The sequence below is a fragment of the Ochotona curzoniae genome, unplaced genomic scaffold (genome assembly GCF_017591425.1).
Source record: "Ochotona curzoniae isolate NIBS_2020 unplaced genomic scaffold, NIBS_Ocur_1.0 contig_4792, whole genome shotgun sequence".
NCBI lineage: Eukaryota > Metazoa > Chordata > Mammalia > Lagomorpha > Ochotonidae > Ochotona > Ochotona curzoniae.
Genome location: NW_024466389.1, coordinates 69,444 through 133,564, shown reverse-complemented (window position 1 = coordinate 133,564; position 64,121 = coordinate 69,444). Strand labels below are relative to the sequence as shown.

At 62.6% G+C, this 64,121-nt stretch overlaps 7 protein-coding genes across 14 annotated transcripts in view; 2 read left to right on the top strand and 5 right to left on the bottom strand.

The window, feature by feature from the left end:
* Window positions 1–5,797, bottom strand: part of AGRN (agrin) — a 20,563-nt gene extending 14,766 nt beyond the window's left edge. For all 3 annotated transcript variants that reach the window (XM_040987744.1, XM_040987742.1, XM_040987741.1), the window contains exons 1-3: window positions 5,612–5,797; window positions 4,001–4,259; window positions 3,218–3,220 (exon numbers count right to left, since the gene is read on the bottom strand). In XM_040987744.1, coding sequence (XP_040843678.1) covers window positions 3,218–3,220; window positions 4,001–4,259; window positions 5,612–5,797 — 448 coding nt within the window. The remainder of the gene's footprint in view (window positions 1–3,217; window positions 3,221–4,000; window positions 4,260–5,611) is intronic.
* Window positions 5,798–6,988: 1,191 nt separating this feature from the next.
* Window positions 6,989–9,109, bottom strand: ISG15 (ISG15 ubiquitin like modifier). Its single transcript, XM_040987634.1, has 2 exons — window positions 8,993–9,109; window positions 6,989–7,488 (listed from the first exon to the last, which is right to left on the bottom strand). The coding sequence occupies exons 1-2, from the start codon at window positions 8,993–8,995 to the stop codon at window positions 7,003–7,005; spliced, it is 489 nt and encodes a 162-aa protein (XP_040843568.1). The 5' UTR covers window positions 8,996–9,109; the 3' UTR covers window positions 6,989–7,002.
* Window positions 9,110–25,803: 16,694 nt separating this feature from the next.
* On the top strand, window positions 25,804–29,264 carry PERM1 (PPARGC1 and ESRR induced regulator, muscle 1). The gene is made up of 5 exons (XM_040987577.1): window positions 25,804–27,570; window positions 27,806–27,870; window positions 27,933–28,450; window positions 28,796–28,921; window positions 29,125–29,264. The coding sequence occupies exons 1-5, from the start codon at window positions 25,804–25,806 to the stop codon at window positions 29,262–29,264; spliced, it is 2,616 nt and encodes an 871-aa protein (XP_040843511.1).
* Window positions 29,265–30,336: 1,072 nt separating this feature from the next.
* On the bottom strand, window positions 30,337–36,569 carry PLEKHN1 (pleckstrin homology domain containing N1). Its single transcript, XM_040987576.1, has 15 exons — window positions 36,206–36,569; window positions 36,029–36,107; window positions 34,470–34,616; window positions 34,226–34,306; window positions 34,079–34,151; window positions 33,811–33,938; window positions 33,572–33,703; window positions 33,414–33,494; window positions 32,777–32,852; window positions 32,316–32,462; window positions 31,867–32,153; window positions 31,612–31,752; window positions 31,232–31,441; window positions 30,893–30,941; window positions 30,337–30,820 (listed from the first exon to the last, which is right to left on the bottom strand). Exons 1-15 carry the CDS (start codon window positions 36,286–36,288, stop codon window positions 30,684–30,686), a joined length of 1,851 nt encoding a protein of 616 aa, XP_040843510.1. The 5' UTR covers window positions 36,289–36,569; the 3' UTR covers window positions 30,337–30,683.
* A 510-nt stretch (window positions 36,570–37,079) lies between these two features.
* KLHL17 (kelch like family member 17) lies at window positions 37,080–41,523 on the bottom strand. Its single transcript, XM_040987740.1, has 12 exons — window positions 41,416–41,523; window positions 40,774–41,038; window positions 40,557–40,678; window positions 39,960–40,181; window positions 39,665–39,781; window positions 39,270–39,483; window positions 39,047–39,191; window positions 38,802–38,969; window positions 38,318–38,406; window positions 38,157–38,230; window positions 37,834–38,015; window positions 37,080–37,747 (listed from the first exon to the last, which is right to left on the bottom strand). The coding sequence occupies exons 1-12, from the start codon at window positions 41,521–41,523 to the stop codon at window positions 37,519–37,521; spliced, it is 1,935 nt and encodes a 644-aa protein (XP_040843674.1). The 3' UTR covers window positions 37,080–37,518.
* Window positions 41,524–42,560: 1,037 nt separating this feature from the next.
* On the top strand, window positions 42,561–51,098 carry NOC2L (NOC2 like nucleolar associated transcriptional repressor). 3 transcript variants are annotated; one of them, XM_040987739.1, is made up of 19 exons: window positions 42,561–42,610; window positions 43,163–43,276; window positions 43,722–43,896; window positions 43,987–44,118; window positions 44,687–44,807; window positions 44,902–44,992; window positions 45,735–45,813; window positions 45,895–46,005; window positions 46,202–46,315; window positions 46,716–46,904; window positions 47,091–47,230; window positions 47,625–47,736; window positions 48,382–48,495; window positions 48,681–48,782; window positions 49,841–49,936; window positions 50,022–50,135; window positions 50,334–50,478; window positions 50,569–50,652; window positions 50,842–51,098. In XM_040987739.1, exons 1-19 carry the CDS (start codon window positions 42,585–42,587, stop codon window positions 50,946–50,948), a joined length of 2,166 nt encoding a protein of 721 aa, XP_040843673.1. In that variant the 5' UTR covers window positions 42,561–42,584; the 3' UTR covers window positions 50,949–51,098. The 3 variants fall into 3 exon arrangements, with proteins under 3 accessions (XP_040843673.1, XP_040843672.1, XP_040843671.1); XM_040987738.1 differs by having other exon boundaries at window positions 49,793–49,936; window positions 50,334–50,466; XM_040987737.1 differs by having other exon boundaries at window positions 49,793–49,936.
* Window positions 51,099–51,106: 8 nt separating this feature from the next.
* On the bottom strand, window positions 51,107–63,799 carry SAMD11 (sterile alpha motif domain containing 11). Of its 4 annotated transcripts, XM_040987732.1 has the most exons (14): window positions 63,280–63,799; window positions 62,310–62,401; window positions 59,962–60,143; window positions 59,447–59,497; window positions 56,771–56,895; window positions 54,658–54,747; window positions 54,436–54,570; window positions 53,348–53,510; window positions 52,683–52,798; window positions 52,511–52,589; window positions 51,958–52,439; window positions 51,708–51,832; window positions 51,466–51,576; window positions 51,107–51,391 (listed from the first exon to the last, which is right to left on the bottom strand). In XM_040987732.1, the coding sequence occupies exons 1-14, from the start codon at window positions 63,797–63,799 to the stop codon at window positions 51,176–51,178; spliced, it is 2,487 nt and encodes an 828-aa protein (XP_040843666.1). In that variant the 3' UTR covers window positions 51,107–51,175. The 4 variants fall into 4 exon arrangements, with proteins under 4 accessions (XP_040843666.1, XP_040843668.1, XP_040843670.1 ...); XM_040987734.1 differs by lacking the exon at window positions 63,280–63,799 and having other exon boundaries at window positions 53,348–53,597; window positions 62,310–62,381; XM_040987736.1 differs by lacking the exons at window positions 59,447–59,497; window positions 59,962–60,143; window positions 62,310–62,401; window positions 63,280–63,799 and having other exon boundaries at window positions 54,436–54,568; window positions 54,656–54,747; window positions 56,771–56,837.
* Between the last annotated feature and the right edge of the window lie 322 nt (window positions 63,800–64,121).

Genomic DNA, 64,121 nt, shown 5'->3' with positions numbered 1-64,121 from the left:
CGGGCTAACCGACGGCGTCTCGCCTCCCGCGTGGGCACAGGAGCCTGGGCAGCCCCCTGCTTTGCCTTTGCCTCCCGCTGGACCTTGGTCCGGCCCATGCCAGCCCGGGGCACCAGGGCAGGGTCCGAATGTTTATCGCCTGGGGCAAGGACTGGCCCGGAGCCAAGAGGAAGGTGGCGGGCAGGGCGCGGGGAGGTGCCCACGCATCTGCATCCGCCTCTCGCCCTGGCGAGGTCGGGGACTGGCTGCCCCGCCACCGCGGGGTCCCACCCCGGCGCTGGGAGGGGGCCGAGGCTGGCCCTGCCCCGCCCCCGCGGGGGTGCCTTCCGACAGACAAAGGGCCTTTGAGGCCCCAGGCCCAGCTGGGGGAGGGGAGCACGGTCACCAGAGCTATTTTGGGATCCTGCTCGGCCCCAGCAGCCCACACAGGCTCCCGGCCTGGGACAGGGCGCGCACCTGCACCTCACGCCGGACAGCCCGGGTCTCCGGTGAGGGATACCCCGGCCCAAGCGAGCTGGCACCGGCATCACGGCGCCCGCAAACGCACCTCGGAAAGGGTTAAAACTGGGGGCCCGCCTTCTCATGAAGACCACCCCCCCAACACCCAGTCGGAGGGGCGGGCGGTAGGCTGGCTCTCCGGGACGGGGTCGGTCAGGCAGGGGTGCAGGAGTCCACGGGGACACCGCCCACCCCGCAGGCACACGCGCACCGCTCCTGGCCAGCAGAGCCCTGCGCTCCGACTGGTGTCCGGCTCCGAGGGGCTCGGGGTCTCACAGGTGCCTGCGTCCCAGTCTGTCTCGGCCAGCCTCCCGGGGTCGGGCCTCAGGCTGCGCCGTCTCCGCCCCCCTCGGCCTTCTCGGACAATGGGGCCACCAGGCGGTTCCTTCCGCAGCCCGCCGCAGGCACAATGGCCTCGAGGTCCCTTGCCTGTCCCAGGTGAGCTCAGGAGCTGCAGCTCAGGTCCCCACTCTGGCCAGCTCATCCTCGGAAAGCGGGCCTCCCTCACCACCCGGCTGGGGTGGCCTGCGCGGGAATGACCTGGGAGGGTTAGGGTCCTAGCAGTGCATCCAGAATGGAGCCTGTGCAGGGCAGAGGCTGGGAAGGGGCAGGAGGAGGACCGAAGCCAGCAGGGGTGCAGCTGAGAGGGAGAGGTGAAGGAGAGCGGGGTCCCTCCCCTCCCAGTTCCAAAATGCAGCTCCAGCCAGGCCCTCTAGGAACAGACAATGCGTGCCCAAGTGTGACCAGTATTGTGTCCCTGCTGAAGGTCTGGCCTCGCAGACCTGGGCCCCGGCTGCACAACGCAGGGACAATGCAGACGCAGGTGAGGGCAGAGAGAAGGGCTGGGCCCTGGTCCAGCTCCCATCTATCCCCAGGCAACCCCCAGAGGCGCAGGAAGGCCTGCATGGAACAAGTGGACCACACAGCGACCCCTGCTCATGCGTGGGACCTTCAGCCCTGGCCAACCCTGGTAGCCTGCTGCCTCTGCTTGGCCAGGGGACTGCTAGGGTAGCCAAGGGGCCAGCATAGCTGGGGGTGACGTAGTCCAGGACTGGGACCACCTGCCCTGGTCTTGCCTGACCACAAGGCTGTCCTGCCACCCCATGGTCATCGGCAGCTCTGCACCTTCAGGGCGGAAGAAGGTGCCTGGCTGGGGATGGGGTGGCCAATCCTAAGACCCAATCACCGTCTGCCCGGGGGCACCTCACCATCAGGCTGGCCTGCCTGCCGAGGCTCCACCCCGTGGGAGGAGGGGCCCTCTCCGGTCCAGCTGTGGTCCTGCCTGCAGGGGGTCTTCCTCAGAGGAAGTTCCCAGGACCACCCTTGGGAGGCTCCACCTCCTCTGGGCCCCAGGCACATCCGCCCAGCTAGCCCAGCTCTGGACAGTCTCAGCAGCCCTGCCCCAGCCCCTCACGCTCCCCTGGGAATTTGCCGACTGGGAACGAGGCTCTGCCTCCACCCCAGCTCAGCTGAGGTCCGGGGGAGCAGGAAAGCTCCGCGCTATCCCCCCCCATGCCTGGCCCTGCAGTGGGGTGCAACACCCCAAAGAGCGCAGGCAGGCCCTGGCAGTGCCTGAGGGCAGGCGACGGGAGCCAGTGGGGGGGAAGGGAAGGGGTGGCTTCAAACTCATTTTTCCTTTCCAGTCTGCAGAGGGAACGGAAGCTGCCGGCCGCTCTCCTGGGCAGGCGGTTTCCACCAGCTCAGTACTGCCTTCCTTCCTCCCAAGCGGAGAGGGGAGGTCGTTGCTGTCCCCAGCAGGGGCCCCAGCCCGGGAGAAGTCGGATCCCAGGCAGCCCAAGCCTGGACCTGCCTGAGACCAGAGGGGAAGGGCTCAGGAGGGGGTCCCCACAGGGCAGCAAGGATGGGAGGCGCCGGAAGGGGAGCAGGTCCGGGCGGCGAGGGGGGCGTGAGGCCCAGGACCCAGCGCGATGCCCACCTGAACATGGGGCTGCCCCAAGTCTGCCTGGATGGGAGGAAGGTGGGGGTAGCGCCAGCCCCACGGCAGGGTGGGGGTGAGGAGCCACTACCTTGCCCAGACCTCTGGCGGGGAGGAAGGGGCACCCCGGGAGCAGCCTCCTCGAGGTGGGCAAGGCAGCGGGCAGTGCCGGGACCAGGAACAGGTGGCCAGACATGGCTGGAGGAGGCACCCACAGCAAGCTCCCGCGTGGGCGGCTGCAGGCCACGGGTTCCTCCCCCAGAGAACCCAAAGGTGGCGGCGCCGAGGGCGGGGCACATACCTGGCTCAGTTATGCCAGGAATGTGGCTCCCCGGGCTGAGGGGGAGGGGCCGCCGGGGAGTCCCAGGTGTGTGGTCCAGCAGCCAGTGCCCTGTGGCGGGGGCAGCTCCAGGCAGCCCCTCCCCAGCCTAGCCCCCAGGCCTGTGGCTGTGGGAGTTCCAGGCTGGGACTTCCTGACCAGAGGGTGGGCTGCCGCGGGGCTGGGTGCTGCACCTAGCTGCCCGTTGGAGGGTGGGCACAGGGACCAGCCCTGACCCCAGGGACACACCCTACTCCCTTCTAGGGCCCCCCTTGCCCGCCGCCAACACCGGGGGCTCTCCAAACACCTGAGAAGCTGCGGTCCTGGCCACACCCACTCTCAGCTGGATGAGTGCGCCTGACTGGGGACCTTCCTTCCCAGGAGCCTCTGCTCCAAGCCAGAGACCCTCCCACCCCATGACCTCTGACCCCACCACCAGGCCTTGCCATTTCTGAGTCACAGACCCTCTAGCTGGACCCGCCCAATTCCCAGTTAATGATTGGCATTCCTGGCCCTGCAGGAAGCAGTCTTCCTTCTGGCATGGCCTCTCTTCTTCGTTCTTGGACCAACTGAGGTATCAGAGTCCGTACCCCATCCGGGGTCCATGCCACCCCCCCATTTAGTCGCAGGCCACAGGCTTCTCTGGGCTGCGGCCCTGGACCCTGCAGGTGGCTGGCAGCGTGTAGCCTGCACAGCCAGCACCACAGCAGGACAGCGGGCTGCAGGCAGCACCTCCCTGTCCAGCTGAGCGGACCAAGACAGGAAGCTACGACCCCAGTGCCCCAGAGGAAGCACTGAGGGGGAGACAGGATGTGGGGGCGCCACTGGGCCCTAGCCCCAGCCTTGCATCTCTGCAGGCCCTCTGGCACACTGGCAGCACCTCCTCAGAGGGTTCCTCCCGCCCTTAACTCCTCCCCCCACCCCCACACACAGCGGCTGCCTGGGCTTCTGTGCACCGACAGCTGGGGAACATCCACCTGGTCCAGCATCTCAGCTGGAAAGAGGCCCGGGAAGAGGGGAGCACCGGGCTGGGCGGGAGGGAGCAGAGCAGACCTGGAACTCCCAGATGGAAGCAGGGCCCAGGCTGCTGACCTAAGGGTGGCCAGAGGCACAGTGGGGAGGTCATGAGCCCGAGAAGCGGGAAACAGCACCACAGACCATGGCCCATGCCAGCCACTGCCCAGGCCTCGTGGCTCCTCTGCCCCCTGCCCCCACACAGCACCCCAGCCCACGCCGCAGCCACGCACCTACGCAGAGCTCCACCTCCTCCAGGTTCCGCAGCGTGATCCGCATGAGGCTCGAGTTCAGCATGAGTTCATTCTTGTGGGCCGGCCACAGGCTGGGCGGTGCGGGGTTCACAAAGAAGATCCTGGTGTCCCCAGTGGACACCTGGTTGTCACAGATGAGGGGGTCTCCAAAGCCGCCAATCACCACCTTGTTGCCACCGTCCAGCAGGCTCTCTTGGGCCACTACATCCTTGCCCTTCAGGTAGCGCCAGACCCGCACCTGGAGAGGACATGGTGTCACATAGCAGGTGCCACCAGCTCCCATCCCTTGGGGGTTCGGCTGCTCAGGAGACCCGAGCACTGGGCAGGAGCTGCAGGGTATGGGAGATGGCATCACTGCCCATGCACCTTGGCCATGTTGCCAAGTTGCCCGTGGGCAGGATCGGTGACGCGCTGCCACACCCCAGCTCTCAGACCTGCATCTCGGCCCAGGCTGGACTATGGGGGCTGAGTGAGGCCTGCCTTCCCCACCTTCTCCTCCTCTTTCCTCCGCTCCCCTCCAAGCCTGGGGCTCCCCCAGGTAAAGCCAGGAACCCTGACCCTGAATACAGGGGTCCTGGGCAAGCAGACCAGCTTGGCTGCCAGTGGTTCCTCCCTCCCGGTAAGCCAACACACTCAAGGTGCCCGTGAGCCAGAGTCAAGTTTGGGCAGCACAGGCCAGCTCCACCCTCCATTCCTCCTGCTCTGGGGGCCCCCAGGGCACCTGCTCGAACCCACACCAGGAGAGGGGGTCCCTGCTGCCAAGGGGTCCTGGGCAGAGCCTCAGGCGACAAGGCTGCTGGTCCCCAAGCTCAGCATTAAGCTGGCCCTGCAGGGCCTGTCCAGGCTCCCCCCCCCCCCCCAGGCAGAGGCTGAAAGGAGCCAAGGGCTGGGAGGGGGCTGGACTCCCTTCGCCTCCCCCCACCCCTGCCACACCCAGGAGCCCGGAGGAAGCCGGGAAAACCCTGCAGGGGCTTGGCACGGTGCCCTGGCGGTGGAGGGGAGGGGGTCCGCGGGGGGATCCCAGCTGTAGCAGCACAGGCCAATGGGAGGAAGGTCTCCGAAGGGGAGGGGTGATCTGATTTGGGGTCCTGGGACCTGGACTAGGCCCCCGGAGCCCTCCCAGGAGCAGACCCCAGGGGCTCCCAGGAGCAGGACCGGGCACCTGCCCCACTACCCCCCAAACCCGCACAGGAGCAGGACCATGGCCCCGCCCCCGGCCACTGCAGTGGTCCCCTCCCCCCGGCGGCCGCGCACCCCCGTGCCTCCTGGTCACCCCCTCTCGGCCGGCTGGAGGCCTCGGTGGAGAAGGAGCAGCTCGGAGCCCGGAGAGCCCCCTCCCCAGTCTCCGCGCCCTTCCCTCGCGGGCGGGGAGGGATGGGGGTGGGACGCACAGGTTTCCGGGCGAAGGGGAGGCTTTGGGGGGGGGGGGTGCGGTATCTCCGGGACCGGGCGGCGCGGCAGCAACTTTCTCTGGAGCTCCAGAGTTCTGCGAGACCTGCTCCGGGGCCGGGCAGTCGCCGAGGGAGCGAGCGCTACGGGGCGACCCGGGCTCGCTCCCACGGCCACAGAGATCGGGGGGAGGGGGCCCACCTTGCACGAGTAGGTGTGCTGCACCGGGTCCACGTTGAGAATCTCCTCCACCGTGCCCGTGAGCACCACGTTCGCCTCCTCCTCCCGCCGCTCCAGCGCGCGCTCCGGGCACGTCCCGTCGGCGCCGGCCGCCAGCAGGAGCAGCAGCAGCAGCGGGGCCGGGCCGCACGGCCGCGGGCGGGCCATGGCGCAGCCGAGGGCGGCGAGCGGCGGCCGGGGAAGCGCGCGCTGCGGACGGGACTGGCCGGGACGCAGCTCCCGGGAGGCGGCGGCGCGGGGCGGGCCGGGGGCGGGACGCGGGCCGACCCCGCCCCGCGCTCCCCACGCACCCCGCCCCCCGGCCCGGTGGCTCCGGCTCGCCCGGCGCCCGCAGACCCGCGCCGGCCGCGAACAAAGCGCGGGGACCCCCGCCGCGGCCGCCCCGCCCAGGAAGCGCGGCTCGAGTGGCGCTGATGCAGACCCTGCGGCCGACGTGACCGGACTCCCAAGGGGCGCCCGGCGGCGCCGCAGCGAGGGGCGGCGGGGGCTTCCCTGGCGCCCGCCGCGCTGCGCCCCCCGCTCTGGGGGTCCCCACCCCGCCGGCTGCGTGCGGCCCGCGCCGGGGTCCCTGGGCGCGAGTCCCGCCGCAGGCAGGCGCGCCCCCTGGCGTCCCGCGGCTCGGGCTGCGTCTGCGCCCCTCACCCAAACCGGCCAGCCGGACGGAGAAGGGCCTGCAGGCCGCCCGTGGTGCCCGGCAAGGCCGAGAATGGCGCAGGGGCGGGGCCGGCACCGTGGCCCCGGGCGCAGACGGACCTGGGGTCCCCAAGCCAAATATCCGTGAGACGAGGGGCTCCCGGGTCTCTGACAGAGACCCCCCCTCTCCTCCCACCACCACTCCCGCAAGGTGGGCGTGTGCGGCTGCACCAGACCCGGTCCCTGGGCTGTCCGCAGACCACAGCCTCCCCCAGGGCTGTGCCTGGGAGTCAGGCTGGGTGAGCCCTCAGGCCCAGCCCCTCACCTGCTGACCTTTCCTCCCCTGAGGGATGAGGTGGCCCACCGCCAGCTCTAGGGGCGTCCCTGTCCCACCTCTCCAGAGACGGTCCAGGCCAGACCGGGCAGTCCAGTGACTGGAGGAGGGGCCAGTGACATTGGAGCCGAGGCCTGTGGACCCTGAGGGTACCTGTCTCTGCCTGGTCTGTCTGCTGCACCCCCCCCACCACATCTCTCCACCCCCGCAGGGGCTGATCATGGCTGTGTGTCCAGCAGCTTCTCTGCCAGCTCCCACGAGGCCCTTACGTGAGGACCTTCCCCTTCCCTGGCGGTCAGACCTTGTTCCCACAGATGGGCCCCCCCTTCTTCAGCAGTGGGACTGAGGAAAGACTCAACGCGGAGACTGCCGAGGCTCTGCAGCTTTATTGTGGGAGACGGTGTGTGCCGCCACGCAGGCGCAAGTTCATGTACACAGTGCAGTTTGGCTGTAGCCCATACTCCCCCAGCTGGCGCTCATCTTCCATGGTCTTGTCCTCGAAGCTCAGCCAGAACATGTTGGCCTGGACACCCTCGCGTCTGCACACCTGCTCCTTGAGCTGGGCCACCTTCTGTGTCAGCCGGACCTCGTAAGTTCTACAATGACCACTGCTGTTGCGCACCAGGATGCTCAGTGGACCGTCGCAGTCCTGCACCAGCAGCAGAACGACGCTCCCCGCTCCCAGGCCCTGGGCCACCAGGGGGACCCCTTCACGCAGCATCTCCCCGCTGGGGACAGCCAGGCGCTGCTGGAAGGCGGGCACCTCGGTACTCTTGGTGATCTGCTGCTTCAGCTCTGACACCGTCATGGAGTTGCTCAGGGGCACGAAGATCTCTGTGCCGTCCAGCCTCTTCACCCTCAGTTTCCTGTCCTGCAAGTGGCACCAGAAATCAACCTTGGCTCCCTGCATCCACTGCCCCAGCCCCCAACCCTGTCCACTGCCCTCCAGCCCCCAGCCCCGTCCAGTGCCCTCCAGCCCCCAGCCCCATCCACTGCCCTCCAGTCCCCACTGCCCTCCAGCCCTGTTCACTGCCCCAGCCCCCAACCCTGTCCACTGCCCTCCAGCCCCATCTACTGCCCCCCGCTCTGTCCACTGCCCCAGCCCCAGTCCTGCCCACTGCCCTTCAGCCCCATCTACTGCCCCAGCCTCCAGCCCTGTCCACTGCCCCAGCCCCCAACCCTGTCCACTGCCCTCCAGCCCCCAGCCCCGTCCAGTGCCCTCCAGCCCCCAGCCCCGTCCACTGCCCTCCAGCCCCATCCACTGCCCCAGCCCTGTCCACTGCCCCAGCCCCCAACCCTGTCCACTGCCCTCCAGCCCCGTCCACTGCCCTCCAGCCCCGTCCACTGCCCTCCAGCCCCAGCCTCACTGCCCCAGCCCCCAGCCCTGTCCACTGTCCCAGCCCCCAACCCTGTCCACTGCCCTCCAGCCCCGTCTACTGCCCCAGCCTCCAGCCCTGTCCACTGCCCCAGCCCCCAACCCTATCTACTGCCCTCCAGCCCCATCCACTGCCATCCAGCCCCGTCCACTGCCCTCCAGCCCCGTCCACTGCCCTCCAGCCCCAGCCTCACTGCCCCAGCCCCCAGCCCTGTCCACTGTCCCAGCCCCCAACCCTGTCCACTGCCCTCCAGCCCCGTCTACTGCCCCAGCCTCCAGCCCTGTCCACTGCCCCAGCCCCCAACCCTATCTACTGCCCTCCAGCCCCATCCACTGCCATCCAGCCCCGTCCACTGCCCTCCAGCCCCGTCCACTGCCCTCCAGCCCCAGCCCCACTGCCCCAGCCCCCAGCCCTGTCCACTGCCATCCAGCCCTGTCCACTGCCCTCTGCTCTGTTCAATGCCCCCAGCCCCAACTCTGTCCACTGCCCTTCAGCTCTGTCCACTGCCCCCAGCCCTGTTCACTGCCCTCCAGCCCTCAACCCTATCCACAACCTCTAAGCCCTCAACTTTGTCCACTACACCCAGCCCCCAATCCCACCTACTGCCCCCAGCCCCACCCCTCCTCCATCCACTGCCCCCCCAGCCCTACTCCTCCTCCATCCACTGTCCTCCCCACACCCCAACCCTGTCCACTGCCCCCAGATCCTACCCCTATGGTCCACTACCTCCCAGTCTACCCCCCCAGGTCCAGTGCCCCAGGTCCACCACCTGCCCCAGTCCAGTGCTCCCAGGCCCACTGCTCCCTGGGGGTCTGCTTCTCCACTCACAGTGGTACCCCTCAAACCCTACCCTGGGGCTTCAAGGCAACGCTGACAGTCCTGGGTACCAATCTTCCCCACTCTGCTCCCCTATCTCAGAGCGGAGTCTCGCTGTGGGCGACCCCACCAAATGGGGAATCATTTGGAACACATCCCAGTCCTCCTGTGAACTCAGCTTACCATGGTCTTGGTGATGGTCTGAGTCCTCACCGTCACCAGGTCAATGCTGCCAGCTGGTACCCAGAGGCCCTTTTAAGAGCCGGGCTCGGGGGCGGGGCTGCCGGCGCTCACTGGGCGGGGATTGGTTTCAGTTTCCTTTTCCTGCTTGGGCACTGCACTGTGAGTGAAGGAAACAAAACAGAAAGAAGGGGGCGTGGGGCCCAGAGCGATAGCGTAATAGTTAAAGTCCTCGCCTTGCATGCGCCAGGATCCCGTATGGGCACCGGTTCTAATCCCGGCGGCCTTGCTTCCAGTCCAGCTCCCTGCTTGTGGCCTGGAAAAGCAGTCAAGGCCTTGGGACCCTGCACCCGTGTGGGAGACCCAGAAGAGCTCCTGGCTTCCTATTGGCACAGCACCGGCCATTGCAGTCACTTGGGGAGTGAATCCTGGGACGGAAGATCTTGCTCTCTATCTCTCCTCCTCTCTGCGTATCTGCATTTCCAGTAAAAATAAATAAATCTTAAAAAGAAAGAAAGAAGGGGTGTGGAGTTACCGTCACTGGGAAGACCAGGACACCCATAATCGCACACCGGGTGTGGGGTTGCTCAGAAACCTCCTCAAAGCCCCAGTTCCTTGCCCGACGCAGGATGAGTGATGTAAACTGTGCAGAATCAGCAAGGTCAGGAGATGCAGGAACCACAGCCCCAGAGCGCGCCCGCCGGCTTGGCTGCTTTGGCAGGTGGCTCCTTAATCAAAGCCAAGGGTGCCCATGGTCTGTGGAAATGAGTGAACCAGCATCGGGGGAGGTGAGCTGCAGAGCAGGAAAAGGCATTTGTCCGTGTGTGCCTGAACTTGTCAAGAATTCCTGCGTGTTCCACACGCAAAGCGAAACACAACCAAGAACAGGAACTTGGATGCCACACCCACACAGGCGTACCTGGGATGCAGCAAAAGCCCCGTCCCTGGGTCCCCAAGTGGGTTAGGACCCAGATGGAGTTCCCCACCCTAGCTGTGGGCATTTGGCATGTGAGCAGTGGACAAAAGATCTCTCTGCTCAGCCCCTGTCAAATAAACACAAAATTTTAAATAAATACAAAATTTTAAAGATTTATTTTTTTATTATAAAGGCGGATATACAGAGAGGAGAGACAGAGAGGAAGATCTTCCGTCCGATGATTCACTCCCCAAGTGAGCCGCAATGGCCGATACTATGCCGATCCCAAGCCAGGAGCTTCTTCTGGGTCTCCCATGCGGGTGCAGGGTCCCAAAGCTTTGGGCCGTCCTCGACTGCTTTCCCAGGCCACAGGCAGGGAGCTGGAAGGGAAGCGGGGCTGCCGGGATTAGAACCGGCGCCCATATGGGATCCCGGGCGTGCAAGGCGAGGACTTAACCACTTGCGCCACCGCGCCGGGCCCAAATACAAAATTTTAAATAGCTAACTCTGTTAAACGAATTAGCTGAACCAGAGCTGTGATGTAGCCAGCTAAGCCTCTGCCTGCAATGCTGGCATCCCACATGGTTCAAGCCTGCTGCCCAGGACACAAATCAGAGCGGCTCAGATTGAGTGAACTGTCTAAACGAACAAGGAATGTTGGGACAGTGGTAGCGAGTCCTGTCCCATGTCCTACCTCCAAGATGTCCCTGGCTACCAACCCTGCCCACCTGCCCCATTGACTGCAGCAAGGGTCCCCAGGGCAGAGCACTGCCGGGAACTCAGGAAGCCGAGGCCATCACAAAAGGAAATGAAAGGATTTGCTTGCTTTCTGTTTTTTTTTTGGAGGCATAATTCAGACATTTGGTTTTTCTTTTTTTAAAGAATTTTATTTTATTATTATTATTTAAAGATTTATTTATTTATTATTGCAAAGTCAGATATACAGAGAGAAGGAGAGAGAGAGAGGAAGATCTTCTGTCCGATGAGTCACTCCCCAAGTCACTACAGCGCCGATACTGCGCTGATCTGAAGCTGGGACCCAGAAACTTCTTCCGGGTCTCCCACATGGGTGCAGGGTCCCAAGGCTTTGGGCTGTCCTCAACTGCTTTCTCAGGCCACAAGCAGGGAGCTGGATGGGAAATAGACTGCTTTCTCAGGCCACAAGCAGGGAGCTGGATGGGAAATAGACTGTCGGGATTAGAACCCGTGCCCATATGGGACCCTGGCGTGTTCAAGGCGAGGACTTTTAGCTGCTAGGCCACCGCACTGGGCCTTTGCTTTTTCTTAATTTAAAATTTTTGAGCATCACAAAATTTCAGGAAAACATGTAAACCCTTACATTTGTTTGCTGTAAGCAAACTTTATTACTTTAATTCTTACATAGTCCAAACTATAACATTCTGTCACTTTCGTATGCTTATTTGCTTTTATTTTGTAAAGTTATTTTATTTTTGATGATGTTTATATATCTGAGAAAGATGTATGCCCAAATGTGCTACTGATTAGAGTGGGAAGGGTTGAGGTGTGGAGGAGAGGGCTGCTCCCAGCAGCCTAGCTGCCTCGGTGCTGGGGATGGGGGACGGCCACTCGATATCATCCCAGGGTCCCTGATGTGGAGCATGGCGGAGCATACTGCTTATGTGGTTTCCGTAGTTCTGAGATGCTGTTGCTTTCATTGCTCCAAGATTGAGAAAACTTCTCCGAGGGCCACTGGCCGACACAGTCCACCTCAGAATCTCCACTCACCCAGATACTTGCTGTCAAACCTTGGCCAGGAGAGTTGTCCAATTTATCCTGCCCTCCATCCTCTGCTGTGGTACTAGATACTCTGCAGGCTCCAAGGGGCTAGTATGTCCCCTGTGTACATCTGGGCATGCCGTCCACTGCACCGTCTTTAGCAACCAAGCAAGGCCGATTCTGACACATGCATTCAGACCACAGAACCTATGATTTTCCTCATGGTCAGTGTTTTGAGTCCAATGGCCCAGTCGGAGGAATCCCCCCAAAAATCTTGCTGAGATGACTCCAGACCTGACTGCTGTGTGTGCCGGTGAGTACAAGGCTTACTTGATCTGTCGCTCACATTGGCTGACCCTATACACACTGGTGGAGTCCATCTCCTGGTCAGTCCTGTCTTCAGCCCCATCTCAGATTCTGCAGAATAGCCCAACCCTGCCCACCACACACACAGTACTCACGTACACCAGTGGGACTACAGCCTAGTTGGAGCAACCCCCGTAACCCCCTCAGGCCTGCCCCTGGCCATGGTTCCTGCACATGCCAGCATGCGCAGCACACTGGTCTGGTCTGTCCTGCATCCCATTTGGCTTTTGTACATACCAATGAATGTTGCTGCCTGGCTTGGCCCGGCCAACCCGACCATCCAGGCCACATTAATGCCGGTGGGAGCCACTACCTGTCCAGCCAGGCCCATCCCCAGCCCTAGTTCTCATGCTCACTGGTGGGAGGTGCAGCCCATCAGAACGGTACTCACCATTTCTCTACTCGGCTCACTCCCAACCCCAGATCTTGTACTTTCCACCTGGCACTGTGGCCCAGCCCGACATGACTTGCCCCCAGTCCTGGCACTTGCCAACTGATGCTGCGGCAAAGCCCCACCAGCCTGCACCTACTCTGGCTCATGCGTGCACCAGTGGATATGTTCGCTTAGCCCAGCCTGACTGTCCCCCTGACCCAGCTCACATGCAGGCCAGTGGGGGCTGCAGCCCTGGCCAGCCTGGTCTGCTCCTAGTCTTAGCTGTCATGCTCACAGTGGGGGCAGTGGCCAGCCGGGGATCCCTTGCTGCCCCGTACCATGCCCACCTTCCCCCCTGCCATGGCCTCCCTTCCCGTTATCACAGGTGCTGGGGGGTGCTGCAGCCTGGTCTGCTCCCAGTCCCAGCTCTCATGCTCACAGTGGGGGCAGTGGCTCAGCAGAGGAGCCTACAGAGCCTTCCTTCTGGGCTTACTCCCCCATTCACTGTGGTCTTGTGTATGCTGGTGGGTGCTGTGGTCCTATCTGGCATGGCCTGCCTCTTCTTGGCATTCACCTGTGGGCACTACAGCCTGGCTCTTCCCTGCATGCCCCCAGTTCCACTCATACTGGTGGATGCTACAATCTAGCCCAGCCTACCTAGCCAGTGCCCAGTTCTGGCCCTAATGTGAACTCACTGGTGTTGTGGTCCAACCCAGATGTCCTGGTTCTCACATCTGCCAGAGGGTACTGTAACCTGGCTCAGCCCGGCTCACTCCGCCCCCAGACCTGACCCACATATATGTCAGCAGGTATTGTAACCTGGCCTGGTTTGAGCTGCTCCCAGCCTTGGTTCTTGCATTCCCCAGCAGGGAATGCATCCTGACAGAGGAGTTCCCCAAGCTCCTCTACCAGGCCACCTCCCAATCATGGATCTTGTACAGACCAGTGAGTTCTCTGCCCAGCCTGACTTGGCCTACTTCCTATACTGGCAGGTACAGTGGCCTTGCCTGACACCCATTCTGGTTCCTACTTTTGGGTGCTACAGCCCAGCCACACCTTGTCATTCCAAAACCCAGCTCTCGTGATTCAGCAAGTGCTGAGGTCTAGCCCAGACTGCCCCATGCTCTCTCTGGCTCTCATGAGCACCCGAGGGAAGGATTTGCTTTCCAAGGTCATGTCTGCAGGAGGCCGAGAAGCAACTTCAGTTCACTGCCCAGATACTGGGCTGGGCCAGGGCTGGGACTCCACCAATCTTCTACCAGAGTGGTAGGAGCCCATCAGCTTGGATCCCAGGGCCCATCCAAGAACCTTTGCAATGCTGTCTGCAGAAGGCGATCTGCCACCAGAGCCACCCCTCCCCCCAGAACAGAATTCCTCATTCAAACAAACCCACGGAGACTACGCATTCCTGACAGCCTCTGAAGAACTCAAACTACCTTTCAAAAAAGAAAGACTTCTGATAAGTAACCCCTCCCTCCACTTGTATGGGTAGCTGCCTCTTCAGAACGTTCATTCCTACCCCAACCACCGTGAGATCACCACCCAGACAAGTGTGTCCAGACTCAGCACGAAGAAGCTACAGAAGAGAACGGCGCCCTTTTCCTTTATATGCAACAAAAGGGAGGAATGTGAAGATTGATGGTTCAAGCACCAGCCCCTCAGCACTCAATGCCCTCAAGCCCTTAAGGTTCACTTTTGGTTTCCCTTGTGTCTCACTTTCCGTTTCGGGCTCTTAGTTTCACTTTCAGCGGCAGCTCTATGCGTAAATCCCTTGCAGCCCCGTATCCCTAGCCCTGCTCACTGCTGTAACTCCCAGTACCCACCTCTGTGCTACAAAAGCACACTCCCTCCCTGTCCCTCTCTCCCCGCTCTCTGCTCTCCTGGATCTCTGCTCCTGATTCTCGGCTATGCCATCTACGTCTGCGCAAATAAAGCCATCTACGTCTGCGCAAATAAAGGCTTTCCTCCCACCCATTCTCAGCTCTCTGCCTCTCAGTCTTCAGCTCTTCCTCCAACCCAGTCCTCAGCTCTCCCTTCTTGGTCCTTAGCCCTCCTAGCTCCCAGTTCTCAGCTCTGGGCACTCTGCTCTCCCATGGTCTCCCTCAGAGCCCCCTCCTAACAGGGCCCACACTGGCTACAGGCAGGAGCTCAAGCCTGGGATGTGGGCAGTCCACCAACAAAATGCTTGCCCTGTTTTAATCACACACTCAAGGAAAAAAAAAATCATTTGAAAGGCGGAATTACAGAAAGAGAAGGAGATTCAGAAAGACATCTTCCATCTGCTGGTTCACTCCCCAAATGGCATAACAGCCAGGGATGGACCAGTTTGAAGCCAAGAACTCCATCTGGGTCTCCCACATGGGTGCAGGGGCCCAAGCATTTGAGCCACCCTCTGCTGCTTTCCCAGGTGCGTTAGCAGGGAACTGGACGGGAAGTGAAGCAGGTAACACTCGGACTGATTCCTAAATGGGACTCTGGAGCTGCAGGCAGCTTAACCCGCCAGCCATAAGGCCCAATTGCCTCGTTCATGAGGACCGCCCCCCACGGCAGCCACGTGTGGAGGCCTGCGGTCTAATGACATTCAGCCTGTTGCAAACCCAGCAACTGCTCAACACCTACATCAGTGCACATGACCTGAAGCTGCTCCGCTGCCCAGCAGTCCTCTCCTTGTTCAGGCCCATGGCCTTACCTGGTGCCCACCCCTCTCACCCTGCCTCTCTTTGGCCCAAGGTCACCATCCTGGCTAATGGCTCCCAGCCACAGTGTGCCAGGGCTGGACCCAGCCCACAGGTCCACTACCCTCCTGTAGGAGGGAACAGTGTCCACCGGGCAGCCATGCTGCCTGGGGCCAAGGTCCAGCCTGAAGGAGAAGGGTTCCCTCCAAGTTCTCACACAAGCACTTCTTTCCTGGGCCTCTGCCAGGATGCATGACACCTTCCAATCCTGCTGCCCAATGGGTAGTCGTAGCACCTGAATCTGCAGCCCTTGGACTGGCGTCCACTTGGCTGTAGCCCAGCCCTAGGGAGGCCGAGGTTCCTGCCTCCTGCTGTACACGGGAGCCCAGTGGAAGATCCTTGGACCAAACCCACAGGGGCCTGGTTAGGATGGAAGAGGAGCTGGTGCCTGACCCAGGTAGAACCACATGGTCCAAAGCTGCGTGAACAGTGGGCCCTGGGCCTGGCACTGAGGGCACTACCATGGGCAGCTGGGCAGACCACAGCAAGCCAGGGATACTGAAGAAGCCCTCACCCCCCGCCTGAGGCCATGGGATGCCTCCTCCACCTGGATTTCCAAATGGCGGCATTGCCCAGGCGTGGGTCGCATCTCTGCTTCATTCATGCGTTTGCTTGCTGTCAAGTACACAATTGTTGGGACAGCAGGATGTTCATACCACAGGGCAAGGGACGGTCCACCTGAGTGGGTAAAGGAGGTGGAGGCTACCAGCCAGTGACAGTCCAAGTGCCTGGGCCCCCGCACGCACAGGGAGATCCAGAGGGAGCCCCAGCTCTTGGCTTAGGCCTGGCTTGGGTCTGGCTGCTGCTAGCATTTGGGAGATGGAAGATCTTGCTGCCTTTCAAACTTTTAAAATAAATAAATTTGGAAAAGAGGAGGCAGGTGCTGCCATGAGTAAGAGCAAGGAAGCAAAAATAAATGAGGTGATGGGGAAGGGGCTGCTGGGAGACACGAAGAGCAGCTCGGAGACAGAGGGAGGGGCCAGGGCTGGGCCCCCACCGGAGGGCTTGGAATTCCTCCCAAGAGTTTGTGGAGGCCACACAGCTGGGCAGGGGAGGTAAAGCAGCCTCCTCGGCCCGGACCACCACCCTCGGCTGTGGAGTGCAGTCACCCTGGCGTGGGATGTGTGGTGGCACAGGTTCGGGGCCTGCAGTTGTGGTCTGGGCAAAGCAACATTGCCTGACCTTGCAGCTTCCCAGGACTTCCAACCCCCACCTCCCGGGTAGGTGTGTTTGCCTGGGCTGTGGCCTGCCCTGGGATGTGGTGAGAGGGTCCCCCACCCCAGAAGCTGGCCTCAGCAGGAATCCTCGCAGGGCAGCCTAGCCTGGAAGCAGCAGACCCCGACAGGAGACGACCTAGTAGCTGGTCTGGTTTCTCATTACCAGCCCGCAGGACAGGGCTGGAGGACAGATCCAAAGACATAGTGGGGACTTAAACACGAGGGGCCCAGGGAGGGAGCAGGGCTGCTGGAGAAGCGGATGCCCAGAGCGCCCCAAGGAAGCCCATGAGGGCTACACAGCCTGCTTGGAAAATGGAACTTTCTGGAAAGGAGGGGAGGTCTGCAGGGCTGGGGGGTCCTCCCAGTGAGGTCTCAGGGCCCTGCTGGGAGAGCCTGCTATTGCCTCTGGCGGCTGCACCCTGGCACCTAGCTGATAGGAGGTGACGGGGAGTGGGGCAACTAGCCCCAGGCCTCGCTGTGAGGAAGAAGCAGCCGCTGCTCAGATGCCAGGCGGCTGGAAGGGGTTCCCACTCCCACAGCCTACAGAGTAGACAGTGCCCACTGGCCAGACCATTCCTGGATCCTGGACATTGGTCATCTAGGGGTCCCCCTGCTGGGTCCCAGCTCCCCGGCACCCCATTTCCTTTAGCCCTCCCTGCGGTCACTCACCAGTTCTGTGTTGCCCCTGCCCTCCACAAGGGCTCTCTGACCATGGGATGTTGTGGCCACTTGGGGAATGAACCAGTGGATGGAAGATCTTTCTCTCCTTTTCTCTCTAAATATGCCTTTCCAACAACAACAACAATAAATTTTTAAAGAGAAAGAGAGGAGGCCTCCAGTCCCCATCACAGCTGGGGAGAGGAAGGATCTGGGGCGAGGCCCAGCTTCACCGTGCCAGCCATTATCACTGTGTGACCCTGACTAGGGACTTTCTGGTCCTGGCCGCCACAGTGCTGGTTTGTTTGCCAAGCACAGGGGCACACAGAGGCTTGCTGCTGGGTGGGGTGGGGGCTGGGGACTTGTGCCCACCCACTGCTTGAGCTCACCTCTGGAGCCCATACTGCAGTCAGCAGGACCTGCGATGGGCGGTCAGGGTCAGCCTGCTAGCAGGTGCTACCGTGGATCTCCCCAAGAGCATGCTTCCCCACCCTTGCAGCTGGGTCCCCTCACAGCAGTGCCACACGGGAGGCACTGGGGTCCAGTCTGTTACTGCTGCCCTGGTCCTGGCCACCTTAATCTGGACACCTCAGGCCCAGGAGGGCTGGCTCAGCCTCAGGATCCCAGAGGAGAGGTCTGGGACTTGCAGGGCCGGGCAGCGAAAGGGCTGACAGTCTGAGCTTTCAGCGGTTTCCCCCAAAGCTCCCCTATTCTCCCCAGGCACGTGGGTGCAGTGTTTGCCTCCCAGCTGACTTCCTCATCTCCCCCTCCGCCCCTTCCAAGTCCCCTGAAAAAGCTTTAGGGATCACCCCGTTTCCTGATGAGCCCCCAAAGCGTGGCCCCAAGCACGGCTCCAACCGCTGGCTCTGCGGCTCCTCCAGCTCCAGGGCGGGTGGCTCCCCAGGGACCCGGGGCGGCGCTGGGCAGGCCGGGCAGAGCCAGGGACCCGGGGCCGAGCCGGGGGACTCCGCCCAGGCCCGCCGCCCCTCCTGGCGCGCGGCCCAAGCCCCCTCGCCGGGGAGGCAGCCTCCGTGCGGCGGTGGCGGGGGTCACTCTGCTTTGTCGCCGGGGGCTGCGGGCGGCAGCCGCCAGCCGAGGGTCGACCGCGCATTGGCTGGCGAGTGTGGGAAAGAATGCGGAGCGAGGCTCTCACAACCCGCGCCGCGGCCTTAAATAGCCGGGTGGGGTCGGGGCTCTCGGCGGGGCGTCCGCCTGGCCCCGGGGGTCGCCACGCCGCTCGCGCTTGTGGGACCCCAGTCAAGCCCCGCAGGCGGGTGGGCTCCCGACCACGTTGCGGCGTGCGGGGAGGGCGGAGTTTCGCGGGACTTGGCAACCGCCGGACCCGCAGCTCTGCTGGCTGGCCTTGCAGAAGCGTCCCGAGCGCCCGCTGCTGCTGAGTCCTGGAGTGTGGCACAGGTCCAGGGGGACCCGTGGACAATGACCGCGGGCCGGGCAGGGATGCCGCGGCGGCCGCAGGTCTGCCCGAGGTGAGCCGCCCCTGGTGCCGCCCCTGCCGCCCCTGTTCCCTGGCCTTGGCCTGGCGCTGCTCGCCGTGCGTGGATCTCCATGCTTGGTCAGCATTGGAGTCCAACCAGGTCTCCTCCGCGGTCCTGTCCTCACCTAAGGGTTCTTTGGTGACTTTATATAGACCCCAGGTGGGGGCTCTCTGAGGACCGACCCCAGCCTCGAGCTCAGCGTCTGGGCTGGCAGGGGAGCCTCCCAGCTCTCCCGAGGCCCAGACCTGCGTGCTCACCAGGTCTTCCAGGGCCTCGTGGATGAGGCATTTGGTATCTGCTATCTGAAGCCGGGGCTGCAATTGGCAGGGCCTGCCCCCTGAGTCTCCCTTCGTTTGCTTCCCTCTCCCGGCCAGCTATGTCCATACTGTGGCAGGGCAGAGGTTGGTAGAGGGCTCCAGCCTGACCACCGGAGGGCCCCTTCCCCAGCCCCAGGCCGGGCAGGGCTGCTTCCCACACTGAAGATCTGACTTCTTCTGGGCGTGGCTGAAGACAACAGCCAGAACAGGATGCCCTTGTGGGTCCCCTCAGCGCCTGCGAAGGGAATGGCTGGACGCTGACCAAGGTCAGGAGTGGTCCGCACCCATGAGCCCAGACAGTCGGGGTTGGGGAGCCCCACCCCCAGCGGCCACCTGCCTGTCTCCTAACCTGGGGTCCTCCACTCCTGCTCTTACAGGACTTCTCGCCTAGCGTTCAGGCCCTGCTATCTGATTAGGTCACTCCCACCTCTGGGCAGAGGGGAGGTGGGGGCCGACAAGGCTGGGTGTGCAGATGGGGGTCAGGGCCTGACCACAGCCTGACCACACACTGTCCCTCTATTTTGTTTGTATATCTGACTTTGCAATAAAAATAAATAAATCTTAAAAACAAAAAACAAACAGAGAGGAGACGGACGGAAGACGGGACGACAACGACAGCCGACAGACGAGGGATGGACTACGATGACGAGAAAGACGGAGAGACTACTACAGGGAAAACGGGATGGGGAGAAGAGGGATGGGCGGGAAGGAGGGTGGCGGAGAGAGGGCGGGAAAAGCAGTAGAGAAGTAGTAAGACCAAAGTCTAGGAAAAGAACAGAGAAATACAGCAGAAAACAGGGACAAGAATGAAGAAGGGTGGCAGAGAGAGAGCTGGAGAAGCGGCAGAGGAAAGCTAAGGCCAATGGGGAAAGGGGCAGCAGAGAGAAGGGTTTAAATGCGGCCGCTTTTGGCAGTGAGGGGTCCAGTTGCGGTTCTGGCTTTTCCCAGACCCTCAAGAGTGTGCCTCATCATTTTAGCGTTGCCGCTGCTGGGCGGCAGCGACAGGTGGTGATGGGCTGAAGTAGGTGTGAGCATGGAACCCACCAACACTCACGGGCTCACGGGTACTGGGGCCAAGAATAGGCTGGGCAGGTCCAGGCTACAGCACCTGCATGTGCATCCTAAAACAGGATATGGGGCTGGTCAGGCCGCAATATTCACCAGTCCACCCAAAGGTCATGATGGAGGGGCAAGCTATGCTGGGCAAGGGCCTCGCACCTGCTGGCATGTGTGAGGTCTGGGTCTGGGAGTGGGCTGAGTGGGGGAACTTGGGAGACTCCCCTATGAGGTCATAGCTCTCATTGGTGAGCATGTGCTCTAGACCTGGGGGTCAGGCGAGCTGGGCAAGGTGTCCCACCTTTTGGCAAGTGTGTGGGTTGGTTTTGGAAGAGGTTGGACCAAACAAGGACAAGTGAACCTTAGCTCACTGGCAAGTGCAGAAACCAGGCTGGGATGCAGGTCACACTGGGCTAGGCTGACATACCTGCAGGTATGCATGAGGCGAGGATGGAAGCAGAATGAGCAGGGCCAGGTGCCAACACTGCAACACAAGCCAGTTCACAGGAGGGCCAGCAAGAGCTGGGACAGGGGCAGGCCAAGTTACAGCATCCAAAGGCAACAGGCAAGGCAAGTGAAGGAGTATGCCAGGCTGGGCTAGAGCAACCACTGGCACACACAAGATCTGTGGCTGGAAACAGGCCTGGTTGGGGAGCTAAGGGGGCACCCTGATTGGGTTGTGGATCCCACTGGGTGAGTGTGAGGGCCAGAGTGGGGGCTGCTGTCAGTTCTGGACATGGCTGCAATGTCCCTTGGCACAAATGTGGACTGGGTCTGGAGTGTGCCAGACTGGGCCAGACTACAGCATCCACTGATGCTTGTGAGAGCGAGGGTAGGTGTAGGATGGGCTAGGCTAGGTCTCTGCCCCTATTGAGCCATGTGTGAGCTGTGTCTGGGTGTGGGCCAAGCTTTGCTGGCCCACTGATGGCTTGTAACACCCATCAGTAAAAACCGGAATGAGTGAGGGCCAGTCAGGAAAGGCCACTGTTCCTGCTAGGATAGGAGGTAGACTTAGTAGGGCAGGCCCATGGACCTACCGGTGTGCACGAAATCTGGCATTGGGAGAGGTTCTGATGGAGGAACTTGGGGAACGCCTGTGTTGAGACACAGTCCCTGCAGGTGAGTGCAAGAACCACAATAGGGAGCAGCCCGCAGGCCAGGTAATAGTACCCACCAGCATACATTTGGCTCAGGTTGGGGGCACACCAGGCTGGGCCAGTTCATATTACTCGCTGTTAAATCTGAGCACCAGAATGGAGTGTGGGTTGGGCCAGGTGGGGCTGCCACTCTGATTGGCGAGCCTGTGAACCAGGACTAGGGGCAGGCATGGCTAGATAGCATATCCAGATGCACGTGGAGGATGTGGCAATACATGGAGCCCGCAGAGTACACCTGGTCCTGCAACAGGACGGAGGACAGAACAGAATGATCCAGTACTCTGGCCAAGTGTGGACAGTGAATATCTGGGCAGAGATTCTAAGGTGAACTCTGTCAACCAAAGGATTCTGGAAAACTTTCGTCATGCTTGGAGTGGCAAGATTGGCAGCAATTCAGAACTGTCGAAATATCAAAACCTTTTGAGCAGGACTCTTGAGTATGTCCCACATCGGGGACCCTGGAATGGCGTTGGGTGGCTGTCTTCCATCCTAGGATATGGAGGAGGTTGGGAGGCTGGGTGTGGCTTCTCTCCTTGTTTCACCCTTTCCCTCATATGCAAGAAGGAAAGAAAAAAAAGAGAGAGAGAGAGAGAGAATGTGAAGATGGTGGTCTCACCCACTTTCTTGTAGTCATTGACCCTTTGCATCATAATCAAATATGTAAAAATCATCAAAAATTAAAATTAAAATTAAATGTAGAAGATCTTGAAACTTAAAGTAAATTTGAAATGAAATTCCAGAAGATGCAGCACTCCAAAGGCAGGCAGTCAGGCCGCTGAGAGGTGGGGGTGCAGGTGATCCCGGGCTGGGAGCATGTCAGTCACACCACGTCCACCCCAGCCTGCCACTACAGCTGGCCTTTGGCAGTTGGCCCTCAGGTGTGACAGCTGTCAGTCAACGTGGCTTCAGGAAGCAACATGGCAACTCTCAGCACCCAGAACCCCCTCTCCTGGACCTCCTGGGGAGGCCTTGAAGGGATGTTGCTCATAAAAGTCTGGTGCCCTCTAGTGCCTCCAAGAAGAAATGCGGGTGAGGCTCTCCTTGGCCAGTGCGGCCTTGAAACCCTGCAGGAGGGTGAGGGTTAGACGAAAAGAAGTGAACAGGAGGGACATGTCCACACTGGGTGGATGTAGACATGGCCAACCTGAGAGGACATTGACACTCGCAAGAAGGACACGGCCACCCTGGGACATGCTATCATCCAGTAGATGGAAACCGTCTTTTCCTCATTTGGCCAGTGGTATTGATTCCAGTGCTGGTGAGTGGGCAAGGGGGGGGGGGGTTCAGGAAGGAGGGGCAAGGGAGGAGGGGTGAGGAAGGAGGGACAGCAGGGAAGAGGGGCAATGGAGGAGGGACTCAGAGAGGAGGTATGAGTGAGGAGGGGCACAGGGAGGAGAACATGGGGAGGTCCCTGTGGTATTAGTTGCCTGTGTCCACGGAATCTCTTTATATAATAACAGCCATTTAATAATGCAGTGCCACTGCTCCTACCCTTCCAGCTGTGGTGGTCTATCCAGCACTATCCACCTGACCTGTGCCGTTAGCCAGGTTTCACCTGGCCCAGACGCCAACTACAGTGCCACCCTTCTTCTGTCACCCTTCCCAGAGGCTCCAATTCCAGGGTGGGAGAGCCTAGGACGGTCCATGCTCTGCCGACCCCTTCCTCCCTCTGACCCAGTCCCTGCCCTCCTGGCTCTGTCCCACACCCTAGTCCCCCACCACGCCTCTGACCCTGCATCTCCCCTCAGGGGTCCTCAGGTCAGAGTCCCGCAGCCTTCCTATCTAACCGAGTCCACATGGATGTGGACTCACGCCTATCCGTGTTGTCTGAGACCCAGGCCAGGTAGTATGGCCCAGCTCCCCCTCCTGTCCCTCACACAGGTCAGGCTGGGCATGACCAGGTGGGTGATGCTGTCACACAGCACAGTGGATGCTGAACAGAGAGAAGAAAATTGCAACCCACTTTTTCAGCAGAAAATTATATTTAGTGCTTTTTTTTTTTTTAAACGAATGGGCCATTCCTTTAAAAAAAAAGTATTAGAAAAGCAGAGTTACATGTTTACAGAGTAAGAAAGAGACAAAGAGGTCTTCCATCTGCTGGTGACTCCCCAGTTGGCTACACACCAAGGAGTCCATCTGGTCTGCCACACGGCACAGGGGCCACATCCTGGCCCATTAGTGCTGCGCTACTAGATGTCAGAGAAGCCCAAACCTTTGATCAACTTAGCACTGGGGAAGTGATCAGTGTTCCAGAACACTCAGAGTGGCCATGTTTGCAGCACCGGCACATCAGAAACAGAACCCGCATTAACAAAGCAACTGTGTGCTTTGTGTGATAAACTGGCATTTGTGTGAAAAACTGGGGCAATATTATGAATGACAGAGGTGAACACATGAGGGCAGAGGTGAACATGTGAATGACAGAGCTAAACACGTGAGGGCAGAGGTGAACACGTGAGGGCAGAGGTGAACACGTGAATGGCAGAGGTGAACACGTGAGGGCAGAAGTGAACATGTAAGGGCAGAGGTGAACATGTGAATGACAGAGCTAAACACGTGAGGGCAGAGGTGAACATGTGAATGGCAGAAGTGGACACGTGAGGGCAGAGGTGAACACATGAGGGCAGAGGTGAACACGTGAGGGCAGAGGTGAACACGTGAGGGCAGAGGTGAACACGTGAGGGCAGAGGTGAACATGTGAATGACAGAGCTGAACACGTGAGGGCAGAGGTGAACACATGAGGGCAGAGGTGAACATGTGAATGGCAGAGGTGAACACGTGAGGGCAGAGGTGAACACATGAAGGGCAAAGATGAACACGTGAGGGCAGAAGTGAACACGTAAGGGCAGAGGTGAACACATGTGAATGACAGAGCTGAACACGTGAGGGCAGAGGTGAACACATGAAGGGCAAAGATGAACACGTGAGGGCAGAAGTGAACACGTAAGGGCAGAGGTGAACATGTGAATGACAGAGCTGAACACGTGAGGGCAGAGGTGAACACATGAAGGGCAAAGATGAACACGTGAGGGCAGAAGTGAGCACGTGAGGGCAGAGGTGAACACGTGAGGGCAGAGGTGAACACGTGAGGGCAGAAGTGAACACGTGAGGGCAGAGGTGAACACGTGAGGGCAGAAGTGAACACGTGAGGGCAGAGGTGAACACATGAAGGGCAAAGATGAACACGTGAGGGCAGAGGTGAACACGTGAGGGCAGAGGTAAACACGTGAGGGCAGAGGTGAACACGTGAATGGCAGAGGTGAACACGTGAGGGCAGAGGTGAACACGTGAGGACAGAGGTGAACATGTGAAAGACGGAGTGTCCGTGGGTCATTGAGGGAAGCTGACACTTCACCCGCGGGTTTAGTTCTGGGATTCTGGGCCTGGCCAAGCAGCCAGCTGAGCTGGTCTCCTGGGGCAAGTGTGGGATGGACTGATCTGACTGTTGGTCCAGCTATGGCAGCTGGGAGCCTCTGCTGCTGAACCGTCAGGAGCTGCTCTGCGGGGTGCTGGCCTGCTCCCCAGGGGCCGTTGTGCAGGTGGCCGTCCTGGGCCCCCTGCTGGTCCAGCTGCCCCTTGCGTGCTCATTACCAGGAATGTCTGCCATGTATACTTCCAGCACCTGTGTGCCAACCTCTCATCCCAGCTTGATATCTACCTAGAGGTGTGTCCCCTGGCCCTGAACGTCCCCACCCACCTGTGCCACCCCTGCTCACCCCACTCAACTGGAGTGATGACACACAGGTGCTCTAGAGGCCTGGGTGGCCAACACCGAGAACTGCCCCCTCCCCGAGGCCCAGGGCAGCAGCCGTCTGCAGAGCTGAGCAGGAGCTGGGGCTGGGGTGAGGTGGTGTGGGCCTCGGCTGGAAGGACTCCTGGAGTGGTCTCTGGGGACAGCAGGCCCCAAGCTGTGGGTGCCTGGTCAGTGTCCTCTGGCCAAGGTCTCAACCGAGCCTGGGCCTGCACAGGAAGATGTCCCTCACATACTGCAGGCCCCCAAATGCCATCTATTTGTGGCCTGGACCCTGACCCTGACGAATCCCTGGTGACAAGGACGAGATATTTTTGGCCATGGGGGTGGAGCCAGCACCAAGCTGCCCTAGGACAGCCTCAGACGTCCAGCTCCACTGCCCCGGCCGGTCACCAGGACACACAGGTAGGACCCTCAGCCCCTCGTCGCCCCCGGGCACTCAAGGGCAGCAGACCTTGCTCCCAGGCCTCTGAATGCCCAGGGGCTGGAAAGTGTGATGCTCAGGGCTCCTAGATGCTGCAGTCAGGACAGTCTGAGTGACCTCTGCCCTCCTGGGGGTGGGCAACCCCAGCAGGGATCCTGGCCTGTTATGTACTGGAAACACTGGTGCCTGCTGAACCCAGCGTGACCTCAGTGAACTGAGGGGCCATCTGGTCAGCTGGAAGGTCACTGAGTGCTGGCCACCTGCTGGGCATGACACCCTCATTCAGCTGCAGCCAGCTGGGGAGAGCCTGGGCTGACCACAACACAGGGCACCAACCTCAGGTGCTAGCCCTTGCAGTGTTCACAGGGAAAGTGGAGGGAGGGAGGGGAAAAGGCCCGGAAACGGTGTCCTCTGAGTGGAACCCAGTGACCGCGCGGTGGGTGGGGGTTGGGGACGTGGGAGCCCTGAAGGACGCACAGGTGCCTGCTGCCCTCCTCTACTTCCAGGTAGGAGATGGAGCAGGGGGCGGCTGAAGACCGTCTGGGTGTGGGCAGGCTGGCGTCTGCATGGGCACCCCCCGGGCAGCCCCCACAGCGCCCCTGCTGATGGAGATGGAGAATTTCCAGTACAGTGTCCAGCTCAGTGACAAGGACTGGGCTGAGTTCTCAGCCGTTGCCGACGAGTGTGGCCTTTTGCAGGCCAGTCTAGCCTCTGGAGACGAGCTCTTGTCCAGTGACCTTGACCAAGCCGACAGCAGGGGCGGCAGTCCCCCGGGGCCCCTGCCCCTCCTCCCTGGGCAGCTGGCCGCAGTGGGAAGCTGCTGGCAGGGCTGTGAAGAGGGAGCCAACGCGGCCGCCTGGCAGCTGGTCAGCAGGTCTCAGTACGATCTGGGCCTGGCCTGGGGGGCTGGTCAGCAGACGCCCTGCACGTCTGAACAGTTGGAAGCTAGGTCACCCCCTGACTCCGGTGCCAGTCCTCCAGGGCAGTGCCCATCCTTCCCAGGGCCGGCATCCGGCAGCAAGATGCAGAGACTCCTGCAGGGCCCAGCCCCCAGCCCCACTGGGGAGGCCCCAAGGAGCCCCGCCGGGAGGGCCCCAAGGAGCCCTGAGCCTGCTGGCCGCAGTACTGCCTTGCGGAGACCCCCGGACAGTCCTAACCGAAAGAAGAAGCGCTCCACAGCTGGGAAGGGGGCCGGGCCTAGTCTGGGCCCTAGTCTCACTCAGCCAAGCACCCCGCCCCTCACTGAAGTCAGCCCAGAAGAAGGCCTTGGCCTGGCCAGGTCCAAGGGCAAGGGACTTGAGGCTGCAAAGGCAAAGCTGACAGCAGGAGCTGGGCAGGATAAACTGGGGACGGGTTCCAGAGGAACTCCTGAGTCCAGCTTCAGCCAGGGGCTGGATATGGAGCCGTCCACACCTGGTCCTGGACCTGAGGGACCTGCGGACCCACTGAGAACACCCTTCAGAGACAAGCCTCCGCCTGACACAGCTGCGTCCATCCCTGTGTCCAGGGCTCCGTCTGACATGGCTGCATCCACTGCTGCATCCAGGCCTCCTCTGGACACGGGTGAATCCACTCCTGAGTCCAGGGCTCCACCTGACACAGCTGTGTCCACCCCTGCATCCAGGGCTCTGCCTGACACGGCTGTGTCCACCTCTGCATCCAGGCCTCTGTCTGACACAGCTGTATCCACCCCTGTGTCCAGGGCTTTACCCGACATGGCTGTGTCCATGGCTCAGCCTGACACGGCTGTGTCCACCCCTGCGTCCAGGGCTCTGTCTGACATGGCTGTGTCCACGCCTCTTCCTGACACAGCTGTGTCCACCCCTGCGTCCAGGGCTCTGTCTGACATGGCTGTGTCCACGCCTCTTCCTGACACGGCTGTATCCACCCCTGTGTCCAGGGTTTTACCCAACATGGCTGTGTCCATGGCTCAGTCTGACACGGCTGCATCCACCCCTGCGTCCACGCCTCCTTCTGACATGGCTGCGTCCAGGCCCCTCCCTGACACGGCTGTGTCCACCCCTGCGTCCACGCCTCCGCCTGACACGGCTGTGTCCACCCCTGCGTCCAGGCCTCTGTCTGACACCGCTGCGTCCAGGGTTCCGCCCAACACGGCTGTATCCATGCCTCTGCCTGACACGGCTGTGTCCACCTCTGTGTCCAGGCCTCCGCCTGACACGGCTGCATCCACCCCTGCGTCCAGGCCTCCTTCTGACATGGCTGCGTCCAGGCCTCTGCCTGACACGGCTATGTCCACCCCTGCGTCCACGCCTCTGTCTGACACCGCTGCGTCCAGGGCTCCGCCCGACACGGCTGTATCCATGCCTCTGCCTGACACGGCTGTGTCCACCTCTGTGTCCAGGCTTCCACCCGATATGGTTAGATCCACACCCACATCCAGGCCTCCATTGCCCATATATCTGCCTGAAGTTCACCCAGTGGTCAAGTCAGAGGGGGTTCCACCTGCACCTGGTTTGGTGGCTGTGCTGCCCACGGCTCTTTCTCCCTCCACTTATGGGGCAGAGCCATGTGTGGGTGTCTGTGCCTCACAGGCCAGGCTGGATAAGGATGGGGCGGGGATGACTGTGTCTGGGGGTGGGCTTCTCTTGGCAGAGGCTGTCAGACCTGGCACTGAGGACCCATTCTCAGGCCCAGCTCAAGGCCCTAGGAAGAAAAAAGTGAGGTTCTCCATGGCTAGGCCAGAGGCTGAAGGGGCTGTAGGTCCCCTCTCGCCACCCAGAACCCCGCCAGCGGCCTGCAGGGGCTCGGGTGCCTGGGATGCTGTAGCAGTGGGACCACGGCTGCCCCAGCCTCGGATCCTTAAGCATCTTCCACCCCCTGCCCCCTCGTCTTTGGCAGGCTCAGGGTCCAGGGTAGGCTTCGCGGTGACACTCCCGGAGGCCTATGAGTTCTTCTTCTGTGACACCATCGAGGAGGGGAGTGAGGGGGACGAGGAAGGGGAAGTGGCCAACCAGTGGCCAGACATGTGTGAGTTCTTCTTCCGGGACTGCCAGCCGCAGAGACCGAAGCCTGCACCAGCCTTGCCCCTCAGCAGCCCCGTGCCTTTGGCCATCCCTGAGGCCTATGAACACTTTTTTGGAGACGACACATTCGGGGAGGTGCCGGGAACCCCTAGTCTCCTCCAGATGGACAACTTGGAGCCCACCAGGCTGGCCCCCTGGCAAGCAGGGCCTGGGAGCCTCCTCAAGGCCAGCTCCGATCCAGCAGAGCAGCTAAGCCTGGTGATCAGGCGGGCAGGTGAGTGCTGACCAGGGGGACCACAGGGGGTGCCTGGTAAGACCCTGAGTTTATGTCTGTGGGTGGGTCTTTGGGGAAGCTCCTGCCCTCCCTGAATGGTAACAGGACAGCTGGTCTTCCACCATGAGCTATCCACAGACTACCAATAGAGGCAACCCCCAAACTGCCCAGCACCTCAGTGTCTGAGTGACCCAGCTAGGACATGTGACTCAGGACAGATGTGTTCAGGGGAATACATGTTGGGGCAGATGTGTTTAGGGGAGCACATGACCATCGGGGCAGACATGTTCAGGGGAACATGTGTTTGTTGGGGCAGCTGACTTGCAAAGTTGCTTCTCTCACCAGGGGAGCTCCAGGGCTCCCTGCCCTCCTTCACTGTCAGCCAGAAGGACCTGTGCCTGGTGTTTGTAGCATTTGCCACATGGGCCGTGAGGACATCTGATCTGCAGACCCCAGATGCCTGGAAGACAGGTTTGAGGGCCCTGGGGGTAGAGGGAGCTGGGTCTACGGGTCCTATGCCCTGGTGGGGGGGGCACAGTGCGGGGCATGTTTCTCAGCCTCTGCCAATCCCTTGACCACTGCTCCTGCCCTGTTGACCTCTCTCCATGAGGGAGTATGCACTGACCAGGGCAGGAATGCTTCGGGCCGGCACTTAACCTGTGCTTCTCTTGCAGTCTTGCTGGCCAACCTCGGCACAGTCTCTGCCATCCGCTACTTCCGTCGACAGGTGGGGCAGCGGCTTACCAGCCCCAGTCCCAGCCCCAACCCTGGCCGCAGCCGTAGCCCCAGCCCCAGCCAACACCCCAGCTCCTAGGATCCAGTCCCATCCCAGGAAGACGGGGAACAAGATGACCACAGGCGCCAAGGACAAGTGGTTGTCCCCATCCTTGTTGACCCCATCTTCTACACAGCCAGTGACCTGGAGGCTGCTCTCTTAGACACCCCTGAGGGCCAGCCCTGGGACCTGGAGAGATGGTGGGATGGAGGGAGCAACCCAGGGATTCTAGTGGGACTGGGGGTTCAGAGGTGAAACTGGGGAGTCCAGGCCTAGGATGGGGTTCAGAGGTGAGAATGGGGATTGACATGGAACCAGGAATTCAGAGGTAGAACTGGAGGTTCAGAGGCAGGAATGGCGGTTCAGATGTGGAACAGGGGTTCAGCAGTGGGATTGGGGGTTCAGATGTGGGACTCAGGGCTCAGAGGTGAGACCAGGGATTCAGGAGTGTCATGTTGAAGAGATTCAACATTAGTAATTGGGGTGGCGTGTAGCTGCCTCTGGCTCCATCTTCAGCCACACAGAGCAGCTGGTCCTTGGGGACTGGCAGGTTGGGGTTAGGGTGTCAGGTCCTCCCAGCTGGTAGGGAACCCTTCTAAGACTCTGCCTACATACTGTGGGCCTCAGAGGCTCCCCCACTGTCAGCACCCAAGGACGCTGGACTGCAGCCCCAGACACGAGCAGGTGAGGGGTCATTGGACGGAGACAGGTCCCAGGACAAGGGGGGCAAGGCTCAGGGCACAGCAAAAATGCCTGCAAGCTGGATGGGGTTGGGAACCTTAGGGATAGAAGGACAGGCTGGGAGGAAGACAGAGATCTAGGGTGGTGAGGGTCCTGGTAATGGGAGCTAGGGTATAGTCAGAGACCTAGGATGGTGGGAGCCCTGGTTTCTGGGGGTGGGGTGGGTCACAGACCTCTGTGGGAGCCCCAGCTGCAGGGGTGGTCAGAGACCTAGGGTGGTGGGGGTCCTGGCTGCAGGAGGGGGGACATAGAGACAATAAATCTCTTTCTTCCTGGTTTATGGTGTCGGAGTCTGAGCCACGCTAACCGCTAACCACATTCTCAGGGAATACTGGGCTGAGCTCCTCAGGTCCTGCCTTGCTGGCCTCTGACCTCTAAACTCACACGCCTGCACCTCATATGGCCTGGCCCCGCCAACCCCTTATCTGACTTTCTGTATCCTCCTCCACCCCATGCTGCAGCCCCTAGCCCAGCTGCAGCCCCAGTTCAGCCCCTGGCCCTCCCCTGGGCACACTGGGGCAGGGCCAAGAGCGCCTCCCTGCTATCCTTGAGTTCTGATCACCAGACATCCCTCCAGAAGACGGCCTTCTTCCAGCCCCAAGAGGCTGCTAGGGCTGAGCAGAGCCCAACTCAGGGTCTGGAGACCCCCACCCTGCCAGGGCCAGTCTCTAACTTCAGAGTCAAGGCTGCAGACTGCCCCTTGAGGTGCCAGGGGCCTCAGATCCACTGGGGGAGGCTGCCCTCTGCTTCAGGCTGGGCCAGCTGCTGGGGCCACTTCCGGTGAGAGGCAGGTGGAGTCTTGTCCCAGACATCTTCGTAGCTGGGGCCCTTGTGCCCCCCAGGGAAACAGCCATCTAGGGGGGCAGACCTGTAGCAGTTGGGGTAGCAATGCCAGGGGCCCACCCCTTGGCAGGACCCTCACTCACCTGGGGGAGGCGGTGGGGGGCTGGGTGGGCCTTCCCTGGAAGATGACACCTGGATTCAAAGCCCAAGTGTAAGTCTAAGTCTCTGGGAGGAGCTCCATGAGGGGGAAGGGGGCCCTGGGATGAACCCCATGACAGTGAAGGGGCCTGGCCCATCACTGCACCCTTCCTTTCTCTGTCTTGGCAGGCTCTGCTGCCTTCCATCCTTCCAGGGTCTGGAGCCCCACCCTGACCTCTGCTCCCCCAGGTCTGAGACCCCCTAATCTCTGCCCCTGAATGTGTGCAGCTCCCCTGACCTCTGCCCCCTCAACTTCTGTAAACCAGGGTGCAGCTATGACTCACCAGCTGAGGCGATGCTGAGGGCCGTGGCCTCCGACCTTTGGTGGAACCTCGGGGCCTCTGAGGAGCTCTGGGCTGAGGGGCGGCCTTGTGTGCACCCAAATGGGGGCCGGCGGTTCCAGAAGCAGGGGTGCAGACAGGTATAGACACAGGCATGGTGGGGAGGGGGCTGGTGGGCTCTGGTCCAGGCGAGCTCCGCACGGCACTGAGGAACTGCCCCAAAAGATGGGTGAGTCAAGGTCCGACACAGGGACCCTCATCCACCTGGCCCTGAGCAGATCCCTGGCTTTGGACACCCTGGGCTGAGGAGCAGGCTTGGGCCCAGGTGTCAAGCTTTAGCCCTCTCAGCCTCAGGCTATGGGTACATCCAGCAGGGCCCTAACCTCGTCCAGGCCCTGGACATCGGTGATCTTGCGGTGGGAGGTGGCAGGCGGTGTGTAGGGGTCGGCGTAGAGTGGGGAGTGGGGTGGCTCCAGGGAGCTGTCAGGGGCCTCTGGGCTGCCCTCCAGGCCTAGGCAGCTCACCTACGGGAAGAGGGCAGGGTAGAGTGCCTGAGCTGGCTCCTGGGCTGAGGCAAAGACTGGGTAGGGCAATGAGTGGGTGAGGCCAGGCCCCAGGCAGCACAGTGAGGGGCTTACCTTGGTCAGGTCCAGGTGCAGGGGTGGTGGTATGGCTGGGCCAGGTCGCTGTGCCCAGGTTTGTGCTCTGGGTAAGCGGCCACTATCTCGGCGTCTTAGCTCTGCTTTCTGCCGGCCCAGGCTGCCATAGTCAGGGTGGTCCTGGTTCTGGAGAAATTCCCAGAAAGTTCTGTGAGCCCCTCCCCATACAAGATGCTTAGAGAGGGGGAGACCCAGGCCCCTCCCTTGCCTTGTAGCCTCCAGGCTACTTCCTGCAGGTTGGGAGGACAGCCTTGACTGGACAGCCGCTGGTCTTCAGGAGCCTGGAGGACTCAGTTCCCTCAGCAAGGAGCCTGAGCCCATTATTGAGCAACCAGGGGATGGTCTGAAGGCTGGACTCCTCCCTACCTTCCCATGCTGGGGACCATGTCTGCCCCTGGCTTAACATCTGCCCAAGAGTCCCTGCAGACTTCTTACCTGTATAGGCATTAGGCAGCTCTCAGGACCTGGTAGCATGGGGGCCCCATCCCTGCGAGAGGCTGCACGCAGACAGAGTAACCAGTGGCTGTAGTCCTCATAGCTGGCACACAGCACCCGGATGGTGTTGATGAGGGGGCCTGCGTAGCAAATGAGGCCAAACATGGCAGGTAGGGGTCCTGCAGGGCACCCAGTAGAGCCAGGCCAGAGACTCCTCTCTCCCTCCTGTCCCCACCTCTGGGTTCCTCTCTCCCACCTGTGCCCCCCACAACCTCCTCTTTCCCTTCTGTCCCATCCCCCGGTCCATCTCTCCCACTTGTGCCCTCAGGCTCCTCTCTCCCTCTTGTCCCCACCTCTGGGTTCCTCTCTCCCAACTGTGCCCCACCCCAGGCTCCTCTCTCCCACCTTTGTCCTCAGTATCCCAAGCAGGCCCAGGGTCTGCAGCCTAACCCACCTTCAATCAGGAAGGAGCGGATCTGTTTTTCCTTTTCCTCCAGGTTGATGTGGATGGCGCTGAGAGGGAGTTCCCCCTGTGGGGACTCTCAGTGAGGGCAGGGCCTCTAGCCAGACCCCTTCGAGCCTGGCATGGAGGCTGAGTGAGGTCAGCCTGGCCCCATCTATCCATCATGGTGGAGCCTTAGCTACCAGTGGAGTCAGGGTGCTGAGGAGCCCCTCAGGCTATCTGAGACTGTGGGGGGTGGTCCCAGGGAGCCCCTGTGTGTATCTTTCAGTGACTGAGTGCAAGCCAGAGGACATACTTGCACACATGCTCATATGCACACACACACACGCCTCTCAGGGGTCTGGAAGACATATTTCAGACACACATGCAGCAAGCACCTGCTAGGGACCTCTGGGCACAGCTCCCACCCTCATGCCACTGCCCTGTGAGGTAATCAAGTTCACGGCATAGGGACCATTCGGAGTGGGGCATCCTCTCCAACCAGAAGTAAGACCAGAGTGACCAGAGCAGTGGGGCCAGGCAGGCAGGGCCTGTGTACTCTGTCCCAACAGGCCCCGAAATACAGGTTCCTCCTGCACTGCCGCCCCTCCCACCCCCATATACAAGGTGCCTCCCTGGGCGGGTCCACCTTAAAACAAAGCCCATCAGGTTCCTCCGAGAAGATGGCCAAGGAAGCTGAGTACAGCACCAGGAGTCGGTCCCACTGCTCCTGTTGTGGGAGGGCTAGTGAGCTGCTGGGACTGAGGGTGCTGGGACACCCCACACCCTTCCCATCTCCATATTCACCTGTGAGGGCAGATGCTGCAGCTTCACCCGGGAGGCACAGATGGGGTTGCCTGCTGACTCGCGTCCTGGTGCTGTCCACAGTTGGGCCAGATGGCGATGCAGCGTCCAGGGGAGCTCGTCCCTGGGGGGGCCCTAGGTAGAGGAGGGTGGACTGTGGGTTCAGGGCCCTGGTGAGGATCTGGCCCAGGGCAGGCCGGCTGGGGAAGCTGGGCCACAGGTGCAGGGTTCCAGGCACTGACCTGTGGAGGCGCCGAGTGGCAGCGTCGCAGCCCCCCTACTAGGGCCATCTGCTTCTCCAGGTGGTAGAGCCAGTGGCCCAGCTCTGCCTCACTTGGGCAGAGCACCAGGAGGGGTGCAGGCAAGGGGCCTGTGGGAAGGGGGCAGAGCACCAGGAGGGGGTGGGCAGGGGCCTGCGGGGACGGAGTAGGCACGGTGTGGGGCTGGCCCCTCTGTGAGGCTCTGCTGGCCCCTAGCGATGGGTCAGGGAGGCCTCCCAGGGCCACACACCTGTGATCTGGAATGCATAATCTTGTGACCCCTCCAGCCGGCGGACGCTCAGCTCGGCCAGTGGTAGCATCCCCTGTCAGGATACAGGAGAGGGGGCTGCAGCGGTTCTGAGGTCAGAGACAACCCACCTTCTGCCATTCCCCTCACCTGGAATGTAAGCCCTTCAGCTCCGTGGGCCTGGAAGTACAGGTGGGAGGGAAACAGCTCCAGGAAGCAGTCACTGACGTCCTGGAGGGGGAGCAGGGGGCAATGTGAGGGGGACTCCAGGAAGCACCCTGGCCCCTGCAGCCAAGCTGACCCTAGGACCCTGCAGCCAAGCTGACCTTGGCCCCACCTGGCTGAGCTGACCCTGGGTCCTCCGTAGCCAAGCTGACCTTGACCTTGGCCTTACCTGGCTATGCAGGAAGCGCAGTCGGACCTTGGCGTAGTATACAACCTTGCCCAGATCCTTCACAGGCACCCTGCGCCGGGCCCTCTTGTAAATGCTCAGGAATGGCTGCTCTAGGTTTGTGTCTTGATTCTGTAGGCCAGGGATGTCCTGTGGGCAGCAGAGCTCAGGGAATGAGGCCTGACTGGGGCCACCAGCCCGACTGAAGGACACAGCCATGAACATATAGGCATCGTCCTGCGGCACCAGCAGGAGCCCGAGAACCCATCTGTATAGCCAGACCCGCCCCCCTTCCTAGTCTTCATGAACCAGATCTTGAGGGCCCAGACCTAACGTAGCTCAGAGGTGAGCAATGCTGCAAGAGGCCAACATTCTGGCCACACATGACACAAGTGGAAAAGCCAGACTGGGCTGGATGTCAGTGACATCCCTTGGCACCTGCCCCCTACATGCCCTGGGCCAACCCTGGTGCCCAGCCTGCATCCTGACACCTCAGCAGGAGCTAAGATCTTGGCATCACCCTGAGCCCCTCACACCAGGGGAGTCTCCTCAGCTCTCCCCTGCTGCAGCCCCTTCCCCATAGCAGGCTCCCCTGCGCCTCCTGTTGTTGGCGACTTGTTGCCAGTCACAGAAGAGCTACAGCGATGGTGATGCTGACATCAGGGGGTGTGGGGCTCTTTACCTCTCCTTGCCCTGTCCCTAGAACAGGGCCCACAAGCTGAGGGACTTGCTGTGCAGAGGTCATGTGCCCTTGGGGTGTTGGCAGGGCCCTTCTCAGGCTAAGCTGCCCATGAGCAAGAATGTGGACAGACCACAGCCTCCCTGCCTGTGGATGGGCCCTATGTACCCACACCCAGGATGGCCCTTGTGGCAATCAGGAGCCAGTAAAAATGGGCTATGCTGCCCACCCAGTGGAGTCAAGCTCTGGCCAAGAACTGGCTTTGGCTGCCCGAGGCTCAACCCCACCCTGACACTACCTCCCAGAACCCCTCTCTGGTTGTCATGGCTGGATTGGGGGGCCAATGGGGAGCCTGGGACTCCCTTGGGCATGACAGTGTGGCTGGGGCCTGGGTTACAGCCATGGGAAGTACTGTTACCTGGGGCTAGGTTCTGGGCTGCCATAGGTGTCTCCAATCTGGGAAACCCAGACGCTGCCCAGAGCTAGCCCACCGGGCATGTATGGCCCAGGATCCTCTTCCAGCCCCTCAGAACTGGGAAGCATGGGGTAGGCAACAGAACAGCAAAGGTGAGGCTGCCCCAGAGGACCCGCCCATGACCCGCCCCTGCCGCCAGCTCCCACTGACTCAGTCCCGCCCCAGTTTCACTCAGACTTTCGGCTGTCAGACCAGCTCCCAGGGCGGGGCTGCGTCTCCTCCCTTCCCTTGCTCTAGACCCTAAGTACGCTCAGCCCCTTAGGCTGGCACCCAGCCAGGTGAGAGCACAGTGCTGTGGTCCCCACAAACTGGGGTTCCCTGGCCCTGCTGTCTTAAAGGGATAGGGGACCCTGGCCCTGCTGTCCCCACCTGCCAAGGAGCCCAGTCTTTGAGCTCACAAGCGCTCACCGGTCCAGGGACGTAGTGGAAGAGCTTGTCTGCAGCGGAGTCCCTGCTGGGGCCGGCCAGCCTCCTCGCACTGTCCTCCCTAGATACAAGCAAGGGCTGACAGCCTGACGGAAGAACCTGGCATCCCGATCCAGCACTGACTGACTAAGACCCCAACAGCGGCAGAGCCCCGCTCACCTGCTGCCCTTCAGTGATGACTTTCTGGAGAAGGACGCCCGGAGCCTCCTGGGGGCCTGAGGGACACACTGGCTGTTCCCCATGGGTGGCAGCAACCAGCAGGGGCCAAGCAGGGCGACGGGTTTGGGTCTCTGTCCCGGCCGCCAGTCCCCGCCTTGTCCTGGGGGGCGGAGCTCCAGCCTGCCTGTTCCTACCTGTGGGCCAGGCCTGGGAGGAGCCCTTCTGGGTGGGTTTGGCTCTGGTCCGAGTCCCTCAGGTCTGGCTGGCCCACATCGGGCAGCAGCAGGCCAGAGGTGATTCCTCCTCTCAGCATCCAGCCTCAGTTCAGGCTGGGGATGCTGGGGCTCTGGAGCCCCTCCTGGCACTCCCACCCCACATCCTGTTTCCCCATGAACCCAGCTGGTCTGAGTCACCAGTGACTTGGGGGGAGGGGGCAGGGTGCTCTTCCTGCTGCTGCAGCAGAACTCCCTGCACTAGCAAAGGGGAGCCAAATTCTACCCATGCCAACCCCCACTCCAGGTCAATATCCAGGTCCATGAAGGAGGCCACAGGATTGTCCCAGTGTATGTGTGGGGTCCTCCTGGGTGCCCAGGACAGGACGGTCCCAGTGTGTGTGGGGGGTCCTTCTGGGTAGCCATGACAGGACAGTTCCTGTGTGTGCGTGTGTGTGTCGGGGGGGGTTCCTCCTGGGTGCTCAGGACAATCCCAGTGAGGGGCATACTGGCGTGCACGTGCAGCTGCACCCCAAGCCCAAGGTGGTGGCCCAGGGCCCCCAAAACCTCATTTTAGGGGCTCCACTCAGGCCTGAAAGGAAGTGACCACCCAGGCCCGAAAGGAAGAGAGTCAGGGAGGGACACTCAGTCTCAGCCCAGAGAGCCCAGAAACACATTTATTGTCCAGCTGGCTCATATTGCTGTGAGGGATTCTGAGTGCAGATATAGGACAGAGTGAGGGCAGGGTGCCCCAGGCAGGGTGGGCCAAGCTGGTGTCCACTCACAGCCACGGGCCCTATGCCCCCAGGCAGAAATTCTTGGCTGGGGGAGGGGGCAAGAACTGCCCCCCAGGACAGCTGGGTCAACAGACCCACAGGATGGTAACGCCTTGCAAATAAACAAGGTGGTGGCTGAAGAGTGGCACTCCCACCAATGAATAAACCATTCAATAACCAATAAATAAATCAATAAATAAATACACACACACAGAGACATGGACAGATAGCGCAGGGCGTCCCTGGTCCCCTGGGGACTGAGGGGTGGGAGCCGGGGCCGCTCCTGGGGCTAAGGCACGTGGGAGGTGTCCATGCAGCCGTGGGGTCAGAGACTGGTGGATGACACGGCTGGCGTGGGGGAGGACGGGGGTGGGAAGCTGAGCAACTCCAGCACAGCCACGCCCACGCTGCTACGCCGGGTGAACATGCAGGATGCTGCCACCCACTTATTGGCACGGGGGTTGTACTTCTCCACGGAGTTGAGGCTAGAGCTGCCATCATTACCGCCCACCGCGTACAGCCAGCCGTCCATGGCCACCAGGTCATGCGTGCTCCTGTGGCAGGCAGGGAGCTGGGTGAGCCCAGGCTGGTGCGGCAGGCGGCCCCCACCAATCCTAAACAATCCCTCCCCTGGCCCCACCTGCGGATGTTCATGGGTGCCACACTCTCCCAGGCTCCGGCCTTGGGGCTGAAGCGCTCGACTGAGTTGAGGCAGCTTGTGCCGTCATTGCCGCCGGCCACATACAGGGCGCCCTCTAGGACGGCCACCCCCGCTGAGCTGCGTCTACTCAACATGGAGGCCACAGGGGTCCACGCGTTCACCTGGCAGGCATAGGGTAGGCTGAAGCCAGACCCCTCCCCCTCCCCCCGCCAAAGGTGTCTATACTTGGGGAGGGGGACTGCAGTGCAGGGCAGGGGGCCTTTAGGGGCCCTGGGGGCAGCAGGCAGGGGTGCACTATGCACCTGGGGCTCATACTTCTCCACAGTGGCCAGGTGTGATGAGCTGTCATAGCCGCCAACGGCATAGAGGGTTCCATCTGCAGGAAGCCAAAGACGTGTTCCTGCTGGGCTGGGGGCCGGGCCAGGGACAGGCATGGACGCCACCCTGGGGGGCGAACACCCACCAAGTGTGGCCACACGCACGTAGCGCCTCCGGGTGCTCATGGCGGCAATGGATGTCCAGGCTCCCGTCAGGGGGTCGTAGCGCTCGGCGCTGTGGGCAGCAGACCACATTGACCCTGGCTCGGCAGGGGCACCTGCCCTCCAGCCGGCCGCGCTCATCCTGGGCAAGGCATCTGCAGCATCTCAGCCTGACCCCCACCAGAGTGGATGGGCAGAAGCCACCAGTTGGCACAGGCTACTGGTCACTGAAATACAGCCAGGAGATGGTGTCCCATGTCCAGCCTCTGGCTGGTGGGGAGGACCGCAAAGGGGAGGGACAGTGGGGCTAGCTCTGTGCAGCCCAGGTGTGGGGCAAGCACAGTTCAGGGCCTGTCCCCTAGGCCTGGGGTAGGCAGGGCTTGGAGTCCCTCCTGTCCCTGGCTAGATGCGGCCTCACCTCTGGCTGTGGTGACCAGCCTGGGGGCGCTGGGCCCACTCGTCCACTACCTGTTGAGGCAAGATGCCCCGTCGTAGCCGCCGGCTGCATACAGGAGCCCATGCAGGGTGGCCACACCTAGGCAGCTGCGCCTCGTGCCCATTGACACCTCGGGCTGCCACGTGTTGGTCACAGGGTCGTAAGACTCCACCGTCGCCAGGTCGGAGGTCCCATCGTAGCTGAGGGGGGTTCCACTGCCGGTCAAGGCCGAGTAGGTGCACATGGAGCCCCGATCCAAACTGGTCTTTACACTTACCCGCCCACGGCGTACAGCCGGTTCCCAACGGCAGCCACGCCAACCCGGGCCCGGCGAGTGGACATTGAGGCTACCACGTGCCAACGGTCAGTGCGTGTGTCATAGGCTTCACAGTCTCCATGGATAGCAAACAGGCTCCCACCACCTGGGGAAGGGGAGGTGACGGGAGACACTTGGAGGGAGGTGGGGCCCCAGGTGGGTGTGGGCAGAGCCAGCGGCTTACCCACAGCAAAGAGCACAGGCCCCGCCCCCTCACAGCGGCGGGGCCGTGTGCGGCTGGAGCCCAGGACACCCCTCTGCTCCGGCAGCAGGTGGAACTTGAGGGCCTCAATCAGAAGGTCCTTGCAGTCTGGATGGTGCCGCACCAGGCCCTCAGCATCCACGTGGCCCAGCAGGAAGTCCCGGCTCAGCAGGGGCAGCCGTACACACTTCATCAGCTGGGAGCGGGGAGGGGGCCCAGGTCAGGAGGCCCTTCAGAGAGAGAGCCTGGATCCAGGGTTCAGATGCACAGCTACACCCCCAGCAACACAGGCAAGGGCACTCCCATGCAGGGTCCCCAAGTGGGAAGGGCCTCAGTGTCTGCCGTCCCAGAGACACCCCGGGAACCAGGTCCCTCACCCTGGGCACGTGCTGCCGCCGAGCATCCACATCGTGCTTGACCCAGCTCAGCACTGCCCGGTACACCTCTTCCTCTGAGGGCACGTTCAGGCTGTCGCTGGACACCAGCTCCAGCACCTGGGGTCGGGGTGAGCAGAGACTGGAGGAACCTCGGAGAGGCCGGCTGGAAGAGGGGTTGGGCTCCCACAGGGGAACAGGATGGGGGTCAGGCAGGGACGACTGGGCACGGCGAGGATGACCAGGACATGGCCCGTGCAGCTGGGAAGGGAACAGGTGGGTCAGAGCTGGGAGTTACCTGCTTCAACGGCAGCAGCATGAACTCCTCGGTCTTGGCGACGTCCACGAAGTGCTGTAGCACGTACCTGTGGGCTGCCTTAAGCAAGTCGCCACATGCATGGGTGTCAGCGAAGCCACGGATACCCAGGCAGTTGGAAGGGTCCAGCTGGCTCAGCAGGAACTTGCAGCAGGCATCCCGGACCCCGTTCAGCTGCAGGAGACTGGCAGCTGGGAGCAAGGTCTGTGTACAGGTGGGACAGGGCAGGGCTGTAGTGCGAGGCCCTAAGGGGCAGGTGTGGGTCCTCTCCTAGGGCAGGGCTTGGTCCTTCAGCTGAGGGCAGGTGTGGGTCCTCTCCTAGGTCAGGGCTTGGTCCTTCAGCTGAGGGCAGGTGTGCGTCCTCTCCTAGGGCAGGCCTTGGTCCTTCAGCTGAGGGCAGGTGTGCGTCCTCTCCTAGGGCAGGCCTTGGTCCTTCAGCTGAGGGCAGGTGTGCGTCCTCTCCTAGGGCAGGCCTTGGTCCTTCAGCTGAGGGCAGGTGTGCGTCCTCTCCTAGGGCAGGGCTTGGTCCCTCAGCTCACTTCAGCTAGGGTTGGGGGCAGGTATGGGTCAGACCCTCACCTGTACGTTGCCCTCGCCCACCACAATCTCGGCTGTGTAGGCAAACTGCACCAGCTGGTCCAGGGCCTGGGGGTCGATGTCGTGCAGGGTCACGTGTGTCTGGCGGCTCTCACTCATCTCATCTGTGGGGACGGGATTTTCGGGATTTTCGTGTTGGGGGTCAGGGGCTTCTAAGCCCTGTGTGCGTGTGGGGCTCAGGGACAGGGGGGGCACTTGCTTGTGAACATGGCGTGGAAGTAGGGGCTGCAGGAGGCCAGCACCACTTTGTGAGCGCGGATCTCCTTGGCGGCAGCGTGCAGGACGATGTCGCACAGCAGCCCGCGCTGCCGCATGCGGCTCATGGCCACGAAGGCGTCGTGGTAGTGGCGCTTGGCATTGTGCGCCACGCTCTGGCCCTCGCGGCTCAGCAGCGGCAGCGCGGGCTCCATGGGCGCTGCGGGCCGGGCCTGCCGGGAGCTGCGGACCGGGCGGGTCAGCATCCACTAGGGCGCGCAGGACTCCCCCCTCCGCCCGGGTCAGGGCCCTCCGGGAACTCACAGGACCCCCTGCCCACCCTGCCAGGGTCAGGGTGCTCAGAGACGCACAAGACCGCCCCAGCCCGGGTCAGAGCTGTCCCGGAGTACAGGACCCCCCAGCGGCCAGGCTCAGGGTCCTCCAAGAGCGCAGGACCCTGCCTGGCCGGGTCAGCATCCGGTCAGCATCCGCAGGGATGCACAGGATCGCCCCCCGCCAACCCAGCCACAGCAGCCCGGCGTCCCGGCCAGGACCCTGGGATGCAGGCCCCGCTGCAGGGCTGCAGCCCCGGACTGCCCCCGCTCTCGAGCCGCGCTCAGCCGGCGGCCACGACCCCTACTCACACCGGCGGCGGCGGCGGAGGCGGCGGCGGCGGCACCTCGGGAGCGGGCCCCGGGCTGCCGTGCTCGGGGCTCTGGGTCCTGCCCGCCGGGCGCTCGCTGCGCGGCTGCATGGGCGCGGCCGCCGGACCCGCGGAGAACCTGGACGAGCGCACAGCGGAGCACAGGCAGCCCGGCCCCAGGGCAGCGCGGCGGCGGCGGCCCCTGCGCGTCCCGGCTCGCTCGCCGCCGCTGTTTCTCGGCGCCGCCCGCCCCGCCCCAGGCCGGCCGCCCGCGCGCCCGCGCGCCGCTGGTCCTGTCCCTGCACCCCAGGCCAGCTGCTGCTGGGTCTGTCCCTCATCTGAGGCGATGGCCGCTGGGCCTGTCCCTGCACCCCAGGCTGTGTTCTGCTGGGCCTGTGCCTGCACCCCAGGTTGTGTTCTGCTGGGCCTGTCCCTGTACCCCAGGCTGTGTTCTGCTGGGCCTGTCCCTCATCTGAGGCGATGGCTGCTGGGCCTGTCCCTGCACCCCAGGCTGTGTTCTGCTGGGCCTGTCCTTGCACCCCAGGCCATGCTCCTGCGCCCCAGACTGTGTCCCATACCGAAGGCCTGTCCCCATGGCCCTGTCGTCCCCATGCCCCAGGCCACGCGCACCTGTTTCAGGCACTGCGCTGCGCCGCCTGGGCACTTGCCCTGGAAGGCACCTTAGCCCCAGCTGTGGAGGCCCTTCCTGAAGCTGTCCCCTGCGACGAGGGCTGGAGGAGAGGGGGCAGGCTCTCTGCCGCCGAGCTTGGCCCACAGGGATCTCCCGCCTCCCTGACAAACCCTCCCTCTGCTCGGCTCTGCGGCCACAGCTTTCTGTTGATTTGGGGATGCTCTTTGCATAGGAGCTTCCGCGGTACCGTTTTTTGCTTTGCCCCAGGTACGGCGTCCCCACAGCCCGCCACGCTTGCACTGCTGTGGAGGGACATGGGGAGGTACACGTAACCGCGAGAGGCCGTCGGAACACGAGTGGGGTGGCGGTGACTGGAACGCGCCCTCCCGCGCCGCGGGGCACTGACGCCGCCGGCCAGGAAACGTAGAGCCGTCCGGGGGCGTGGCCGGGGCGTGGCCAGGGTGTGGCTGCTCTGAAGGAAGTGCGCTAGGCGCACGGCCTTCTGGGACCGGACGTGGGGCGCACGCTGCAAGCCGGTGTTATGGCGGCGGCGCGCAGCCGGAAGCGGTGAGTGGTGACGGCTCCCGGTTCCCCTGAGTCCGCGGCGCGGCTCCCCGGTGCTCCCCATGCCCTCGATACTCCCCGCCCGCTCCCCGTGCCCTGAGTGCTCCTCGTGCTCCCCTCACCCCACACTCTCCTCCCGCCGCACACCGCTTCCCGGTGCTACCAGTGCTCCCCTCCTGCTCCTCTCGCCCCACACTCCTCTCCCGCCGCTCCCTGTGCCTCCGGTGCTCTGCTCCCGCACCCCATGCCCCCGGTGCTCCCCTCCTCCCCGTGGTCCCTCCGGGCTCCCCTCCTCCTCCCCATGCCCCCGGTGCTCCCCTCCTCCCCGTACCCCCTGTGCTCCTCTCCTTCCTGTACCCCCAGTGCTCCTCCCATCCCGCTCCCCGTGCCCGCGTTGCTCCCCTCCTCCCCGTGCCCCCCCCCCCGTGCTCCCCTCCTCCCCGTACCCCCAGTGCTCCCATCTCTCTCCCTGTGCCCTCGGTGCTCCCCTCCTTCTCCCCGTTTCCCCTGGTGCTGCTTGTGGCAGTGTAGGCCAGTGACTGGCTGGGTCCACAGGCGTCTGGCCGAGCTGACAGTGGATGAGTTCCTCACGTCTGGCTTTGATGCGGAGTCCGAGTCGGAGCCCGAAGCCGTTCCCGAGAACAAGGCACGGGCAGCACACAGGGCTAGGTGAGCACCATGATCGCTCTGTCAGGGCTGGTCCCTGGACTGGTTCCCTCTAGCTTCCTGGGTCTGCCTGTGGCCACAGGGCCAGCACTGAGCTGCCTGCTGGCATGGGAGCTGGGTGGGAAGCAGCATCGGTATTGGACTGCCGGCCGAGGTAGCCGAGCCTCTGTGCAACTTCAGCTCTATTGCTGGGAGGAGGCCGGAGTGTCCTTGGGTAGCTGGAGGTGACCAGCTGGGAGGGAGCAGAGACACAGAGCAGCGAGTGGGGTCAGAGCAGGCAGGAGGTAGAGGGGCTGGGGTCAGCGTGGGGCTGGTGCTGCTGGTTGGGGTGATGTTAGGTGTGTGTGGGATTTGAGGTGACTTAGCTGGGGTGACCCCTGGGGACATGAGGTGCATGGCCTAGCTGTTGGTGGTGGTCCCAGCTGACCCACTGACCCCGCCTTGACAGCCGGCGCCCAGGTCGGGCCTCCGAGCACAAGGAGCAGCTGGGTCGCCTGAAGGACAAGGACCCCGAGTTCTATAGGTTCCTGCAAGACAATGACCGGAGCTTGCTGGACTTCAGTGCCTCGGATAGCTCCGAGGATGAGGGCGAGCAGCTGCACTCCCTGCCAGAGCGGCTGGAGGTGAGGCCTAGGCTGCCTGGCACAGGGTGGGGACAGGTGGGCATCGTGGCCTCTGTCCAACCCCAGTCTGGCCCTTTGCTGTGTGCCCAGGAAGCCAGCCAGGAGGGGAGCACCGAGGAGGAAGAAGATGGGGCAGGGGCCTCCAGAGACCTGAGGGGGAGGAAGGACGGGACCACTGCAGTGTCCCTCGCTCTGGTTGAGAGATGGAAGCAGGCAGCCAAGGTAAGAAGCAGTGTGTGTGGGGGGGTGCGGTCAGCTCCACTCTGCTCACACGTGTCCAGTGAGGCCAGGTAGGGGTTCCCTGGTCTGTTGGTGGGCTCCACTCTGCTCACACGTGTCCAGTGAGGCCAGGTTGGGGTTCCCTGGTCTGTTGGTGGGCTCCACCTCACCCTTAGTCTGTTTCTGTTGCCATACTGTGACAGAGACAGTATATCTGGGTGACGGCCACCTGAGCACTGGGTGACGCCTTGTGGGGTGCTGCCTGGGCCCCGCTCTGTTACCCTGGAAGGTCCCACCAATCATCATGCATGCCTTTGAAGCTTGAGTTTCCAGCCCGTGAGCCTTCTGGGGACATGTTCCCGCCCTGGTTTCTGCAGGGACGGGAGGAGATGGCCAGAGTCCACATGTTGGGTCAGGCCCCTGCCGCTTTCCGTGCGGCCTAGAACTTGTGACCCAGCGCACAGCCCAGTAGCTCTCCCTAACCCCGCTGGGCACCTGAGCGTGTGAGTGGGGTGTCTGGGCTGCTGTCTCTGTTGGGTGCAGGCCTGACATTCTCCATTTCTTGCCTTAGCAACGCCTGTCTCCAAAGCTGTTTCGGGAAGTGGTGCAGGCCTTCCGGGCAGCAGTGGCTACCACTCAGGGAGACCAGGAAGGAGTTGAGGGCAGCAGGTTCCAGGTCACAGACAGTGCTGGTAAGTGGGGCTGGATGCTGAGGCCAGGTGTGTGTGGGCACTCAGTCGCTGTCACGCTGTCCCCAGGAGAGACCTGTGGTCACTTTCATTGCAGTGTTCAATGCCTTGGTCACCTTCTGCATCCGAGACCTCTTTGGCTGTCTCCAGAAGCTGCTGTTTGGGAGGGCAGCCAAGGATAGAAGCAGGTGAGAGGAAAGGAGTGCTGTGGTGTGGTTGGGGCCTGGGCAGGTCGGCAAGGGCTCCGTCCTCTGTCCTGCCTCTGGGTTCTCGTCCCCAAGTCCCCCGGAGGGTGTGGCCCACGCTCGCTTGGCTCGGGTGTCCTTGGCTGGAGTGCAGCTCATCCCTAGGAGAGGAGGTGGGGGTGGAGAATGGCACAGCCAGGGACTGTAGGGCAGTCAACAGGTATGTCCTTGTCACTCAGCGACAGCTGAGTGGACAGAAGCAGCCTGCGACTAGTGGACTGGTGGGGTTGAGAGGCACACTGCCTTCTGGCAGGAATCTCCTAGGGGGCAGCTGGGACCTCTGCTCTGTCCCCCACGTTTTGGCAGATTTTGGTGGGTGCCTGTTGCACATGGGCTGCTCAGCAGTCACAACTACAGAGATTGGGGTTGGGGTTCAGGTGATGCCAAGCTCAGCTTATGGCAGTGGGTTTGTGGGGTTAGGCTCAAGGTCCAGTCCTTGGGTGCCAACTGCAGAAATGCAGCGCCCGACTAGTGAGGTTGGCGAGGGCACCCTCATCTGGAGGAGGCAGCCTGGGCTCCCTCCTGTTGGAGGGACTGGGCTTGACTGCACAGTGTGGTCAGTTTCTGCTCAGAGCCCTGCCTAGCAGCCCCACATGACACATGTGTGAGGGCAGCGGTGTCGCTGTGAGGCCCTGTGTCCTGCGGAGTGCCCAGGCGGGTGTGCCTCAGGCTGTGTCTTCTGCAGGGCTCTGCCACCATCGAGCAGCCCACTCTGGGGGAAGCTACGTGTGGACGTGAAGGCCTACCTGAGCTCCGTGGTGCAGGTGCCAGGGTGCAGGGGTGGGCTGTGGCTGCCATTCCTGGCCTGGCACAGTCCTGCTTCACTATCCCTCTCTGCCTCCTAGCTGGTGACCTGCCTGGCAGAAGCAACAGTGTCAGCGGCTGTCCTCCGGCACATCAGCAGCCTGGTGCCCTACTTCCTCACCTTCCCGAAACAGTGCCGCATGCTGCTCAAGGTGGGGAGCGACTTGGGGCACCCCTCTGTCTTCTCTCTGGCTCCCCCTGCCATGCAGGAGCTTTGAGGAGGCACTCGTTGCCAGGCCAGCTTCCTCACTGTCTTGGTGTCTCTGGCTGAGCCAGCTGCTGGTGTTGCTGAGACATCTGGGGGGCTGTGGCTGCTTGGGGGTGTTCCTGACCTCCCGCCCTCCATAGAGGATGGTGGTCCTGTGGAGTACGGGTGAGGAATCCCTGCGAGTGCTGGCCTTCCTTGTCCTTCTCCGGCTTTGCCGACACAAGAAGGACGCCTTCCTGAGCCCTGTCCTCAAGGTGAGCGGGTGGCCCTGCGTCTGTGTCCTATATCAGGGTCTGGGCTGGGCCTGCTGCCTCCACAGGCTGTGTGGTTTGTGGTGGGGTCCCATGGACAGGCTCTAAGCAGAACCGTGGGACCATGGCTCCTCTTGGAGAGGGTTGGGGTGGAGACCCTGGGCCTCCAGGACCATCCTCCATCTTTCGGCTGCATGGCTTCCCTCAGCAGGGGGTGTCGTGGGACATGGAGGGGGATAGAGACCTGTTAGGTACCGCTGGGGCCAAGCCAGGGGGCTGGAGGGGAGCACATGTGTTGGCCATGTGTATGTGGATGGCAGGGGCACATGGCTGTTGCTGGGCAGTGCTCCCTGTTGCAGGGAGCAGCTCTAGGAACGCCCGGTGCTGGCTGGTGTCTTGGCAGCAAATGTACATCATGTATGTGAGGAACTGCAGGTTCACCTCCCCGGGCAGCCTGCCCCTCATCACCTTCATGCAGCGCACCCTGACGGAGCTGCTGGCCCTGGACCCCAGCCTCGCCTACCAGCTCGCCTTCCTCTATGTCCGCCAACTTGCCATTCATCTGCGCAGTGCCATGACCACACGCAAGAAGGTGTGGCTGGCCTCTCCCCGCACAGGGCCTGGTGGGGGTCAGCATTTGCCCATGGGATCATGTGGGTGGTGGGCACGGTCCTGCCACTGCAGGGTGGGGAGTCCCAGCATGAGGGGCAGAGGTAGGGCCTTCCCGGGGCCCTTGGGGCTGACCTGTGGCTGAGGTGGGCGCTGTTCCTCGGTGCAGGAGACGTATCAGTCTGTGTACAACTGGCAGTACGTGCACTGCCTCTACCTGTGGTGCCGTGTGCTTAGCAGCGAAGGTTCCCGTGACGCCCTCCAGCCCTTGGTCTACCCCCTTGCCCAGATCATCATCGGTTGCATCAAGTGAGTTCTGTCCTGAGGCAGGAGGCCTGGCCCAGGGGCTTCTGGCCATCTAGGACTCTAGTATGTGTCTTGGCCGCCCCTGAAGAAGGGCCAAGGGTCCCGCATCATGTGCGAAGATGTTGGCACCCTGCAAACCCGGCTCAGCCACCTAGGGCCCTGTCTTAGGGCTGGCTGTGTGTGTCTGTGGCCAGGAGGGGGCGTCCATGTCCTTCTAAAGGGTATTCCTGCTGCATCTTGGGTGGGGAAGAGGCAGGGAAGTGGGTCCTCAGAACTGTGTGTTGAGGGTGGGGAGATCTGTGGGGTGGGGTGGCCTCAGTTTGGGCAGAGGTCCAAGGAGGCTCCACTGGTGGGCAGATCTGAGCAGACTCCTGCTGACTCCATGTTCCATGCCCAGGCTGGTACCCACTGCTCGCTTCTATCCCCTGCGCATGCACTGTGTTCGTGCCCTCACACTGCTGTCAGAGAGCACGGGCACCTTCATTCCTGTGCTGCCCTTCATCCTCGAGGTGAGCTGGCTATCCCCACTGTCACTCTGGACATGATTGTGTCTAGGCTGTGGCAGCGCCCACCTGGGGATGTGTGCTCTGGCCTTACAGGGCCATATGGGTGTGTGTCCAAGACTGGACAGGAGGGCTGGACCCACAGCCAGGCCCGGGGTATGTGTCCTGTGCACGTGCCTGTATCCTGCTCAGGCAAGTGCAGGCCCCATCCAGCCTTCGCCCAGAGGCCCAGAACAGGCTAGGGCTCTGTCCTCCCATACTCCCATCTCCCTTGCCCCTCCTTCCCTCCTGTGGTGTGGGTAGCTCTCGTCCTGATGGCCCTGGCTCACTGAAGCTGTGCCTCAGCACCCAGGACACAGGCCTTGCCCCAGAGATGGTGGCTGGAGTTGGCAGCGATGCTGTCAGTCCTGCCCCTGCCCAGGTTCTGTGTCTTATTGCAGCCTGACGCTACAGGGCTGGGGCTATGTTGGCCTACTGGCAGGTAAGAGGTCTGAGGCTCAGCTCCCAGGGCTGACGGAGGCTCAGCAAGTGCATGGTTGGGGCTGATCCAGGCCCTGCACACAGTCAGGGCTGAGGCTCAGCATGTGGCTAGGGCCGGATTGATGGAGGCTCTGCACGCAGCCGAGGCTGACATAGCAATCTCCCTGGCAGGTTTTCCAGCAGGTGGACTTCAATAAGAAGCCAGGCCGGATGAGCTCCAAGCCCATCAACTTTTCCGTGATCCTGAAGTTGTCCAGCGTGAACCTGCAGGAGAAGGCGTACCGGGTAAGGCTGCTTCATGGCTGCTGCAGTTGAAGCCCCGAGATTCCAGTTGTAGCCCGCTACTTGCCCTTAGCGTGGTCATGGCTCGTGAGAAATTGTTGGCCTTTTGGTCATGTCCTCCCTGACAAAATGAAGCTCATCTTCTGACCTGGGACTTGTCACCCTGAGTGTCCCCCTGCTCACTCTAGGACGGCCTGGTGGAGCAGCTGTGTGACCTCACCTTGGAGCACCTGCAAGGCCACGCCCACAGCATTGCCTTCCCAGAGCTGGCACTGCCCGCAGTCCTACAGGTATGTGCATGTGTACGTGCTGTCCTACCCTGGAGAGCTCGGGTGACTATCCCAGCCACATGGGTCAGCAGCAGCATGGCGTGGCCAGCCTAGGCCCCGCTCTGAAGCTGCAGTCTAGGCAGTGGTCGATGAGGTGGCCTGGAGGAGCTCAGAGCACCAGCCTGGATTCCAGGACCTTCTAGGGTCAGATCAGTGGTAGTCTGACGTTGGGGGTGGTTGGGATGGAGCGAGCTGCCCTGACCCCAGTGTTGGCTTTGGCTTGCTAGTCTTCTAACTACATGCCTCTCCTGGAATCTTTTTTTTTTTTTTTAAATTCATTTGAAAAGCTGAGGTGGGGCTTTGGAAAGACTTTCCATCTACTTGTTCACTCCCTTAATGGCTGAAATGCCAGGGCTGGGCCAGACCAAAGCCAGGAGCCTGAGTCTCCTATGTGGGTGCAGGTCCCAGAATCAGGGCCATCTTCTGCTGCTTTCTCTGGCACCTAGGCAGGGAGCTGGCTCTCACAGGCTGTGAGCACCCGGGGCAACAGTTTATGCTGCCCAACAGCCACGTACCCCATGCTAGTTAGTGGGAAGGAGGGGCAGGCTCTGGGAGCTTTGGCTGGCTCTACTGCATGTGCCCCCTCCCCGACACACACGTGTACTTGGGCTTTGAAACAGGGACCTGTGTTTCCTTGTGGCCCTCAGCATGTTGCATGGGCCCTGGACCAGTCTTTCTTCATGTGAAGACATATTTTTTATTTATCTGAAAGGCAGAATGACACCATGACAAGATGGACAGATCTGTCCCCTGGTTAACTTCCCGAGTGGTGGTGATGGCCAGGGATGGTCTAGGCCAAAGCCAGGAGCCCCCTGTGAGTGTGGCAGGGGCCCAAGGACTTGTACCGTCCTTTGCTGCTTTCCTAGGCACATTAGCAGGAGGCAGGATCCAAGTGGAGCAGCTGGACTTGACCCGGCATGGCTCCAGTGGGCACCCTGGGCCATGGCTGAGCTTCTCCCTCCTTCCTGCAGCTCAAGTCCTTCCTCCGGGAGTGTAAGGTGGCCAATTACTGCCGGCAGGTGCGTCAGCTGCTGGAGAAACTGCAGGAGAACGCGGAGCACATCCGCGGCCGGCGCCAGGGTGTCCCCTTCGGCGTGTCCAGCTCCCAGGCAGTGGTCAGTAGGGAGCCAGGCTTGGGCTCTGGGAGGTGGTGCTACCTGAAGGATGGCTGGGGCCTGACTCTGACCCACCCTGCCCCAGGATACCTGGGAGAAGCAGATGCAGGACGAGGGGACCCCGCTCAGCAGGTACTATAGCCACTGGCGCAAGCTGAGGGACCGCGAGATCCAGCTGGAGATCAGTGGCAAGGAGCGGGTATGGAGGGCCTCCCTGGCGGGGCCTCAGCTGGCCTGAGACTGGGGAAGGGTCAGGCAGCTGGGGAAAGGCTGGGGTCCCTGCAGGCTCTGGGGCCTGACCACCTCAGGCCACTCTGCCATGTTGCTTGGTTCAGGACTGAGGTTTGGGCTGGGCCTCTGCCCTGCCTCCAGCCTGCTCCCCTGGTCTTGTCTGCAGCTGGAAGAGCTCAACTTCCCCGAGATCAAACGGCGCAAGGTGGGGGACACGAAGGAGCAGGACAGAGTGGAATTCAAGGAGCTCTTTGACCTGGACAGCGATGACGAGGATGTGAAGGACTTGGCAGACACAGGTGGGGCAGCAGGTGTGCCAGGCTGTCCTGCTCCCCTCTGCCTCACTTTGCCTTTGGCTCTGGGGTGGTCAGTCACACGTGGATGCGGTCTTTGGTCCCCAGGGTCACCTGTGTCCCTGAGAGCTGTGCAGGACGAGGAAGAGGGCAGCTTGGAGGACGAGGACCAGGATGGGAGCAGCTCAGAGGGTGAGTTGCTCTCGGCTGGGAGGGGCAGACACAGGGCAAGCCCACAGCCCTCCCAGGGGAGGCCAGGCCAGCTGCTGTGTTTGCAGCAGCAGGGATAAATTAATTAGTGCCGTGATTAATTAGTGATGGGGAACCTCGGAGACTGACTTCCCGATACAGCAGGATTAATGCTGCCGGTTCTCCCTGCAGATGGAGGCCCAGATGTGGAGGCGGGGCTGGCCCCTGGGGAGCTGCGGCTGCTGGCCCAGGGGCCCGAAGATGAGCTGGAGGAACTGCAGCTCTCGGAGGAAGACTGAGGGTCCTGGGTAGGCCTTCCCCCTGGTGCAACAGACCAAGGGCCCAGGAGCCCTGCAGAGGAGGCTCACGGGGAGCTGACCCTGAGTCCTGGCTGCTTCATCTGTAGGCAACAACCTTGGAGAGGTCTTAGGAAAAGCTGTTTCCTTTTACAAAAGCTTGTCTTTTTGCATTCAAAACTGAAATATTAAGCTGGGGAAGGGGGAGCTGGGGAGCTCCTGCCGTTTGCTCAGCACAGGGTCTGGGCAGGGTCCAGGGTTCCAGATCCATTCTCCTGCCTCGGGGAAGCAAGGCCAGTAGGGGGCTGGGCACCCCCGTAAGGGGGAGAGGTGGTGGCTGGGGAGGTGGGGAGTTCTGGCTCCGGGCCCTGCAGGGTTGGTGGCTGCAGCGGCAGAGCCACAGGGAAACTGGCCATGTAGAGGAGTCTGCCCAGGCGCCGGGCCACCTGTGGAGACACGGCCTGAGTGGGGATCCTGCCGGGGAAGCCAGGAGGGGCTGCCCTGGGCTCCCCACACTCACCTGTGCCCGGATCTTGAGGGCGGGGCCTAGCTTCAGCCCCATGGTGGTCAGCAGGTGCTCCTCAGTCAGCAGTGGCAAGGTCTCCCCATCGATCCCTTGCTCGCGGAAGACCTGGGCAGGAGGAGGGGATCAGGGTCATCGCCCAGAGAAGAGGGGCTCCCTGGGGCCAGGGACTGACCCTAGTGGCCTGCTTCTGCACCTCTGGCACCCTCCATCTCAACAGTTCCCGGGGTTCCCCTCACCCTGGCATACTCGCTGCAGCCAGAGAGGCCCTCGACAAAGCTGCACACATCTTCCACTGTCCACTTGCTGACGTCCTCAGAGGTGGTGGCCTCGTCCCCATCCATACACAGGCTCCCCATGGCGCCTGTGAGAGGGGACGCAGTGTTTCCTGGCTCTGGCAGGCTCAGCCACCCTCCCTCTTGCTTCAACACCGACACGGATAGACTGGCTCCCTTTATGAAAGGCCCAGGGGAGCTCTGGGCTGCCCACCTGTGTGGAGGTAGGGGAAGCCCAAGGGCAGCGCTGACCCTGAGAACAGCCCTTTCCCCTCGGCGCCAATCCTTCCGGCTCCGGCCTGGCCGGCGGAGGAGCCCGGAGCGCTGGCGGCCTCCGAGTCCTCCGCATCCGGGTCCCTGGGGGGCTCATCCTCGGACCCGTCTTGAGCCCAGAGTCTAGCCCCTGGGACGTCCTTGAGCTCGCTGGACTTGGGAGCACCGAGACCCGAGCCTCCCTTCCGGGGGGCGCGACGAACGGGCTCCCGCGGGGGGCTGGGAGGCCCGGGGCCCGGGGGCCCCTGGGGGGGCAGGGCGAGCAGCGGCGCCGCGCTGTGCTTCAGCACCAGCAGCGCCCCGCGCCGCTGCAGCTCGTCGGCGCCCTCCGGGGTTCGCAGCGCGGCCTCGGACGCCAGCAGCTCCGGCCGGGACGCGCCCTCCAGCTCCTGGTGCCGGAGCAGTTCCGCGGACACCTCCAGCCTGGGCGAGAGGGCGGCGTTGGGATCAACGGGGCGGGCCGCACCCCCAGCCCTCCGCCCGCCCGTACCTACCTGGCCAGGCTTTGCTTCCGTAGCAGCTCCTGCTGCCGCGCCAACACGTCTGCCTGGGCGGGGGGCAGGAAGCCGTAGCCTAGGGGCAAGGGGGACAGGCCGCCCGGCGTGGGAGCTCGCCCCGCGCCCCCTCGGCTCCAGCCCCTCCCCGCACAGGACGCGCGCTCCTCACCTGCGTTCTGGCACAGAGCCGAGGGCACCCCCAAAAAGGGGGGCCTGAGGTGCGGGCCCAGGGCGATGTGAGGGGCATTCTGGGGTGACAGCAAGCAGGGCGGCTGCGGCAGCTCCCTGTGGACGCGGGGCGGTCAGCGGCCGCGCGCCGCCCCCCGCCGCCCCCGCTAATTGCCGGCCCCGCGGGCGGGCGGAGCGGCTCGTGGCGGCTCCGGGTCGCTCCCGCCCCGCCGGCGGCGCCAATTAATCTCGGCGGCGGCGCGGAGGCGCTGGCCCGGCGGGCGGCGGCGGCTGCAGCGGTAATTAGCGCCTGGGCCCCGCCGGCCGGGCCGGGGGACGGCAGGAGGTTGAGGCCCGGCCGAGCCCTCCGTCTCCGGGGGTCTCCTGCCTGGATGAGCCCGGGAGCATGTCTGCCGCTGCAGCGGCTTCCCTTCCCCAGCTCCAGAGTCCTCGGGGCCGACCCGTCTGGGCTTCCAGACTGCGAGCCGCGCTGCTCCGTCCCGTCCCGGAGTCTCCCCCTCGGCCTCACCCAGCGAGGTGGGGCGCAGCGCCCAGATTCGGCGGATTCCCCTGCCTCGCCCGTTCCGCGCGACCGGGCAGTAGCAGAGGAAAGTGGGGCGGTGGCTGGCGGGGTGTCGAGGTCAGCTGCAGCCCCGACCCCGGTACCTGTCGGAGAAGGACAGGGCAGCAGCGGGGGCGGTGCCCTCCCGGTGCGCAGCGAGGCCCTGCTTCCGGCGCTGGCCCGCGGGGGATGAAGGCAGGTGGACGTCCAGGCCGCTGGGAGTCCTCAGGGCTGCGGCGGCCACCTCCTGCCGAACTCTCAGGAGATCTGAGGGCGGGAGCGGGGAGCAGCAGTGACCCCAACGAGAGAAAACGTGGGTTGGGGGGCGCTCTGGGTCCCAAGGAGCAGGTCGGCCTGTTGGGCATGGGGCATCCCGAGCTAGACTGCCCCTCTCGGCCCCAAGAGGGGTTGTGCAGAGGCGGGCCTGCCGGGAGCCGAGCCCGGAGCGCCCAGGACTCCCGGCTGAGTCCTGGGGGACCCGGCGTGTGGGACCCGCGGCCCAGCACCGGCGCGCGCAGCCCCCGCCCGCCAGCCCCGCCGCCTGTTTATAAATTAATTACCCGAGCAGCGGAGGTGGGTCCTGCCCCGGGCCGGCTGCCAGCCCGCGGAGCCCGGCCGGCGCGGCCGCCCGCATCGATCCCAGCGGGGCCCCCGCCCGGCGGCCGCGGTTATTTACAGCCGGCTCCGCGGCGGGGGCGGCGGCGCGGGCGGTGATGGACAGCCGGCCCTGCGCGCGGCTCCCCCGCGGCCGCGCCCCCTCCCCCGCGCAGCCCGGCGAGCCGGCCCCAGGCAGGGCAGGCAAAGCAATTAAAAAGGAAGATTTTTAAATTATTAACATTTGGTGAATTATTCAGGCTCTTGGTGCCTGAGCTGCCCTGGGGGACAGAGCCTCGTGAAAGGAGAGGAAGTTCTGCCCCCTCCCCACCTAGCCAGAGAGCCCCCCTTCCCCCAGCACGGAGCTAGGGCTGTGAGGCCTCGAACATGCAGGATATGCGGGATGGGGGCCCGAGGGCAACGCCCCCCGCTCGGCGGGGCGTCCTGCCTCCCCCCAGTCAAGGTCAGGGTCCTCTTATGGCGTGACCCTAGCGGGTGAGCACAGCCTCCACCGTGGCCTCACAGAGCCTCTTCCGGACTGGACGCGGTGGGGGGTGTTGGGGATAAGGGACCCTCTGCGGGGGTGGGAGACACATACCGTGACTGGGGAGACCCAAGTGGTAGAACCGCTGAGGGTCCTCGCAGGCGCCAGCCTCGCTCAGGGCGGACATGAGGCGGCGGTAGTGGTCCTCCGGGGCCATGCTGGGCCCCAGCTCTGGCAGCAGCAGGGCCTCTGGGGAGGCAGGGGTGAGTGGCACCCCTCTTACCACCTGTCACCCTGCTGGCCACCTGCCCCCTCCCAATCCCGACCCTCCCACACCTGGAGGGGAGGAGCCTCGGGCCTTCTTCTCAGAAGAGCAGTCACTGCTGATGTGAGGGGAGCGGCCCAGCCTCTTGCCCAGCAGGTCACCTGTGCAGGGCAGAGAGAGGCTGAATGACAGCAGACTCCCACGGGGCCCTGGCACAGCGGGCAACCCTAGGTGCCACTGAAACCAGATTCCTGGGGGGCTCAGGTAGTGGGCCAGCCAGGGCTCGCAGGAAACTCAGTTCTCTTCAGGGCTGCTGGAGAAGAGTCAGGTGGGGAGTTGGAAACACCCTAACTCTTTCCCTGCATCCAGAGGCCCTTCTTCTCTGGGTCCCTCCTCTGTCCAGGGCTGCCAGCCAGGACTTCCCCTGGCTGTCACACACCTACCCATTTGCTGAACAAGTTTCTGAGGGGGCCTGAGCAACCTCAGCTTGAACCGCCCTGGTGTGCACAGCCACATAAACCCACCTCAGGTCCCAGGCCACGCCCCTGACGTTCAGAACCAAGCTTGGAGTCCGTCCACCCGTGCCCAGCTCAGCCCTGGACGACTCCAGTGCTGGCCTCCAGACCTCAAACCCTCTGAGGGCTGTGGAGAGCAGCTGCCCGTGTGGCCCAAGCCCACCGTGGCTCCCACACACAGGGGTTTGCAAACTGGACCCCCTCTGGCAGCCCTGCCATGGGTTCCTCTTCGTGTTCCCTTAATCTGTCATTTTTATCAGGCGGGGAAGTGCCGCTGTAGAGAGCCCAATCAATCTGCACATTACAGCTGACAGAATGGTGCTAATAACTTATTGATCTCAGCCCCTCACAGCCCTGGTCCTGGGGTCCTTGCCTCTGTGATGGCTCAGGGCAGGTGGAGCAGCTGGTGGGTGGGAACCCGAGCTGCCCAGGGGCCCTGGGGAGGCCAAAGTGGGCCCTCAGCTCCAGGCACCATAGAGTGGCAGGCTTGGCTGTGCTTCATGCCGGCTTCCCACACTCGGACATTCGCACAACCCTCAGGGTCAGCTCCACTGTCTGCCACAGCGGAAAATCCCCCTCTCCTTCTCTTTCCATTGGGGGCTGGGGGCTTCCTGCCTGTCTCTGTCCCTGGAAAACCTGAGGCAGATGTAGCTGGAAGAAGTGGCATAGGGGCGAGGGGAGCCACACTGCCCAGCAGCACGCACCCATGCACCCACGGCAGACACATGGAGGTGGCAAGCAGTCCTACCTTTCCAGCCCTGGGCCCAACAAACGGTGGTCCAGTGACAAGTATCTAGGGTGGATAATGGGTGGGGGTGTGCCTGTGTGCGACATGCACCTGGTGAGTGATCCGTGTAGAGGCACACAGGTGCGTGATGTGTGACATGCGCATAGCACAGGAACACCTTGACACACAGTGAGCCTTGCAGCGTGTGGGAGCAGGTCCACACGCCTGTGTGCACACACACTCGCGTACCTCGTGTACCTGAGTGGGTCTCCACGTGTACAGGCTGCAGGGATTTGGGGCGGGGGGGGGGGAGCCTGCGGCTCAGTATATCTCAATCATGTGTGGCTCTCCTGGCTCACGATCGATGGGGCAATTAGATTTTATCAGCTGCCTGCTCAGCGGCCTCTACACGGCTCCACCCACAAAGACCTTTCCAGCACCCAGGAGTACCCTGGTGGGGGTGCTCAGGGGTCCTGCCATAGTTCCACCATGCCCTGTCCCTCAGTGGAAGCTTAGCTGTGCCCCCCTCCCAGTCCCTGTTGCTCCCTAGAAGCTGCCTCTGCTGGGGCTCCTGGACTTGTCCTGCCCAGCCCCCACAGGCTCAGGCTGCACCCCCTCCCGGGCGGAAAGACCAAACAGGCTTTTACCTGGAGGTGGGTGTGGGGAAGGCTCCTGCCCACTTGAACCTTTGCGGGGGGGGGGGGGTGAGGGGGACAGCAAGGAGAGGGCAGCAGCTCCAAGCCCACCCCAGCCACTGTCCTGCTGGCCTGGCCCGGATTAACACAATTACCATCACAGGGAGCCCCAGGGGACAGCCAGCCCCACACCTCCCATTGCCTCTGTCAGCCTCCTTGGCAGCCAGCCAGGGTGGCCGGAGATTCAGAGCAGACACAGGGAGGGCAGGCTGCTCTTGCACTAGCCCACGAGACGTGGGGCCCTCACCTGCGGGTCCCAGACCGAGCTCCAGGCTGCCTCTCTGGAAGTCACAGCGGCTCTGATGCTCGGGCATCACGAGGTGGCGGCTATGGTGCACGCTGGAGATGAGGGTGGGGAGGCTGCTGTCTTGGCTGCAGGGGAGAAGAGCAGCTCTGAGACCACTTGGGCCTGGCCAGGCAGACCTCCATCTTCTGAGGCTGGGCCGAGGTCCTGCAGGAGCTAGATGGGGGCTCAGGTGGTATGCCCCCCCACCAGCCAGGATGTGAAATTCATGCACATTTAACTCTTTTCTCCCCAGTTTCTCTTCTTCCTGCTGAGTCAGCTGGACCCTGGATTCTCTTGAGATGGGAGGGGTAGGCAGTTGCTGCACTCCGGCCTCCTTCTTGGGGTTTGATCAGCCAGCAGGGACTCAAGCAGCCGCTGGCAGGTGTCTGCCTTGGCCCACCTGTCCCCCAGCAGCCTCCTTAGCGACGCTGATATCCTTTGGAGCCTCTGACAGTGACCTGGACATGGACCCTAAACCTCATTAAATAGCTCCCGGCTCCCAGCCACCCTTGCCTGGGGCTTGCCAAGCCAGCCTAATCCAGGGCCGTCCCTAAGCAGATCAGTTTCAGCACCAACGACTCCTCCAGTGCCTCCCAGGACCCAGCTGCACTCCCCACCTCCACTCCCCTGCGGAGGACACTCTCCCCCTATGCAGGCTGGAGGCACCTGAGGGTAAGCCCTTTATGGGATTAAGCGGCCCTGGCCTCATCCCTCAGCCTTGTCCAGGGCAGGCCTGGGATCAGGGCCAGAGCCACTAAAGACCCTCCCAGGGGCCCGGCGCGGTGGCGCAAGTGGTTAAAGGTCCTCGCCTTGCACGCCCGGGATCCCATATGGGCGCCGGTTCTAATCCCGGCAGCCCCGCTTCCCTTCCAGCTCCCTGCTTGTGGCCTGGGAAAGCAGTCGAGGACGGCCCAAAGCTTTGGGAACCTGCACCCGCATGGGAGACCTGGAAGAGGCTCCTGGCTTCGGATCGGCATAGTATCGACACGTTGCGCTCACTTGGGGAGTGAATCATCGGATGGAAGATCTTCCTCTCTGTCTCTCCTCTCTGTACATCTGCCTTTCCAATAACATAATAATAAATAAATCTTAAAAAAAAAAAAGACCCTCTCAGAAGCCCTCTCTGCCATCCTTAATGTCTGTAGGACATGAATATGAATTGGCCAAGGCAGTCTACTCTCTCATCCCCTCTGTCCCACTGTGGCCACCACAGGCTCATCCCCTTACTGGGAAGGAGCCTTGGAAGGTGATGGCGTCCTCCACATCCTTGGCTTCTGCCTTGGAGTTTGTGTGCTGCCTTGGTCACCCAGTCACTCAGGGATCAAACTGTTGGCTTCGCTCAAAGAACTACAGATGGGTTGGTGTTGGGTGGGGTACCCGTGCCAGCTGATGCTGGTCTCCTGATGCTATGCACCCTGGGAAGGCAGCAGCAGTGGCCCACGTCCTTAGGCCAATCAGCCACGGGGAGACTCAGCTTGGCCCTGGCCCAGTCCTGGCTGTTACAGGCATTGGAGTGAGCAGGTGAGATGGAGAGCTCTCTGGGACCACCATAAGGTAAGGGTCTCGCAGCAATGAAACCACCCATGCCCGAAGCACACAGGGGCTGGAGGGTACTGTGCAGCAGGTGGTAGAGGGAGAGTTGGGGGGATGGACAGTTGGAGAGGTGGAAGAAGGGACAGAGACTCTTGTCTATGGCACTTCCTCACCCTGGCTCCCACAGCCTGATGTCTAGCCCTTGCCCAGACCCTGTGACCAGGGGTGTAGGCAGGCCCCTTGCAAAGCCAGCCAGAGAGGGGGCAGCACCAGCTCACGCCCCCCTCACCCCTCTCCATGGTCATGCTGGCGGCCACAGACCCTGCTGTGCCCGTCAGCATCTGCATGGCCTTCCCTGCCGTCAGTCGGGTGGCAGCACCCCTTGGGAAAGGCCCACAGAGTATCATCAGTGCTCATGACAGCTCACACACATCATCAATGGAGCTGGCAACTCCAAAACGGGAAAGTTCCTGTGAAGATGCTTGCATTGCAGTGTGGTTCCAGGACCCAGGCAGCCAGGAGCAGCACCACCTGAGTGCAGCAGATGCCAAGCAGGGCTGGCCTCCCACAGCCCTGCTGCCAGATGCCTTCCACCTGCCCACGGGTACTTCTTGTGTCCCCATAGAGAAACAGGGCCTTGCTGACCAAAGGCCATGGCTGAGCTGCCTGTGGACTGACCAACCCTGCCCTCTGAGCCAGGACCCTACCCCTTGCCCAGCTTCTCCAAAAGGACTTTTTCTAAACACAGCTGCGAGGTCATTCTGTTGCTGAAGAACTTCCAGTGGACAGCAACGTCCAACGGAGTCAGCGCCCAGGGCCCTGGAGCTCCTCTTCTGCCTGGCCACGTCCCTGCCCTTGTTCCCCACAGCTCAGCTGACAGCCTCCCGTCCTTCACACATCCCTGCCCTGACCTTGGGAGGGTGTCTGTGAGGGCAGGAGAGGGAGACACAGTCATATCAAGTGACTAGGCTGAAGTGGCCAGGCCCACCTGGGAAGGGGCCTGTGGTCCTGCTTCAGGGTGTGGCACTGCACCCAAAGCACCTTGGTGTCCAGCACACCCAAAACTGGCAAGGGCTCAGCTGCCCAGCAGGGCGGCACTCCTACCTGCAGGAGGTCTCTCGGAAGGAGATGTTCACGTCCCAGTGTGTGTGGACTCTGCCGGAAGAGCAGCAGCTCAGTGTGGGCACCTGGGCAGTGCAGGCTGCAGGGCTGATGCCCAGACTGGGCGTAGACAGGCCTGTCTCTGGCTTCCTGCTGGGCTGGCAGTCCAGGGCGGTGAAGGAAGGCCCTGGGTGCTGTGGCCACTCCCCCTCCCCTCCCCGCCTCAGCTCAGAGCAGCGCTGAGCCCTGCTAAGGTGGGGCTGCATGTTCCCCCTGCTGCACTCAGAATTCCTGGCTGCTGGTCTGCTCTGGCCAGGCCAGTTACAGTGATCCCAAGATCCTGACATCAGCCAGCGGTGTGCAGCTCCCTGGCCCCCATAGGTGACCGCTGCCCAGAGGAGGGAGGGGACACAAATAGCAGCCATGCACCCCAGCAGAACCCCAGAGAGAAGACCCTAAATAAGGGCAGCAGTGGGCAGGCCTGAGCCCTCTGGACTCCGCTGAGTGGGTGCAAATACCTTCTCTTCATGATATGGACATGGGGGTCATCTTCCTGCTTCAAGCCTGGCCGACGCCCACAGGCCGGGCCACTGCCATCACTGTCCCCGTCGCTGGCAGAGAAGCTGGGGTTCCGCTCTTTTTTGAGGACCCGTGTTGGCGTTAGAGCGGCTGTCCTCTTGTCTGCCAGCCGTCCCCGGTTCTGGTGAGGGGAGAGGTAGGTGGCTCTACACCCCAGGCTGTCCCCTCCCTCTCTGGCAGGGCATAGGTGTGCAGCAGCCCTTTGGGGCAACCCGAGAACACGTAGGCACTGCCACAACTCCTGTTCCTCCACCCTACCCACTGTAGAAGGGGCTCGGAGAGACCAAAGCCAGCCCAGGGATGGCACATCTGTCACGGCCCTTCTTCACATGGCCTGACCTGTACCCCTGACCCTGGATGGGCCCCGGAAGACTCCATCCCACTTCCTCTCCACAGCCCCCGTGAGTGGCACCCCGCCTCCAGGCTTAGGGAGCCCTGGGGGTCGGTCCTGAAGGACGTCCGTCAGCCCTCAAAGGTGCCGATGAGGGCCTGACTGCTGTCCACCGCATCCTGTGGGAACATCTGTGTGGGCAAAGCTGCAGAGCCCAGCTCAGGGCACCAGGCCTGCTCCAGCTTCTGACTGGACCTGTTGGGTCTTTGCCAGTCACAGGGCTGGGTCCCTGGGGTCACTGTCCAGCCCAGCTCCTGGGCCCCTGTCCTCTTGATGCACTGTGAGTGTAGATGGCAAGGGTGTCTGTGTGTGTGCAGGCGGCAGGGGTACCCGTTGGGATTAGATGCCTGGCGTGCCTATGTAGGTATAGACAGCTAGGGTCCTGCGTGGTGTAAATGGCCTGACTTCCTGTGTGGGTTCAGGTGGCTAGTGTCTTGTGTGGGAATAGTGGACTGGGGTGCCTGTGTGGGTGTGGAGGACTGGGGTATCTTCTGGCCATGCTCCTATGCTGTTTTAGCATCTGTGAGTTCCACTACCTCTGGGAGAAAATGTTGGGGTCTCCCAGTGTACAGGACAAGGTCTTGTGTTTCCTGGCACAATGCCAACTCAGGAAGGCACTCAAACCCCGTCCAGGCTTGGCTGCCCTCCTCACCACATCCACGGGCCTGAGGAAGGGTTGTCTGGGAGCCCTGCCTCCACCCGACCAAGGGCCTGTGAACTTGGAAGCCTGTGAACTGGGTCTCCCCATGAACACTGAGTCCTCCCCTCAGCCATGCTGGGTGGGTTGGAACAAGCAGTTCTGGTGCAGTCTGAGCCTGTAGCTCAAGGGGGTCCCACTGGGTGGCCAGGGCACAGGCAGGCCAGGGTGCAGCTTCAGCTGTGCCTCTATTGCTGCTGGAAAGTTCCTACGGTCTGTCCTGGACCCAGCCTGGGACCTCCACGCAGCTCATCACTCTGTGGTACTGAATGAAGAGACAGCAGACAGCTGAGTGAGTACAAGACCCAGGCCAACACCCTGGGAGGTGCAAAGCTGAGCAGAGACCCCTAAAGTGCCTGTGGAGCTTCTCCAGCCTGGGGAGGGAGGGGTACGGCAGAACCGTTCCCCAACACCAGCTGTTGAACACAGTGTGGAAATGGGGTATGCTAGCCTATGTCAGACCATGTGTTTATGTGTTAGCCTGTATTAAACTGCACATGGCTAGCCTATGTCAGACCATGTGTTTATGTGTTAGCCTGTATTAAACTGCACATGGCTAGCCATGTCAAACTGTATATGTGATAGCCCATGTCACCTGTGTGGGTGGCCACGCCTGACTCACATGCTGTGCGTCTGCCTTCTCAGTCCTGTGGCTGCCCAGCCTGCCCAGGCCACCTGCTCTCCTGGGTCCTGTTTGGCCCACCTTGTCCCCTGCCTCCTCTTCTACCCTTCCTGAGAAGGCACAGTGCTGCCCGCCTCCCGGGAGGGGGCTCTAAATGGGTGCTCCCTAGAACACTCTTCAGAGCCACCTGCGCAGTCTCACCTGCTTCCCAGCCCGCTGGCCACACAGTCTGCCTTGCATTGCATCTGAATCCAGTTGTGTCCGCAGCACTACAGGTGCAGGGTAGGACCCCAGCACCCAGACACACTCACAGCGATCCTGGCACCACCCGGAATGCAAACTCGGGCACTCAACAGGCACAGCCCAGAACCAGCTTGTGGCAACCACTCCGGATATCACCCAGGGAGAAGCTGGAGAACCCGGAACTGCTGCCAGGACAGGCGGTGAAGCTGCCCCAAGGCCCCCACCCCCCAGTACAGCGTCTGACTGAGCACAAGGCCCAGCCCAGGCCCCACCCGGACTTCCTCCCTACCTCCCTCCCCCGCACACCAAAGTGGGGTGACCGCCTGCCACTCACCACCGGGGAAGAGATGCGGCAGCCCGGGCAGTCACAGATGGGGGGGTGCACCTGCAGGATGCCCTTGGACATCAGCGTCTTCAGACTTTTTCCTGGGACAAGAGCCACGCGGATCCTTTCACCTCGCGCGGGCGCCACCGCGTGAGACTCACCCAGCCACTCCGCCTGCGTCCAACTTTGGAGCCGCCGCCCGCACCACCCTGCCTGGAACGAGGCTCTGAAACTCAAGTGCTGGGCTAGGGGTGGCCTCCTCCACGCCCTCGCGCTCCTCCCCCCACGCTCCACCCTCTCCCAGTCGGTTCCGCGGGAACCGGGAACCGGGTTCTGGAGCAGGTGAGCCCGGTCTTAAGGACCAGGATGTTTGTCCCCGCGGCGGCGGGACCGTGAGCGCTCAACCCAAAGCCACCGGGTCCCTAACTTTCCAACTCCCCCACGGCGCGTCTCCAGCGCCTCCAGGTCACTCTCTGGAACCAAGCGCCCTCAGGCGCGCAGGGGCAGCGCCGGCTCCGAGTGCGCCCCGCCACCCCCACCTGCTCGCGCGCCGGGGCCGCAACTTGCACCCCGTGGTTCCCGCCCGAGCCCGTGGCTCTGCGCCCGGCGAGGCTCCCGCCCGCTCCCCGAATTCCTGTGAACTTGCTCTGGGCCTCCAGGCCCCGGAATCTCGCCGAGAAAAAGCAGCGGAGAGGCCGGCGCGCCCGCAGCTAACCCGCAGACCCGGGGCGCTCTGCCCGCGTGCCCCCGGGCAGCCCGACGAGGGCGCGGCCGGGGTGTCCCTGCGTCCAGTCCTGGGGTCGCAGCGCCCCCTCCGGGTCGCGGCCGAGGCTCCCAGGTGGTGGAGCGACGGGATCCGAAGCCGCGGGTGCCCAGGGGGGAGGGAGAGGGATGGAGAGCGCGAGCAAGCGAGACAGAGAAAGACGGACAGGAAGACCGAGAAAGAGAAAGGCGGCCGTCGCCCGCGCCCTCCCCGCACCTTTGTGGCGGATGCTGCGCTTCCAGTCCTTGGCCGTCTCGCGGCCGCTCACGAACTGGAACTCGTTGGGCGTGAGCCACTCGCCGCGGTGGCGGATGGACGGGCCCTTGCTGCCCTGGCAGAGTCTGCGCACGTAGAGCAGCGCGCGGTTGGCGCCGCACTCCACCTCGATGCACGGCTCCCCGTGGTCCAGCAGCGGCTGGAAGTCCGGCGGCACGGCCGCCGAGGGGGCCGAGAGGCGCTCGACGGCCAGCGGGTCCCGGGGTAGGTGGAGGCGCGGGGCGGCCTCGTGCAGGCTGAGGTAGGCGCGCGGGGGGCGGAGCGGCGGCGCCAGCAGCGCCTCGTAGCCCGCAGCCGCGGCGGGCAGGGACGCGGCCGGGGGCAGGGCCGCCGCGCCGGGCAGCGGCGCCAGGTAGCTGGGCAGCGGCGGCAATGGCAGCGCGGCCAGGGCGGGGTGGAAGGCGGCCAGGGCCAGCGCGAGGTCCTCGCGGCCCGGGAGCTCCCTCTTGACCGCCGGCATGGCCCGAAGCCCCGGCTCCGCGCGGCCGGCGCAACTTGCCGCGGTCCGGGCTGGAGTTGGGTGGCCGCGGCCGGGGACGCAGACCCACACCCTGCCCGCTACCGCGCCCCGCGCTGCCGCTCGGCGGGCCGGCGGGGCCCGGGCAGCATCGGGGGGCACCGCGGGGACGCGCGGGGTCCTGCGCCCGGCGGAGCCCGGCCGTGAAGAGTCGCCGAGTCGCCGGCCCCGCTCCCGCCCCGCTCGGGGGGCTCCCGCGCCCCCGCCCCGCCGCGCCCCCGCGTGCACTGGCGCGCGCCCGCCCGGCGGGGACTTGGAGACTCCG

What these genes read in the sequence shown, in the direction of transcription:
- PERM1 (XM_040987577.1), top strand. Translation starts at nt 25,804, where the DNA reads ATGGAGAATTTCCAGTACAGTGTCCAGCTCAGTGACAAGGACTGGGCT. An exon ending in AAGGCCCTAGGAAGAAAAAA is followed by an intron (nt 27,871 to 27,932) that starts GTGAGGTTCTCC and finishes CTCGCCACCCAG; the next exon opens with AACCCCGCCAGCGGCCTGCA. An exon ending in CCCAGATGCCTGGAAGACAG is followed by an intron (nt 28,922 to 29,124) that starts GTTTGAGGGCCC and finishes CTTCTCTTGCAG; the next exon opens with TCTTGCTGGCCAACCTCGGC.
- PLEKHN1 (XM_040987576.1), bottom strand. Translation starts at nt 36,288, where the DNA reads ATGGGGAACAGCCAGTGTGTCCCTCAGGCCCCCAGGAGGCTCCGGGCG. An exon ending in CTGAAGGGCTTACATTCCAG is followed by an intron (nt 34,152 to 34,225) that starts GTGAGGGGAATG and finishes GTATCCTGACAG; the next exon opens with GGGATGCTACCACTGGCCGA. An exon ending in CTGATGGGCTTTGTTTTAAG is followed by an intron (nt 32,853 to 33,413) that starts GTGGACCCGCCC and finishes GAGTCCCCACAG; the next exon opens with GGGGAACTCCCTCTCAGCGC.
- KLHL17 (XM_040987740.1), bottom strand. Translation starts at nt 41,523, where the DNA reads ATGCAGCCGCGCAGCGAGCGCCCGGCGGGCAGGACCCAGAGCCCCGAG. An exon ending in GGGGCATCTTGCCTCAACAG is followed by an intron (nt 38,407 to 38,801) that starts GTAGTGGACGAG and finishes TGCTGCCCACAG; the next exon opens with CGCCGAGCGCTACGACCCCC. An exon ending in CGTGCGTGTGGCCACACTTG is followed by an intron (nt 38,231 to 38,317) that starts GTGGGTGTTCGC and finishes GGCTTCCTGCAG; the next exon opens with ATGGAACCCTCTATGCCGTT.
- NOC2L (XM_040987737.1), top strand. Translation starts at nt 42,585, where the DNA reads ATGGCGGCGGCGCGCAGCCGGAAGCG. An exon ending in TCCTGAGCCCTGTCCTCAAG is followed by an intron (nt 46,316 to 46,715) that starts GTGAGCGGGTGG and finishes GTGTCTTGGCAG; the next exon opens with CAAATGTACATCATGTATGT. An exon ending in GGATGGGAGCAGCTCAGAGG is followed by an intron (nt 50,653 to 50,841) that starts GTGAGTTGCTCT and finishes TTCTCCCTGCAG; the next exon opens with ATGGAGGCCCAGATGTGGAG.
- SAMD11 (XM_040987732.1), bottom strand. Translation starts at nt 63,799, where the DNA reads ATGCCGGCGGTCAAGAGGGAGCTCCCGGGCCGCGAGGACCTCGCGCTG. An exon ending in CTTGGGTCTCCCCAGTCACG is followed by an intron (nt 53,511 to 54,435) that starts GTATGTGTCTCC and finishes TCCCGCCCTCAG; the next exon opens with ATCTCCTGAGAGTTCGGCAG. An exon ending in CTTCCCCTACCTCCACACAG is followed by an intron (nt 51,833 to 51,957) that starts GTGGGCAGCCCA and finishes CCCCTCTCACAG; the next exon opens with GCGCCATGGGGAGCCTGTGT.